This window comes from Lytechinus variegatus, chromosome 5 (genome assembly GCF_018143015.1).
Source record: "Lytechinus variegatus isolate NC3 chromosome 5, Lvar_3.0, whole genome shotgun sequence".
Taxonomy (NCBI): domain Eukaryota; kingdom Metazoa; phylum Echinodermata; class Echinoidea; order Temnopleuroida; family Toxopneustidae; genus Lytechinus; species Lytechinus variegatus.
This window is the reverse complement of record NC_054744.1, coordinates 43,754,055-43,826,143: the sequence shown is the minus strand read 5'-3', so window position 1 is coordinate 43,826,143 and position 72,089 is coordinate 43,754,055. Positions and strand designations below refer to the sequence as shown.

The 72,089-nt window shown below is 35.6% G+C and overlaps 1 protein-coding gene across 1 annotated transcript; it reads left to right on the top strand.

Annotated features, from left to right (window-relative positions):
- The first annotated feature begins 16,161 nt into the window (after positions 1-16,161).
- LOC121416243 (BDNF/NT-3 growth factors receptor-like) lies at positions 16,162-67,648 on the top strand. Its single transcript, XM_041609751.1, has 13 exons — positions 16,162-16,955; positions 47,060-47,134; positions 47,755-47,823; positions 48,445-48,516; positions 50,634-50,782; positions 51,880-52,149; positions 53,217-53,555; positions 54,989-55,125; positions 60,858-61,095; positions 62,301-62,610; positions 63,684-63,918; positions 64,444-64,602; positions 66,030-67,648. Exons 1-13 carry the CDS (start codon positions 16,708-16,710, stop codon positions 66,228-66,230), a joined length of 2,502 nt encoding a protein of 833 aa, XP_041465685.1. The 5' UTR covers positions 16,162-16,707; the 3' UTR covers positions 66,231-67,648.
- Positions 67,649-72,089: the final 4,441 nt, after the last annotated feature.

Below are 72,089 nucleotides of genomic sequence, written 5' to 3'. Positions count from 1 at the left end.
TGTTTGAAAATGAACACCAGCAATTGAGTTCACATTTGCAATTGATTGCAAGACCTGTTGATTTAGAGACCTAAAATTGGCAATTCACAATGCATCATGGGAAAAAGTTGACATCTGTTGTGCGTACTAGTACTAAAGTGAATGCAGGCATGCGATTATTCAGCGCTGGCCGACGAGGCTCGAAGGCATATGCTGTTTACTAGGGTCCAGGAGGTAGAGAAATTTAGAACGTTTTTGATGAATTCTTGCCACATCAAATTCATTTGTTAAGCACTAACACCGTGCCCTGCCTGTGCCCGCGTGCGATGTTGATCCCAAAGTTAGGATTTCTGCCTGTTCGCGGCTACCGATAGATGGGGCACCATATGATGAATCTACCCAATTGATTTGCAGGTTTCTTGTAATGCTCCATTGGTCTATACACACCTTCTTGACATACCACATAGGAAGGTTTACTCTAATTGATGGTGAGAAAAGTCATCTGTCCTCCTTTCTAGCGAGGCTTTTGTAAAAAAAAATATAATTATGAAGATGGTCCATTTAAACGATGATTGTGAAAGAGAATGAAGATTCTTGGTGTGGTATTGAAGTCTGTTAAAATGGGGACCAGGGTTTGAAATACTAGGATCAAACGGCAGTTTTAAAAAGTTCCAGATCAACCACATTCTTAGAAATTGATTTTTAGCCATTATTGAATGAGCTCAATCTTATTAGCCCGTATTCTCAAAAGAGGTTTCAGTTGTACCACCTGTACAAAACCATGGTTTATGCAGGCACCCTATGTCGAAAGCGTGTATTCATAATTGGGACTTTTCTTGATGTACACGTTGAAATGAGTGCAATTACGTACACAATCCGCATAGTCCATGGTTTTGTATTGGGGTGCAATTGAAATCTCTTTTGAGAATATGGACCTTTAAGTGTGTGACTGAATAATAATCTTTAATTTTGAAAGTTTGACATGGGGCATGAATGGATATATCTTTTGCATTGTTTGATACACAATGGAATGCCATGTTGAATGTTTATTTCGAGGTATGTGTAGTTAACCTATCTTATGATATATGACATTATCCTCACTTTGATCAATACATTTATGCTGCTGTGACTCAATTAATTGTGATTGGAAATTCTTATCTGGATTTCATTTATAAAATCATTTCTTTACTATGATGAATGTATTTTTTCTTGGTTCAGTAAAATTCTTCAATTAACATCAAATTTGATTTATAGAAGAGACTTTGAGAGTGTTTTTCTTGAATTATACATTGCAAGTCTACATTATGATACTTATTTTCTTCAATGATTGAAGAATTGCACCAAATACGGTTCTTCACTAGATGTATTGTACTATTGGAATAAGAGAAATAGCCAAAGAAGATTGCAAAAATTGAGAAATAGATCCAAGGTAGATTTACTATCATTTAATCTGTTCAATATTTAGGTAACATAAATCATTTATACAACTACAAGTAAATATTATACTTATGAATTATTTAATTCATGATGGCTCCCTTTAGATGATAAAAAGGATATTGATATAATTTTCGATTAATTGATATTTACTATTTCCTTTTGCATTCTTTTTCATCTACTATGCCATGGGTCTCGGCCTCTTATTGAATCACAATTGCTATATAACATTGGTTGTGTCAAATAAAGTGTATTCTCTAATAATATTTTATGTGAATGGTTCATTTTTATATCAATGCAGAGAATGATGCGACAGGTCGATGGTAGTAGATTTAAAGTAGAGTATTTAGGTGAGGCAGACTAGAGATGTGTGTGGGGGGGGGGGGTAATGATAAACGCGAGAGGGAAAGAGAGGGGGATGAACCGAGTTATTAGGAATACTTAAGGAAAAGATCAAAGATGATCAAGTTATTGCGAAATATTATATGGTATGGTGATGGTAATGAATATGATTATCATGAATACTCGCTTTATTGATAGTGCAATTACCGGCCCAGAAAGTAATGTAAGAGTAGGGGGGGGGGGGGTGATCTATGAAAATATTTTTTTTTTAATAGCTGGGTAATATTACATTGCCCCTATTCTCACCTTTGAACTGTATGGGATACTCTGTAATCATTAACTGGGTCTGTATGAATGCCTTTGGAATTGTTTGAATTTCAGAAGACAACCCGAGGATGAACCTGCCTTTTAACGACTCCCGTGGGATGCTATAACCCATCTTCTCTTGTCCTGAACGGAATATATCATCGCTCAAGTCAGGTCGCTCAAATCGGGCCGGGTGTTTACTTCGATTCACTTTGTTCGGCATGGAGTGATTTTTGAATTCCTTCTTTACATTCTACGGGAGATGACATGTGATTTACATAGGACCATAGGGGGTAGGTTCTATACCCGTCTTGTCAGTACGAGGATGTGTGAGGGGGTGGGGGGTGGACACAGCTGAACGTCTTAAAAAGCATATTCTCTTACGATTAAATGCCCTTTTCATTGACAGGGAATAATTGGTCAGCCTTCCACTGGTTGTGACCCCCTCTCTTTCTCTCTCTCTCTCGTTCACGTCCATCAGTCGAATGTTTCAAAAAAATATCCTCTTTCTCCAGAGAACCAGAAATAATCGGGAATATAATATTAAAGTAAGATGGAAGTACCCCCTCTATCAATGCACACGTACGAATTACCATGTCAAAATAAATCACGATAACTTACAGAGAGCGTCTTGGAACAATCATTTTGTTGTACAGATGGAGGTAAAAATCATCATTTTGGAGTGTGAAATGCTCCTCAGATAGGCCAAGAGATTTGTAAATGATGCGCTCGAGTATTACAGTACCGGAATGTGACGTCATCAATTTTCACTTTTTTGCATATCTGCATTTTTTGAAACCATGTTTTGGTAGAGCATGATGAAAAACCCCCTCAACCAAAATTTTGTGGGAATCGGTGCATAAGGGCCTAAGATATGAGCTCATGTATATTATAATTAGCCTAATTGAAGTCAATGTATTATTGGCCTGGCTCCTAACATTTAGAACCAGAACACTCGGACTTCCATGGGGATATTTATAATTATGTATACATAAGGTCATATCTTAGGGCCCATTGACCGATTCGCACCAAGTTTTGGTAGTGGGTTTTTTTTTCATCATGCTCTACCAAAATATGGTATCAAAACGCTGACATGCAAAAAAAAATGGGGACGTCATTACTTCGATACTCTATTTTCCCTTGTTAATACAAATAAAAACAACAAGAACAACAACAAAACCAACAAAAATAAGATTGTAGCGGCCAATGTGGATGAAAATCCCCCCCCCCTTATTGGCGAAAGCTCGATCCACTCCTTCTAATCACCATTCACAATTGAAATTATTATTATATAGTAGTAGTAGTAGTAGTAGTAGTAGTAGTAGTAGTAGTAGTAGTAGTAGTAGTAGTAGTAGTAGTAGTAGTAGTAGTAGTAGTAGTAGTAGTAGTAGTAGTAGTAGTAGTAGTAGTAGTAGTAGTAGTAGTAGTAGCACTAGTAGCAGTAGTAGCAGTGGTACCAGTGGCGTTATGAACCAAAAGTTTTGAGGGAGGGCAAATGATCGATGATGGTGTACCGGACAATTTTTTTTAAATCGCGAGCGAGCAAAGATTTCGAATTTTTAATATATATAAAAAACTAATTTTGTGATATATTGAGAAAATGAGTGACTTTTACCCGCTTCCCTTTCCATTTTTTCCCCTTTTCTTGGTGGTGCAACTAGCTGTACCTTGTTTTTTATGGGGGGGGGTTATAACTCCCAAGCCCCCTCTTCCATCTATGCGTCGGTGGTAGTAGTAATAGTATGAACAGCAGAGGTGAGAGTAAAGACAGAGAAAGGAGACGCGGTATAAAAATGAGAAGCTGAGCGGTAAAATAACGAATTGAGAAGTTATTACAACGGTCACGATCGATATGAATATGTGAACAAAATACAAGCACAAAGGGAGTATGGTATATAGGGGAGGCAGAAGGATAAAGGGATATATTATGGGGAATATAATGAGAAACGTGTTAAAATTGATGAATAGAATGCTGGGGAAAATAAAGCGAATAAATTCAGAGAACTTGTAAATAAAAGAAGAGACGATTGAGTGAATAGATGACACTCGTTCGGAGAGTATTAAGTGTTCAGCACAAGAGAAAACAGAGATGACGCAAACGTTTCACCATGCATACGAGAGAGGATAAGAATATTTCATAAAGAGAGACAAAAGGGAGAATGTTTTTGCTTCATTTTGCTGAGAACAAAGAGAACATGGGTGGTTTAAAGATAACAATGGGATGATCATAGCGAGGATAGAACGTCAGCTGTCTTTGAACACCAATATTCCCTTTCAAATCAACTCATCGCGTGATATTTTACAAGGCCACGTCGTCAAAAGGTCTGCCTTTTCCTTGAAATAAAAGGAGATGAAATAAAGAATGTTTTATATTCTTCCAACGAAATATGTAGTTATACAGCGATGCTAGCTGCGGGAAAATAAGGTTGTTTTTTTTTGTAGATGAACTGTAAGAGCGTTTAATAACAGTGTTATTTTATACTGACCAATAATAGTCCTCCACCAACAGCCAACTACTTCTGGCAGTGGTGTATACTCTCAATTTGAAGGAATTGAAATAAATCGAGAACGACTGAATTTAATCGAAATTCTCAAAAGATTGATATTGAAATAATTCAGCGATGAAATCAAATAGACAAGGTTTAAATATAAATCTTATGTTCGACTGTCACTTGCCAGAACAGGCGTCGTGGATTTATTTTTTAACTCTTCGAAGTTTAGTACACAGAATTTAACAAGTTTACGAATGTTCTTTATCATGTTTATTATTCTTGTCGGTGTCAGTTTTTTAATGAAATGTTATCGTGACTGAGCAGAGAAAATGTAGTAAATCAATAAAGTCAGGATCTGATTTTACCTTTAACCACGGTCTCAGAATAATACCATTCTTCTATTTCTTTATAATGACCATGATGACCATTCTCTAAACATGATAAAGATGGCGCCGTGTCGTGGACAGAAGAAACATGTCCTATCATTAAAATTGATCAACACTATTTGCGAGACAAGAATACGGGGGGGGGGAATAGCGAAGCTACGCGAAAATGAAGGAAAATTTCTTGCTGGTAATCATAATTCGAAATTCCGGATGATTTTACGATATTAAAGCAAATCCCCCTTATTTCACACAAATTACAACACCAGGACATGGGTTTATCTGTAGCAAAAAGAAGAAGACGTACGAGCAAACCAATGAGCGATTAAAATGAGTAACATATGGGTGGGCACATATGGAAAGGTATGCAATCACGTGGTTCAATTAATGAGAGAAATACAGGTTTGACTAACTCTGTAGGCTAAGAGGACTGATACATACATGTTTGCATCTCTTTATTGTACAAGGGGGTAAAATCCCTTCTTTATAAAAAAAATCGGAAGACTGCTAATTATGCTACATTCCCTAATTTGCTTGCCCCTGCATGAGGCTCAGGGTTTTTTTTTTACAAAGGGCGAGAAGCCTTTTGGGCATCACGCAATGATAACCATAGTTATATTGTGATTCCATCAAAGCAATGACGTTTAAATATTCAAATTACGCCACCATACCGCTTCAAAATAATAATTAAAAAACACGAATCGCAAATCTATGCAAGATAATTATGAAAAATAATGGAATCAGATATATCGTAAAACGGAGTACTAAAGCTATCCCGACATCAACTACACAATACTTTCATTTTCAAACTGTACCATTTATGGAGGGCAAAGAATTTATAAACTGCTTTAAAATGGTCAACAAGAAAAAAATCAATACAAACTACACAAATATAATAGCTGAATATATTGAAAGTGAGCTTTTGTGTTTTAAAATGTAATTTTCTCACAATATGCAATATATTTTTTCTCTTTTTTAATGAAATAAATGAGGACTTCATTTTCCTATCAAAAACTAATAAAAGCTAACAAAAACAACAACAACTTAACACACTTCCACTATCCAGAATAACTCTTTAGGGGGGAAAACCATTTACAAGAACGGAACAAATGGAAAATGTGTCGTCGATTTGGCTCTTGACTCAGGAAAGCTCAGTTATCAGATAGTTTCGTATTCTACGATATAGTAGATGGTTGGTTTGACATTTTTATCTTAAAATCTAGCACAAAATTGGCCCTTTTGTATTGTAAGATAGAAAATAAATCCTCGGTCGCTTCACACTCTGATTGCCACATACACCATTGTCAAGCCTCTCACAAATGGACTCATTACACCATTGCAGATAATACCCCTATCATGGCTCATTCGAATCACTGTTGAAAATTGGCGTTTTATACACATAATTTATTTACAACATGCTAAATGTTAATATGTTTCATGTACTATCAGCGGCTTACCCAGGATTTTCCAAAAATGGGGTAAATTTTGTGGAGGGAAAAAAGTCTTCAAGTTCAAAAGAGGTCGGTTGTGACTCGTCGGAGAGGGGGGGGGGGGCAGGGGTACGTCCCCTATATGAGTTGTGACTCGTCAGGGGGGGTAGTCTGCCCCCCCCCTTAGGTACGCTAGTGAGTACTATGCCACTTTATGAAAATCAAGAAGGTGAATGCATCATAATGTGATTTGTGTTTACTGACAAATATCAATAAAATTGAATAAAATGATGAAAAGGTACTGTATAACTAAAGAATGTGTTGATTGTTTGTACCCTGACATCCCGTGATTATATAGCTGAGATGGAAAGAAAGTTTTCTTTCGCATTCGCAATATATTGCTCTCATTTGTAAGAAATAGATAACATTCTCTCACAAGCTATACAAAAATAGTTCAATTAATTCTTTCCATAAAAATCACATTATACCATTCATAAGAATACATAGCATTTGACCAAATGTAAAAAGACAATATCAAACATTCACAAGTTATAAGATACATAAAGATCATGCATCATTAATAGTCCAAACCACCGAACTAAACACCCTAATCAATAACTCTGGTTAATCTAATCTTTTTTCCTGGTGGGTTCATGGTTAACAATAGAGTGCATGAATATCTTCTAAAGATTAATGTGACACTGATATGACAGGCCAGTCTGCTTATTGGCTAGATATCAATGTAGATTTGATCGTTAGTTTTTTTGTTGTATGTCTTTATCTTTTTTTTTCTGGGAGGGGTATTCTATACTTTACTTTTAGGATTTATCATTTATCGATTTCAATAAACTTGTTTCCAATCTCTTTATAAAGTTTTGCTTAAGATACAAGAGAAGTTCTGTAAACTGTCCATAATAATGCCTTCTTTGGTAGTCACTTAAATTAGTTTGAATAATGATTAAGTCAAGTGATGACAGAAAATCTTGTAGTAATAAGGAAAGTTATTATACGTTCCATATGAAATTGATCAAAAATAATATTGGCATTATTTCATATGGTTCTAATTATGATTTGAAACATAATTTTTTTTATAATGAATTCTGCTTATTGCCTGAAAGCACCAATATTAAAATGGAATTGTTGCAGCTGTGCTCAGGGTTTTTCGTTTTATTTTATATATCGTTTATAGACGTTTTCTGTCTGGTTAACGAACATTTCTAGTCGAGGTGTATAACTCATAAAATGACAATTCCCTTGTTCTCGGGATTATTAATTATCATTAGATACCGAGCTGCATGAAGCTTGAATTTTTTCGCTGAAACTGGATGCCTCTTTGATATTACAACGCAGGAATTTTAATTGAAATAGATGTGACGTTACTAAGCAACATAAAGAGTTTGCTCTCGAAACTGTGTCCTCGCTCTTGCAGCGTTAATTAACTTTCTCTGAAACATAATGATCAGTGCCGAAGTGATATATATACCCGGTGCCATTCCAAATGGCCTTCACCTCAGTGTGTTTTTTGTTTTTCTGAAAAATCATTAAGACTTTAAGGTGATGGTCAAACCACATTTTTCATCATGCTTTTGTCCAATTCACTTTCCTTAATAATTAAACGATTCAGTATCTCATATCAAAACATTTGCTTTGACACAATTCATTTAGGGTTATTTATGTATTTACTTATTTATTTATTTAGTAAGTTAGTTAGTTATTTATGTATTTATTAATCACTAATTCATGTATTTATTTATGTATTTATGTATTTATTCATTTATTTATTTACTTACTTACTTTATTTTATTTGGTCTTCGGAGGGTAGTCCTAACTAAAGACTGAACTCTTAATTGCATTTTAGCGTTAGTTATTCCTCAAAAAAAGAGAGTGCGAATTAAGCGCGAGCCGAAATTTATTTATTTATTTATTTATTTCAGTTTTATTTCAACAGGGTGGTCTCATTTCAAGTCCATTTCTGGACCTGCTCTCCCAGAGAGCCCTGCATTCACATAAAAATATTTACATAAAAAACATAACGAAATATACATACAAAGGTAAAAATGCACATGGCATACACAATAATTCCACTCAAACTGACATCCATATTAAGATTAAGCATATGTACTATCAAAATACACAATTACCGATTACAAGAGAAAAAAAATTAAAATAAGAAAACAAAATGAAATGTGATTAATAAAGGTCATTTTAACGTGAAAAAAAAATGTTTACAAGAGAAACTGAAAAGTTTGCACATACTTTTTGAAACTTTGCAAAGACTTACAGTTTTGAATATTACAGGGTAATTTATTATATAACTTAGCCCCTGAAACCGCTAAGGTTTTCATTTTAAAGTCTGTTTTACATTTTGGAATAAATAATGGACTGCTTAGAGCATAGCGGGTAGAATATAATACCGGTCTTTTACTAACACATGAATTAAGATATGGTGGTGATAGGTTGTTAATGATTTTAAAAATCAAGATGCATTTCTGATATTTAATTCTTTCCTCTACTGACTGCCATTTCAATTTAATCAATAATATATTTTGGGGTGTAAAGTATTCTGCACGGAGAACTAACCGTGCATATCTATTTTGTAATTTTTGCAGCTTTGTTAGATTTTGTTTTGAGGTATTTCCCCAAACTGAATTACAATAGTTTAGTTGCGGTAGTATAAGAGAATAGTACAATGTGATCAAATTCTTATGGGAAATATAATGACGTATCCGTCGAATGCAGGCAATCGTACTCGATACTTTCTTAACAACTTCCCTTACATGAAGCGACCATGTTAGACATCTGTCTAGTGTTACACCTAGATATTTCATACTTTCAACTGATTCCAGTATATTATCATTGTAGTGAATACAAAGATTATTATTTTGAGCTTTTCTTTTAGAACCAAAGAGTATAGTTTTGGTCTTATTTGCATTTAAAAACATTCCATTATATTGTAGCCATTTCACTATACTGGAAAAGTCTTTCTGTAAATTGCATTCACAAACTTTATAATCCCTTCCATGATGAAACACTGCTGTGTCATCTGCATATAAGGAAATCTTTGTCTTAGAATGGAGTTGCAAGTTACAAATATCATTTACAAAGAGACAAAAAAATTAATGGCCCCAGTATTGATCCTTGTGGAATTCCAGATTTCACATTTAGAAAATTACTCTTAGTACCTTGCAAGAATACACATTGTTGCCTATTGGACAGATAAGACTCGAACCATTTTAGTTCAACTCCCCCAATACCATACAATAACATTTTCTGTATAATCAATCGATGTGGTATAACGTCGAACGCTTTTTTCAAATCAAGAAAAATGGCGCCAGTGACCAGACCTTTATCCATGTTATCTAGAATACCTTCGACTATTTCAGTCAAGCATGTTAAAGTTGAATGCCCGGTCTAAACCCTGATTGGCGTTCACTTAACAGAGAATGTTTGTTTAAGTAAGTATATACCTGGTTATGTACAGCCTTCTCAAATATCTTCGAAATTATGGGGAGAACAGAGATAGGTCGGTAGTTAGTAAGTTCCATTTTGTCTCCACCTTTATGAATAGGGGTTACTTTAGCAACCTTGAATTCATGGGGAACGTACCCTTCTAGCAATGAACAATTGAACAATACTGTAAGGACTCTAGAAATATGTGGGGCAGCTATTTTAAGTAGCTTTGGAGGAAGATCATCAATCCCAACTGCTTTTGAAACATCAAGCTTGAGTAGTTCTTTTAATACAAAACTTTCTTTGACCTCTGTAAATTCGAATTTATGTTCCGTTTGCGGTAGTGTTTGCAATGCATTTATATTGAGATGAGAATCATTCGATCCCGTTAATTGGCTCTGAATGTTATTGAAACTTTCATTAAATAATTCTGCAACCTTTCCTTTATCTACTACAATTTGGTCATTTACAAGAATTTTATATTCAGAATTGGCATCTTTCTTTGGGAGTAAATTTTTGAGTACTTTCCAGGTTTTTTTCATATCATTACCATTTTCAATGCAAAGATTCTTATAATATTGTTTTTTTAACTTCTTGTTCAATGCATTTGCTCTGTTTCGGAATTCTTTAAACTTTTCCCAGTAGGTTGTAGTTCTGTGTTTATCAAATTTTCGTTTAAAATAATTCCTATCTCTTGCAATACATAGATATTCGTTGGTAATCCAAGGTGATCCTCTAGAACGTTTTCTTACAGTAACATACGGCACATGAACATCACAAATGTCTTTGAATTTACATTTGAAAATACTCCACATATTCTCAACATTTTGATTATTCAAGTATAAATCATCCCAGTTTATGTTTTTAACATCATTTATAAATGAATTTTCATTAAAGTGTCTAAATGAACGGTGTGTACTCACAGAACATATAGAGGGCGGTGGCTTTTCTTTCAATACAAGGTAAATCAATAAGTGATCACTTAAACCGATAGACTGTGTACCACTTTCCAGTGATTTCAGATTATTTGACACAAGAATTAGATCAATAAGGGTAGTACTATTAACGGTTACACGTGTCGGGGTCCTTATCAGCTGAGACAAATTCATATTGTCACACAGATCATTCATCTGCTTTGAAAGATTATTCTGAGTTAGCATATTGCAATTTAAGTCACCTAATATCACAATATCATTCGATAACGTACAAATCTTCTCTAGATTAATTTCTAGGTGACTGAAAAATGCACTACCACTGTTAGGTGGACGATATACAATTCCAAGATACTTTGATTTGTGATTATGCAGTTTTACTTCGAGCCACATAATTTCTATCTCACTGTCTTCGAGATCAGGTCGTCTGATATATGATATATTCTTTTTTTAAAACATCCAACTCCTCCTCCCTTTTCATCTCTATCAACTCTTTCAAAATGATACCCATCAATTTGTAACAATGAACTACAAATGTTTTCACTTAGCCATGTTTCTGACATAGTCAGTATTTCGTACGGATTTTGTTTCAAATATGATTGCAAATCATCCACCTTATTTCTGAGACTTCGAATATTCAAATGCGCAATTTTCAGTCCTTTACTCTTTGGAAATTCATTTATAGAGGTACAAGTATTTGTACATGAGTCAATGTCTATATCAACAGAATTTGTATTGTTCAAATTCGCATCTCTATCTATTAATATATCCTCAATATTCCAAAACGGCATTTCTTGCAAAAGACATTTAGGACATTGCCAATTGTGAAATTGTTCAGTTTTATCACCATATTGCTGAGAAGATACATCACCACATGAAATATGTACCCATTGATTACATTTTGTACAAAGTAGCGCTTTTTGATTACACTTTACAGGTTTCTCACATATATAGCAAGGAAAAACAATGACCATAAATATAAAAATGAATGACAAAGAAAACGACGAAAGAAAGAAAAAAAGTAGACAAAATAAGAAATATAATACAATTAATTTCAAATAACGTTCATCTCCTACTCACTGAAATTGAATGTAGTACACGACATTCTCAACATGAGCTGAACTGCATGGCTTTGATTTGAAATGACTTTATCTCCAACGATACCTCCACTTTGTTAAGAGGAGTAGACTATCGACATGACAAACACTTAGATGTATATACAAGCTCATGATTTTCTCCTCAAACATTCAGTTTAAATCATTTAGTATGTACACTCAGTTTGTCTAAGTCTCTCTCTCTTGTGACATTTACTCTTCCCTTTCCGTCTTTCAGTTTAATGCAGCTATTGTGTGGATTTAGACCTAAAACGGCTGCATTTAGACCTAAAACGGCTGCATTCTATATTTACTTTTTGTAATCATGATCAGGATGCCTATCCCGCTAAAAAATATAATAAAAGCTATAACAGAGAGCAGAATATTTGTTTTATTTATTGACCGGAAAGTACGATAATTTATTCACATTCATGTTATTCTCTTCAGCAGATTATTATCTCAATATAGGCATTGCGAGCGCGAAGCGCGAGTCAAGGTTTTCTTTTTATTCAATGACAAAAGAGTTTTTCAGTTACTCCCCTTCCCCTTTTCATTCACTTTTCTTCATCTGTCTGATGCTCAGAGTCTCTATGCTACAACCATTTTGAAAAGCACCATATCATGATCTAGATTGCCGCATTTGGATCATGAATCCTTGACCAGAAAACAATATTTTTATAATATAGAATTCTGCTTACTCTAATTATAAAAGATTTTCTTTAAATCTGTACAAAAGTTTCAATCGCAATACTTGGCTGTGTGGCTTTGAGCATAAGACCTTACGAAGTACCTTAAACGGATGGTCCGGGGTGAAAATATTCATATCTAAATAAATAGAGTAAAATTTACAGAGCAAAATGCTAAAAATTTCATCGAAATCGGATAACAAATAACGAAGTTATTGAATTTTAAAATTTATCAATAGTTTGTTAAAACAGTTATATGCACATCGTCATGAATATTCATTAGGTGGGCCGATGATGTCAAATCACCACTTTCCTTTTTCTTATGTTATTACATAAAATCATAAATGTTTCATATTTTTATACATGTGTAAATGATGTGTCTCCATTGTGATGAGATAAGTTGCGGCAATAAATAACTAATGCACTTAATCAGTTGTCAATCTAATTGTTTTAGAACTTGGTAGAAAAAAGTTGAATATACCTAATTTCATATAATAAAATACAAAAGAACAATTGGGGATATGACGTCATTAGCCCACCTAATGAATATTCATAAAGACATGCCTAGATTTGTTTCACCAGAATAATGCAAATTTCTAAAATTAAATAACTTTGTTATTTGTTATCCGATTTTGATCAAATTTTCAGAATTTTGCTTTGTGAATTTTACTATATTTATTGAGATATAAATATTTCCAGCCTCGACCATCTCTTTAATAATTTCTAAAAAAAAAATGTATTCGTATTCTCTCTGGTCGTTAGATATACAGGGATTCCCCACACTTTCATTATAAAAGTACAAAATATCTTTATTTTGATAAAAAGGAACAAAAATCATTCAATTTCCAGTGATGAGAAATAATTGTGAAATGTAACCTCAGAGCGAAAATTAAAATAATGTTTAATCATTAGGCCCTCATCAACTCCCAGTTGGAGTTATTCCCATTTTCATGACGTCATGATTATAACAGATCAATAAAAGATCGTAAAATACCATGGCCTGTGCCTTGATAATAACTTGCTTGACATCGTATGATATTGACGGTCTGGCCTAATTTTGAAATGTCAGATGCATGTGTACCACTACATCTCGCTCTCTCTCTCTCTCTTGACAATAAGAAACTATTAAAGACCAAGTCCACCCCAGTAAAATGTTGATTTGAATAAATAGGGAAAAATCAAACAAACATAATGCTCAAAATTTCATCAAAATCGGATGTAAAATAAAAAAGTTATGGCATTTTGAAGTTTCGCTTATTTTTCACAAAATAGTGATATGCACAACTCAGCGACATGTAAATGGGTCAGTCGATGATGTCCGTCACTCACTATTTTCTTTTTTTTTTAATTATACAATATTTCATTGTTTGGGGAATATTTGACAGTAAGGACCACCTTGACTGAACCATGTAGTATCAAACAATGCTAATTCCACATGTTCAGGGAGGAATTAATAGTTGTTTCCCTTGACAATATAGAGAAAATTCGAATATTTTGTATTTCACATAATAAAATGCAAAAGATATAGTGAGTGAATGACGTCATCAGTCTCCACATTTGCATACCCGATCAGGATGTGGATATATTAAGCGAAACTTTAAAATGTCATAACTTTCTTATTTTACATCCGATTTTGATGAAATTTTCAGTGTTAGGTTTGTTGGATTTTTCTATTTTATTCAAGTCAACTTTTTGTTGGGGTGGACTTTTCCTTTAAATGAAATTCAAATGAGTTTAAAACTGGTTCGGATAACCATAATGGTTTGCAAATAATGATGAATCACTGGACTCCCGTATAATGTTAATTGATACCCCTAAAAAAATGTATCATTTTCAATTTGATTATTTTTGCATTTGATTTTACTTTGCTAGCCATTCTGGCTATCTCCAGTCTTAAGGGATTAAGTGGCCTAAGTATCTTCAACATATATTAGGTATCGATATTCACTTTTATGAGAGAACAAAAACAACCAAATCATTATTCGGTCATGATGTTCCAATTAGAGAGAAAATCAATACCGTTGCTAGGTGTTATCATATAAATCTCGTTTAACTTGGTTTTAAAATAATGTTCTCAGTACCGGGGTTTATGATCCGTGTCTTACAAATAATAACTGACGTCACTATAAAGTATTATGCAGTTCCCCATTATTTTTAGATAAACATGTATAAAAACTTAAGAAAAAAAATCTCTAATATTTTTTTTTAACGGTCAGCTCCCTTCCAAACATTTTCAATCTTTGAGAATAATAAATGTAATTCTTTCTTCTACATGACAACAAGCATACAGAAAGAACGCACAGCAAACGTCGGAAATGTTTGAACATGGGTTTGACAAAATGAAACACCGACAAGTGATATATATACCTGGAATCCGTCTTACAAAGACAGGGGCCGAGGAAACGGGAGGGAGGCTTCAGCCCCAACGTTTTTCCAAAACCATGCATGTACAAAAATGACAAAAATTGCCATCTGGTTGTGATTTTTTTGCATGGTTAGTCCACACTTTAGGCGTAGTCAAGAAGTCATGAAACCCTTTCTCTTTCTTTCCCTTTCAGAACCGATGATGTCTCACGTTTGAAAGTTTGTTTGTTTGTTCAATTCAATTCATTTATTTCCATATTCAAATTCAAATTGTACAATATAAAAAACATGATAATAAATACAAACAAGAATCAATTTAGAATGACAAAAATACAAAAAATACAAAAAACAACCAAAGAAGCAGAACATAATGTAATCTGAATACGGAGGAATTGTTGGTGTTTGCTTTTATTACTGCGTTCAAGATGATACAATATCAAACGTGATATAACTATAATCATGCAATATATACAAAATAACGATAATGGCATAAACCTGACTTTAATAATAATAATAATAATAATGATGATGATGATGATGATAATAATAATAATAATGATAATAATAATAACAATAATAATAATAATGATGATGATGATAATGATAATAATAATGATAATAATAATAACAATAATAATGATGATGATGATAATAATAATGATAATAATGATAATTACAATAAAAATACTTTACGAACGCAGAAGACCGCCAGAGCGGTTAAGCTTGACATTGATGACGGCATCATAAAGAATAGCATCATAGAAGATGAAAAAGTATATATTTTAATTTGTGTATATAGATTTGAGATGATACTGTTGCAAAATCGATTGCACAAACTGTTTTGTGTATATAGATGATTTGTCAAATCAAGCGAACAAATTAAGGTGTAACATTTTTTTAAAAAATTTACATTCGACTCTGGTAAAAATTTTAAGTACACATTTTTATACGCATGTTTAACTTAAATCATATATTTATTAATACAAAATAACGTATTGCTGGGGTTTCACCCCCCCCCCCCCTCCTCTACCGGGTTGCTCTCCTCACTCTAACCGAATCATTTACGTTTTGGCTCAAGACATAAAAAAAAACACCCCCATTCCTTCATATGAAAAAATGGCTAAAAGTCCACAAAATCAATGTTGATTACTGCTCACATCCGCCAAATTAAGGAGAATCGTTAATCAGTTCTGATGCATCTCTGGGCAAAACAGTCAGCTTGCTCAGAAACTGGTAGCTGTTGAATTGTCAAGATATTTAGCCTCTGTACTCATTTATGAGGTCGTTTTCCTTGAAACGAATGGCCATGCCTGGCTCGCACAAGCTGATATAAGTTGTACACAATTTGCGGGCAATTCAAGGACGCCACTTCGACTTGCTCTCCTCTGTACGCTATCCCTATGCAGGGAGTCAGCTCGTGGAATATATCACACTTGCACGCATAATTATCATTCGTTCTACACATGCGCTTATCAGACACATCGTAGTAGTAGCGTGGGAAGAATACGAGATGAGGATGATGCTTCTGTGCAGGCAATACTCGAACATCTAACCCGTGGAAACATTGTAAAGATGCCATTATTACATTTGTAAATTCGCTCATGTTAGTATCAACCTACAGAAAAATGGAAAGGACATTGAGTTCATCTTTTAGTAAAGTGGAATGTACTTTGCCGAGGTGAAAATATCAAACGTCGAGTTCCTTTTCGCCAAGAGTTTTGGATGGTGGATGCCTTTTATTGAGCATCTCTTTTATCTTCTATACAGCCTTTACAGGCCTGTGTTTTTTTAGCGTTTCATATCAAAGCAGTAACAATGTCAATGTCGCCACATTGGATAGCTGGGTTTATTTTTGCCAGTTTAATACTTCAGGTTGTCTGTGTATCTGGGGAAGCGGTTTGTCCTAAGTTTTGTTCGTGTTCCCAAATCCCTGAGAATGGTGAACGATCTACAGGTCCGACATCGTCCATGTCAGTAGTGGAATGTATAATACCGAACACGATCTCTTCACTAAATGCATTCTCAACGCTTTCACTTTATCCAAGGCTCAGTATATCCAGATTGTAAGTACATCAGACATGGGTTCTTTCCTTTGCATCTATTAATCTCTTTATATCCATGTTTTTTTTTGTTTACAGTAATTGATTTCGTGGTTGATTGATCTATTTCATTAATCTATCCATTTCGCATTGATTTATTAACCCGGTGCTATGTAGGGCTGTTCATCTTTATTTTATTTACCTGTCTGTGCATCCATCTATTTTTGCGTCTTATGAATTGAAGGTCAAAAATTAAATTGTATAACATTTTCTTTAAACATACAGTAAACAATTCTATTTATTTTAAGTGAAATAAAACAAAAGACATTTTCATTATTTCAAATAAAAATTGCATGATTGATTTATTGTCAAATCGCTTTGGTTTTGTATTGTTTCATTTTCTTTGTTCTGATTACCGTCTTTTGATGTGTAGAATAAGAGATTTATAGGCAATCCTTTATAAATATTCAAATAATGTGAATGAAATTGCATAGTTCATGCTTCAGTTTAATGAGGTCTTACACAACGCATTCAAAGTTTTTAAAGGACAAGTCCACCACGACAAAAAATTGATTTAAATAAAAAATAGAAAAATCCAACAAACACAGCACTGAAAATTTCATCAAATTCAAAATCGGATGTGAAATAAACAAAGTTATGACATTTATAAAGTTTCGCTTAATTTCACAAAAAAGCTATATGCACATCCCGGTCGGTATATGCAAATGGGAGAATTGATGACATCACTCACTCACTATTTCTTTTGTATTTTATTTAATTCAGTTAAATTCAATTCATTTATTTCCATATTCAAATTGTACAATATATAAACATGATAAAAATACAAACAAGGATTAATTAAATAGGACCAAAAAATACCAGTATCAAAAGCTACAAAAATACACAAACAATGAACATGATGAAGCAGAACAAAGTAACCTGAATATGGAGGAATTGCCAAAAAGCCAAAGACGCTTATCGAGGGCAATCTACACGCAGTATATAAGCCTTGTATTTACGTTAAAATGTTAACAAAGTCGGACATAATTCAAGCATTTAGATCCAATCCAGCATTTAGATCCGATTCCCTTTGAATTTTCTCCTCAATGTCATGTGAAACAAAGTTTTATTTCGCCTTGAACATGTTGAATACCAATCTTAAACATTTATATGGTTCAGTCATGTTGGTCCTTATCATGGTCAAATCTGTAAAAATTGAATTATTGTGTAATTAAAACAGTAAAAAGAAAAAGAAATAGCATGAATAGTGAGTGAGGGACACCTGTCCAGCGATTCTCTCATTTGCATGTGACTAAATTGTGTATATAAAGAGTTTGTTTGCAAAAGAGATTAGATCCACTTTAGACCATTTGAAAATCATGTTCTTTTTATTCTCCCATATTGCAATATTCTTATGCGAAACTAAATTGTCATGATTATAGCCCTTTTTATAGCCTACCATGTGAACATAAAATTGGGAAAAAGACAAATCTGCCTGGCTTCATTTCCTTTAAATATTTTCCCCAAAAAAATTACCTTTGTGGATCTAACCCCCTTTGCAAACAAACTGAAATGGATCTAACCTAACCCCTTTGAAAAAAAAGGATTTTGTTTGCCATTGGTATCATCTTTATTAAAAAAAAATCATTAAAAGTCTATACGTTGAGACAAAAAAAATCAAATTTGATGAAAAATAGATCTAACCCTTTTTTGCAACTGAGATCTTCATAAAACTATTTTTTGAAAAATAAGCGAAACTACGAAATGTCATAACTTTCTTATTTTCTATCCATTAAATTTTTCAACATATTGCTTGTCTGATTTTTATCTTTTGATTCAAATCAACATTTTTCTGAGGTGGACTTGAGCTTTAAATACCTGCTTGCATGTCATTTGGGATGGGATTTGCTTCTATATTCATTGAAGAAAAAAATGTTAATAAGAATGCATGAGTATCCTGCATTATAAAAAGAAGATTCTTAATGAGACCCGCGATTTTCCTTATACTGTTTGGAATATGACTAAATTCAAATGTGATAAAGATAACATTATTATTCAACTGTGTTTTCCATCGTAACATGGACCTGACTAAATGACAAAACATGCACACGATTGATGCAATCAACAAATGAAGCCAGACATGAATCTAATTATCTTAAGCCGATACAGAAAAGACGAAACCAGTGAGAAATAGTCTGTAGGGTATAATCGTATTATGAAATGGCCTTAACAATCTTGCGAGCGAGTCATTTTCAGGGTTTAAAAAAAATGCTTTGATTGCAACATTTATGCAGAAAGTAAAGTATGCTCAGGCCTGTTTTAGAAGGTTTCAAATTTCTGTGCGTTTATCATGTTTATAGTAGGCCTACAATTTCGTTCGTGCCCTATATCACGTAGACTCTGATCCATTTTCGTATCATATCTCTCTCTCTCCCACTCTCTTTCTATCCCCCTCTCTCTCCTTCTTTCTGTTTTCAGGAATCAGAGTCTAGTCCGGTTCCAAGGACGCGTTTTATCGGGACAGACCTATTAATCTCATGACTGTGCGCTGGGTTATTTTACACATTTAAAATCGTGCTGATCACATAGCGTATCACATGCAAAGATGTGCGAACAATGCACACCTTATCAGGGTTCGCCTTCCTCTTCCTAAATTAACATCCATGTTTACAATCGGTACAGATAGGCCTATATGTTTTCTTTTGTAGAAGTAATAGATATAATTATTTGTAGCAGTTATCCTGCTATCTTGAACTGAGAAATATTTGATACCCTATACTTACGCAAGTATTCATATTATTGTGCATTTAGCTCGCGGCACGTGTAGGGTGTGAACGAGTGTTATGTTGCTATCATAAATCCGTGTAAAAGATGGAGTATGAGAAGTGTGACCTCGCACACGCTGAATGCACCGTCGAGACTTACATCACGCGAGGGTTAGGGGAGAGAGAGGGAGAGAAAAAAAGGGGAGCTCGTAGTCAGAAGTGCCACAGTGGGGAGAGATTGGAATAATAAATTATGCTAATCAACACTGACCGTGGACGACGCCATTGTTTCTGTACATTTTTCCCTTCTCACTCTAAATAAAGGAATCACGGGCGATATTTCAGCGATAATACCCCCGGGGGTATATTTCCTTATATTGCACCCATTAAGTGCAATGGGTGACATGTAGCCCTACACGTTGATCACTTGTCGATGTGTTTGTGTATTGATTATTGAATCATACCTTTCTAATAGTACCACGGATACACTGGAAGACATCTTGGGTCATTAACCTCTAGTATACTCGAATGTTTCGATTTAAAATCATTATATAGCCCCTAAAGAGGCACGAGGCATTTCCCATATTTTTGCAATCGGATTCGTTTATTTATTAATTTTTATAATTTTTTTGCAGCATAAAGCTTAAACTTTCATCAGTCAATCAAATCTTGAAACATTTTGCTCGTCGTACTTTTCTTGATGACGTAAATGTCTTTATTTCTAATGAGCAAGTTTGAGGTTTGGTAAGATGGGTGTCTTAATCTACATGTTGATTCAAACGCTTTTAGGGGTGGCACTGTCTTTTAACGCCTTTAATAAAATAAGGGCTATTTTGCTGAACATAATTGATATAGTGTTTTGATAAAAATTGAATTGTGAAATAATAATTATTGATAGTGTGCCACAAAGAGGCTTATACTGCTGTTTATGTGTGTTTAATTAAATAAATTAGTAACGATTAATAATAAACTGTTTGAAAAAGGATATGTTAAAGTAAACACTCTGGCGAATATAGTGTCCGACCAACAGCAATGATCAACACTGTTTTTTAAACAACTACTGTGCGATTCACATAGTAAACAGCGTTTTTTAAAATTATTTTTAAAAGTGAATGTCATCCAGAATTCCGGAAGGTTCCCATTATTAAGACGAACCGGTGAATTGATTTACTTTGACCATTTATTGTCTATGACACAATTTACATAAAAAATTGTTATATTGACCAATACTTATGAAGAATAGGCCTCTAGTGGATAAAGTTTCAGGAGTAAGTATTTTCAGCGTCAATCTTGTGATGAAAATACGAAACACAATAAATCATAACAGAGAGATTACATTTTTATTGAATTGATTTTTCTTTATATTTTAAAGGGTCTTATATGCTGCCTATGAAAACATGTGCACTTTGAAATAATCATATAAAATGATGTATTCATAAAACACCCTGACGCTCTTTCATTGTAAAGGTTCCCTTTATGCGAATGACGATATTACAGTCGACAAATCCTTTCGCTTTAGCAAGCACCACTTACTTTTTAAAAGTTTGTGAAAAGTGATTTGCGCAACATTTGAAACAATCATGAATTCAAGTATAGGTGTTATTCAATAAGACGCTAAAAACTGAAATCAGCAATTGAAAGACTTGAGTAGTGACAACCCCTTTCTAAATATTACAATTTACTGCTTTTGATCAAACGCTTAAATTATTGGATTCAGCTTCATGAAAGGTTGGATTAAACGGGTTAATAAGACCTAAAATACGCTTACCCGGAAGAAATTGCAACAAAATGATTTTTCAACGGTTTTTTGTACTATTTGACCTCAGGAATAACATACTCCGGGAAAGTGGTTATTTTCAAGATGGCGTCCAAGATGGCTGCCATTCGCTGAAAATGGATACAGTTCACTCATTATCCACCCTAGAATCCTATTTCGGTTCATATTCCATGGTCTAGGGGTAAAGAATGTGTTGATACAGGCTAGAGTGATACCTGGCAAATCCAAGATGGCGCCCAAAATGACTGGGGCATATTATTTTCTTGTCTAGACCATGTTTTCAATGGTCAAGTAATAAATTTGGACAAGTTCAAGAACAGTCATTGGTCCAATATGTTCACAAATCCAAGATGGCTTCCAAAAATGGAGTCTAAAATTGTTGTTGCTACTTAAGAAAACAACCGACGTATCCAGAAATATGATTTGTGTGTCTTAACCATGGTTCAAAGGGTGAAATAATACATTTGGACAAGTTACAAGGAAAGTCAGTGGTCTGCTATGTCCAAAAATCCACAATGGATTCCAAAATATGATTCTGAACTTACTGCTAATACTTTAAGCGGGCAAAGCTCATTTCATTTTGGCCTGGGAGATGAGATTTTTATGTCTTAACTATAGTTTCAAGGCTCAAATTATACATTAGGAAAAGTTTGAATGACAGTCAGTGGACAGTCTAGTATGTCCAAAATTCCAAGATGGCTTCCAAAAACGGAGTAAAAATGTCTCCGATGTTACTTATAAAAGGACATGATTTGTTCAATATCGTCTGGAGAATATGAGTTTGCTGTCTAAATCATGGTAGGGTCAAGTAATACACTAGGGTAAGTTACAAGAAAAGTCAGTTATCTGGTAAGTTAAAAAATCCAAGATGCCTTCAAGAAATGGGGTGTAAATTGACTGTTGTTACTTAAAAGTAAACATAGTTCAGTAGAAATTCACCTTGGATATATTTACACTAGAGTGTGCAGGGGCAAAGTATTACATTTCGTTGATTTGAAAGGACAGTCGGGTGCCAAGATGTCCAAAAAATCGAAGATGGCTTAAACAAATGTGGTCTTAAATGACTGTTGTTACTTTCAAGTGGATATACAGTGCGTATCAAAAAAAAGTTTACACTTTGAAAAAGCTCTGGGAATTAAAAAATATGCAACATGTGGGTAATTTTTTCACATATAATCTTGGGTTTGGGTCTCATCTATCCAATGAAAGTAAAAGTTTTGACAGAATGTTACACTTGAGTGAGCACTGTCTATTTTTGTAAAGCTCGCAGAAATCTGTTTGCGCAGAAATGCTCGTTTCACGCAGTGTCAAGGGGAAAGGGCGAAATCAAACTTACCCTGCGACACATTTTTCCTACATTTCCCTTGCACTTTCAGTCAATTAAGATAAAACAGACACATTCAAGCATTTTTAAACAAATTTGCCACCCAAATTGAAATTTCAACACTTAGTAAGCACAACTTTTACCCTTTTTGTGCCAGCTGGATCTGAGGACATAACTGAATCTAAACATGCTAAACAAAAGTTTATATCAGACATCTCCAGCACTTTTTCACTAAGTTTTTGTTATTTAAAGTGGGTTGATATCTAATTTTTCATTTAATACTTGTTTCTCCACACTTTTCCCAAGCTTGACAATGATTAACAAAATAAAAATCAAGCCTAATTCATTTTATGTAAATCACAGCTCAGTGTAAATCAAATATCGTCTTGATGGCATTGGTGTGTGGGGAGTAGGGCGGGGCGCAATGCACTCTTCGAAGTTAAAAAAGGTCAAAGATATCTAAAAATCAATTTTACTTGCTAAATTCTACGTGTTCTTAATGATAAAGGTTTACTTTTATTCGCATAGCTATTTCAAAGTTCTGCGCAAATCATTTTTCACTAACTTTTCAAAAGTAAGTGGTGCTCACTCAAGCGGAAATATTTTTCGATAGTTATATCGTCATTTGCTTAAATGGATCTGTACCAATGTTAAAATGTGGAAAAATCTTCAGGATATTACAAATTTATAATTTTACAGGGTTTTTTAAAAGTGTAAACTTTTTTTTGATACGCACTGTAGAGCATTACAAATACACCTGGAGATATTATTTTGGTGTCCATACTACACTATTGTTTCAAGGGTAAAAAATACTTTGGGACTGGTTAGCATGATATGCAGTTATCATTTTTGCCTTAAAATCCAAGTTGGCCTAACAAAAATTGGTTCTAATATGTCTGCTGCATATCTGTTTTGTGAAGTTAAGCGAAACCTAAAAATGTCATTACTATATCACATCCAATTTTGATGAAATTTTCTGCGTTATGTTGTTGTATTTTTCTCTTTTTATTCAAATAAACTTTTTGTTGGGTTGGACTTGTCCTATAAGGGGACACTCTGGGCTGAAAATATTCATAACCTAATAAATAGAGTACAATTCGCAGAGCAAAATACTGAAAATTTCATCAAAATCGGATAACAAACAAGGAAAATATTGAATTTCAAAGTTTAGCATTTATTTCGTGAAAATAGTTATATGCACATCGTCATGAATATACATTAGGTGGGCTGATGATGTCACATCCCCACTTTCCTTTTCCTTATATTATGACATTAAATCATAATTATTTCATTTTTCATACATGTGTGGATAATGTGTCTCCTCTTTAATGAAATAAGTTGTATCAATTAATATCAAATGCTCTAATCAGTGATCAATCCAATATTTTCAGTTCTTTGTAAAAAAAAATGAATAAACTTAACTTCATATAGTAAAATGCATAAGAACAAGTGGGGATATGATATCATTTATTCGAATATTCATGAAGACATGACTGTTTCAACGGAATAATGCAAATCTTTAATAACTTTGTTATTTGTTGTCCGTTTTTGTTTGCCTTGTTTTTCTTTATCTGTTCATTATTATTTTCAGCTCGGAACATCCCTGACAAAGTTCATTCAATATCAATGCACATGTAAGAAATAATTTATTGGTGCCCACACTTAAATGCATTATTATTACATGAGTGTAAACAGCACCCATTTTGATGAAATTTTAGAATTTACCCGAATTTTTGACAAAATGGAACCATCCTTGTTACCATGGTTACTGGTGCGAATGTATTTTGATCCTTCATACCACCATGACCACAGTTCAAACACAAAATACTGTAGAACTCTGACCATTATTAGTGATAAGAATCGTTTTAGATACCTTTTTCGAAAACCCTCTTGGATTTTTAGGCAAACTGGACAACTTCATATCAATGTAACCAGTCCAAACGTATTATTTCAACCATGAAACCATAGTGCGGTCACCGAAATTATTTCTCCTTGGTGGATTTGAAATGAAATATGTCTATTTATAAAGTAAAAGTGGTCATGATTTTAGACTCCTATTTTGGAAGCCATCTAGGATTTTCGACGTACTGGACCACTCACTGAATTTTCTTGTAACTAATTTTCTGACTTTTAAAACCATGGTTTAGACATCAAAGTCATATGCCCTTGATGGTTTATACATGAACTATGTCCATTTGTAAATAACAGCGGCTATTTTACTGTTTTATACTAATTTCTATAAGCCACCGTGGACTTTTTGACATACTTGACCTCCGATAGTCTTTGTAACTTATTCCAATGTTTTGACCCATTTAACCATGGTATAGGCACAGAAATCATAACTATTCCCAGATATTGAACAAACTATTATTATTATATTTTTCAAGTAGCAACAGCATTATTTTGACTCCATTTTTTGGAAGCCATCTTGAATTTTTAACACACCAGACCACTGACTGTCCTTGTAAATTGTCCCGATGTACTACTTTACCCTTAAAACCATTGAATAGAAACCAAAATTAAAGCCACTTAACATGCTTAAGTATTACATGAATTGTGGATTTTTGTCTCACCTGCATAGCAGAGTGAGACTATAGGCGCCGCTTTTCCTACGGCGACGGCGGCGGCGTCAACATCAAATCTTAACCTAAGGTTAAGTTTTTGAAATGACATCATAACTTAGAAAGTATATGGACCTAGTTCATGAAACTTGGCCATAAGATTAATCAAGTATTATCAAACATCCTATTAGAGTTTCATGTCACATGACCAAGGTCAAAGGTCATTTAGAGTCAATGAACTTAGACCATGTTGGGGGAATCAACATCAAAATCTTAACTCGACGTTAAGTTTTTGAAATGTCATCATAACTAAGAAAATATATGGACCTAGTTCATTAAACCTGGACACAAGGTTAATCAAGTATCACCAAACATCCTGCATGAGTTTCACGTCACATGATCAAGGTGAAAGGTCATTTAGGGTCAATGAACTTTGGCCGATTTGGGGGTATCTGTTGAATTACAATCAAAACTTTAAAAGTTTTTTTTATCTGATTCATGAAACTTGGACATAAGAGTAATCAAGTATCACTGAACATCCTGTGCGCATTTTAGGTCACATGACCAGGGTCAAAGGTCAATGAACTTTGGCTATAATAGGGGTATCTGTTGAATTACCATCATAACTTTGCAAGTTTATTGATCTGACTTCTGAAACTTGGACATAAGAGTAATCAAGGATCACTGAATATACTGTGCTAGTTTCAGGTCACACGATCAAGGTCAGAGGTCATGTGAGATCAATGAACTTTGGCCGCATTGGGGGTATTTGTTGAATTACCATCGTATCTCTGTAACTGTATTGGTCTAATTCATAAACGTGGAAAAAAGAGTTACCAAGTATCACTGAACATCTTATTTGAGTTATAGTAGTTTTCAAAGTCAGCACTACTGCTATGTTGAATCGCGTGATGCAGGTGAGACGGCCAGGAGCATTCCACTTGTTAGTGTACGGCAGCCATTTTGGGCGCCATCTTGGATTTTCCTGGTCCCCTTGGATGCTAATATTCACTCTAAATTGTATCACCAAGTTATATATTTTACCCTTTGGAACATGGAATATGAACCGAAATAATATTCTAAGGTGGATAATGAAATCCATTTTTCAGTGAATGGCGGCCATCTTGGACGCCATCTTGAAAATAACTTCTTTCCCGGAGGCGGATTATGGTAGATTTTTAGTATCTTATTCCTGAGTTCAAATACTGCCAGAAACAGTTGAAAAACCTTTTGTGGCAATTTTCTGGGTCAAACCACATATTGACCCGTCTAGATTAAAACAAAACAAAAAAGATGTCACTCCCACCTTTAGCTATGAAAGATTGATTTTGAAGGTATAATGTACCTTTTTAACTAATTTCCTTACCCCAAAGCACTCCCTCGAGCGCCAATGCCCCCCCCCCACACCGAGGCAGTGATGAAATGTAGGGGTAATTCGCATGAAATGGTTATAGGCTTGAATTTTCTTCTGTAATTCATTGTCATTCCTTGCGAAAATGTAAATAAACTGAGTGAATTGTTAAAGCCTGTGTATAGCTTTGGTAAAGGGTCAATAATGTGATTGATAATCGAATATCATCTAATATGACAGTCTTACTGAAGCGTAGAGACCGTTAGATATTTTTCCAACTGCACTTCTCTGAGAAAATTTCAAATATTCAAATCTTGGATATATAGCGCCCTCTCTCGGCGATGCTTGTTTTAAATTAAAAAAATGGGCATTCAAGCACTTATCTTATAAATTTAGTGATTAGATATCCAAAGTTACAGACAAAGAACATATCTTGAAAGTTTCAGCCCATTCCATGATTTGGAATAGGATTTAATTGAAAGACAAAAACACACAGATATTTTAATTTGATCGGGTGACCCGATCAAGTTAAATTTCCATTCAAAGTCGCAAAATTTATCATGTAAAACACAATTTCATTTCATATCCTCCACATCATAACTATTATAGGGCATATCCATTCATATTAGCTAGCAATGAATTGGTATAGTGATAGGTGCATTTTGGTGGATTTACCAAAACTATACACAAGCCTTAATGTAAACCTCTTTAAATGATAAAACCTAAGAAACTTTTCTTTGCATAGATTTATTTCTAAAAGATCCAGCTAGAACAAAAAAGGTAAAAGGTGTGCTTACATAGAGTTAAAATAATATTTTAGGTAGCAAAGTTGTAACAAGATATTAACATTTAGGGCCTATCTGTTTTATTCCCGTTGACTAAAAATGTATAGAAAAATATGGGAAATATCCAGCACAGTCAGTTCGTTTTCGCCCTTTTCCTTTGACAATTAGCATTTTTGCGCAAACCGATTTCTACGAGCTTGACAAAAAAATGGACAGTCCTCACTGAAGAGTAACATTCTGCGTAAACTTTTATTTTCATTTGAAAGATAAAGAATATGAATTACCCCCTTGTTGTATATTTTCAATTCTCAGGACTTTTTCAAAGTGTAAAATTTCTATTGATACACACTGTACATAAGAAAACCTGTTCGACTCAAAATCTTGTAAAGTAAAATATAGTCTTTCCATTCCATTCGATTAGCTCCGTTGATGAGGACATAAACATTTTTGTTTTGTTCTTCTTCGTTGTTGCTTTCTTTCATCTTCCCGGCATCTTCCATGTTTTCATTTCATCTGAACCAAAGAAAATGATATGTTAATTACAAACAATATGCTTCACATCTAGTAGGGTATATGACAACAACAATCATGATAATTGACCACGACAACATTCCCCCCAAAAAGGAATAGCTATAGGCTGCATCCACAATGATAAACGGCAAAGGTCGTCTTCATGATTTATTTGATAGGTCGTGAATTATGTTCGAATAAAATTGATATAGCCAACATATTATCAAAGGACGTGCCGCAAGAATCTCATTTGTTCATGCAATGTTCAACTGCCTACGAAAGCAATAAAGTGCAGTGGAATAATGCAGGCCTAATGCTACTAAAACCCATCTAATCTCTTCAAGTCGTGGACTTGTTTCCATGGTAACATTACCGAATAAATTGAGTTTTGTAAAACGCAGCTGAAAGGTAAATGTATTCGAATAAGATGGTGAATTGCGTCTAGGGAGGGTGATGTAGTGATCATAATATAGTTCACCTTTTTCGAGAGAAATCTTGTTAATTTATTGTAAAGGAAACCAAACAAAAGATTTTTTGTGTCTTTATTTCCTTGGCGTATCGACACTCGATCGACAGCGAGTTGCAAATTTGATTTAGACTATTCAAGTTTTGTCTATTGTATTTTCAGATAGCACCATGCATTCTACATCATGTTATAGAGCTCAACGAAGTGTATTTTTTTCCTCTTTTTTTTTGGGGGGGGGTGGAGGTAGAGTTTATTGTTAAAGTATACGATGCAAGCCGGGTCAAAATAGTAAGCGTCTTCTTTACACTGTTTGAAAATCCGGAGTATTACCTAAATTACAACCATAATCACAATGAGTGTAATTTGGGTAATACTCCGGATTTTCAAACAGTGTCTTTGGTACGTGCATAGTCTATAACGTTATATGCCCTTATTAATCCTTTATCACAGCTTAAAAGGGATGTCCAGGCTGAAGATGTTTTTTTATTTTAATAAACAGAGTAAATTTCACAGAGCAAAATGCTGGAAATTTGATCAAAATCGGATAAAAAAGAACGAAGTTATTGCCAATTTTAAAGATTTGCGTAATTCCGGTGAAACAGTTCTAGGCATGTCTTCATGGATATTCATTAGGTGGGCTGATGATGTCAAATCCCCACTTTATCTTTTTAATTTTATTGTACACTGTAAAAACTGAGGTGTTAAAACTGACACCAATTGGTGTTAATAGAGGACCACGCCCTGAGGTGTTAAAATTACACCCTATAGAGATTAAACATGACACCAAAGAGTGTAATACAAAAAATGTATTGTAATAACACCTATAGGTGTAAAACTAACACCACCAATTTAACACCGGTGTAAAATAACTGGTATGGTCCTCTATGTACACCGGTTAACACCACAGTTTTTGCTGTGTATGAAATTAGGTTTATTAAAAAAAATCTACCAAGAATTCAAACGATTGGATTGGCAACTGATTATAAGTGCATTAGTTATTTATTGCTGTAACTTATTTCATCATTATGGAGGCACATAATTAACGCATGTATGAACAAATTATGATTTTATGTAATGACATAAGAAAAAGGAAAGTGGGGATGTGACAACGATGTGCGTATATGAACTGTTTTCACAAAATATTGCTAAACTTTAAAATTCAACGACTTCGTTATTTGTTATCCAATTTTGATGAAACTTTCAGCATTTTGCTTATAAGTTTGTGGATTTTACTTTATCACCTATAGATACAAATATTCTCAACCCGGATTGTATGCCTATCGCAAATTGAAATGACTAGATCGCTTAATCGCTGAATGATCAATGTAAACTGAAATATTCCAAATGGTCTTAATGTATACCCTATGCCTGAACTGTGATTAAGACATAGTAAGAATACATATCATTCTAAAGCCTATACCTTTCAAGTGAACTTCAGGGTAAGGTATCTGATTGAATTACAAGATCTTTGTTAAAATGTGATGTCACTCAGGTAATATTAGATGGTATGCCGTTCACTAAATTCAGTTATGAATACTGAATTTCGATAGAGCTCACACAATATACAACTGTGACGAAAAATACACAATCAATCTCTTTCTCCCTTTCAGAGGTGTTATTCCGACATGTTGATATTTTTTACCGTCATTTGGAGCAAACAATGATTTCACTCGAGATGATTGCGGTTGCGATAAATTCTAACGTTATTCCCCATCAAAATTAACTACAAATAAAAAAAGGAGATGTTTTTGTGAATACGTAAGAAAAATATAAATCATATATGAAATGAAGGGTCGGAGAATTTGAATAAAAGTCATCTGTTTTTTTTGTTAATAATTGTTGGATATGCGTGAACCTGACGTCAGTGACATTTCTTTAAATCTGTTTTATGGCCTCAAAATAATCCGCTAAAAGAGAGCTGAATGCCCACGCACCATTCTCTGTGTATGAACGAACAGTGAATAAGAGAAAATACACACTCGCTATAAGGATTTAAATAATTCCCAACTTTGTTAGACAGTAAATTATTAATGAAGTTAAAAATATAATTTTATTTCTTAATGTAAATCTACTTCGATGCAAATTAGTCACGATATAGATAATGTCTCACGACCGAGGAGTATAGGCCAGAAAGAAAAGTCTCCCGGATGAGGGTGGGATTATCAGGAGATAGGTTTGTCATTGTATTTGCAAATACTTCGTATACATATCAAGACAAATAAGCAAACGATGTAAGTCCCTCTCCATCTTAAAAAAAGGTATGACGACATGTTAATGTGAGTGCTGGCGTATCGGGGGGGGGGGGGCTGTGATCTCCGCCCCTTTTGATGACTTGACTCGACTGTCAGAGAGAGGTTGGCAACAAAATAATAATAAGGTTTGCTGGGTATACTTTATAGCTGATCAAATGCTTTGGCCCGATATTTCTGTAGATAGGAAATTTGACATGCTTCGGACGAGGCTGGGTACCCGTGAAATAAGCTGATATTAGATATAATGGGGAGGGGGTATAGGGAGAGGGGGTGAAGAGGAGAAGGGGTATGGAAACTGTGGAACTATTTGGCCGTTTTCATGCAGAAAAGCCCCTGAATTCATTGTCCCATCTGTTTGACCTGTAGCTGTTGCCTTACAGTCTAGACTGATTTATAGATGGATGTTTTTAATTTGTAACGTGGATGGATGGCTTGGTACCTTGTGATACTTGAAAATAAAAGACGGTAAACATCCATAAAAAATACATTTCATTTGCATTCTTAATGATATATCTTGCATTGTTTCTGTTAGATTTCGTTTGAATAAGATGGGTGGATGTGGCCATTGTATCGTGCTTGGTGGCCATTGATGTTTTGACTTGAAAATGTGAACAAGTTTGTTCAATTCCACAACATCATACACATTACATCCACAACAAAATCTTTTGAAATCTGTATTATATTTGGATCTGGCCATCTGGGAGTCTCTTGAAATGGATGCCGTATGCAGAATTGTCATTTGTATTCACTTATTCCTACTGCAATGAACTCAATGTTCCACAGTGTGTCCACACTTTGAACTACGTGAAATCACCTTCACACTGGTAAATTTAAGCATTTCAACAATGTGAATCACTTATTTACATAATAGACCATGTTAACACACTGTGAACAGCCACAGTGTCAGTATTCTTCACAGTGTTGAATTTTAATATTTTAACAGTTAAAAAAAAAAACTTTTCACACAGTGATCAGTACTGCGTGACAGGGTATGGGCCGAGTGTTGAATGAATGTGATGGTCGAGTTGTGAACTGAGTGACCGTTTAGATGGGAATGGCCCTATTGTACGAATTGCAGAACATAATTATACATGTATACTTGGATTGCTTGCGATTATACAAAATTACAATTGTTAAACAATAATGAACAAAAATACCGTAAGCGTTGTCATATCATATAATGAATAGTATTACTGGCACAGGTAAACACTGACCATTCAGGCTGCCCTGAAAAGTCCTCAAGCGATAAGTTTCATTCAGCTCTTCATTGATCCACTTCTTGTAGGAAAAAAGAGAAAAGGCTCAATACCAGGTCAGCAAAACAATACAGACAGCCCAGGTCAATATGGGATAATAAAGAGATACAATTAGAGGGACAGAATACTTTCATGGTCAATTCATTTTACGCGGGGAGTAGAGGAAGCTCAAAGAATAACAACCGAAGGACAACACATCGACATAAAGATGTGTAGTAATATCAGCACCATTATGGTAATTGCGTAATCGTGTGAGATACAATTACTGACATCAAATACGCGAGACGCATTTATCCCGGGAGGGGGCAGTCAAATTAATTGCTGTACACATGCGTGACCCCCACCCCCCAAAAAAAATGCGTTGAAAGGGGTGTTTTTTCAGTTTTGGACGCGGGGCGCGTGCACTCGTTAAGGGTATAAAAACACCGATTTTCAAGAAAAAGGGTGGTATTTAGGGTATGTTTTTTCCCCAAGCTTTTTCTCCGGGGTCATATTCTGAAAACTTGTTTAAGGGGACAAAATGTGTACATAAAGCCGCGAAAAACTTGTTTCGGGAGTTATTTTGCACAAAGAGAGAAAGAGAAAAAAAAATCGTTTAGGGGGTGTTTAGAAATAATCACGCATGTGTAGAGCAATATCTTAGCAAGAGTTTACGTGAAATATTATGTAACTCTGAATGTTTATTTATGATTCGGAAATGAAATGAGCTATACAATAGAAATAATGGGGTTTTATTGGTTCATGGTTATGTCTTTACTGTATAGTGATGATGATGCTGAAGTTGACCATCATTAATTATAAATGTAAGATATAAAGCACAGGTTTTGAATACTGACGGAAACATATTTCATTTCAGGGTTGTTTTCTGAATTTCAAGTACGCAGGCTTATATTTGGAATTGTAAGCAATAAAAAACAAACATCGATAGCCGTCTTGAAAAAAAGTGGAGTATGTCCTATGCCGTTTAGATTTTGATTTACATGCAATTTCCCCGACATGCCCGAGAAGGTATGAATTATCATTAAAGTTATCTTGAGACTCTATCACAGAGCTGTTTGTAACTTTTATTAAATATGATTTTAAGCGCCTTTGCTAGTCCGATATTACCATGGTCATTTTGATTCTTACTTTACGCTCATAATACATGATGATGATAAATACCAACAGATTGGCGTATGTCAAAAACCTACACAGCTGAAATTATTTAATAATTTAGCTAGCAAGGTGACATGTATTGTCTTCGTTACTTGAATGATATGAGAGAGAGAGAGAGGGGGGAGGGGAGGGGGGGAGGTCTATCTGACATGACCGTCAATTTCTCCAATTAAGTTCCTATTCTTGGAATATGAGTAGGAGGGTGTGTAATGAAATGAAATGACGGAATTGTGGTTCAAAAGATTTCGAATAATGTTGTAGTCATCCGTTAGTAATAGATGTATGGAATGGTGTTCTGTCAAAGACCTACTAGATTGTCTGTTCTACAATACAAAATCTGCAATGTGTTAGGTCTGATATATTTGTAATTTAAATTAGTTAAGGGTAGACTAGTGCCAAGTATTCCCAGAAAGCCTGAAATTCAAGTATGCTCGATCAACTGATTGTATTTGGGAATTTTATACGGTAGGACAAGTACAAGATGATTTATGTACATTGAATTCACTCTTTTCCTTTCGTGTGACCACGTATTTTGATCCATAGAATTCATCATTTTAAGCCGGGTTTTTCGGATTCATGATCATGTTTCCATTGTGCATAAATAAGCCTAAATAATAAATCATTGTTAAGTTGTGACGTACGCTTAACTATGCAATGTAGTACCTATGACGTCATGGAAGAAAAATAAAGTGTAGTTGAGACAATGTCAAGTAATGTCAGGTGATTATCTTACCATTTAGAGAAAATATATTATGTTAATAGCAAACTTATCCTCGCGATGTATTAATGTGAATTCCAAAGAAAGTGAATAAGTGTGTGTGTGGGGGGGGGGGGTGTAAAAAAAACCCGCTCTGATTAAAGTGTCTGGTATAATAGAGATCGTCTACAATTCCCATTATAATTAAGTTCAATATCGGCTTTTTCATAAACACAGTCTTATTAAGTTACTTTGATATATGCCATTTGCAATTGTAATAATGACAATCATTCAAGATTCCATTGAAAAAATTGGACAAGAATTTTCTCCCCCAGCACCCCCCCCCCCATCATCTTTCTTCTCGGTAACTCTCAATCTTCTCCTGATCATGTAATTTTCCTTCTCCACAAACCTGACAGTATTGGTAATAAGGTCCATGGTAATATCCTCACTGAATCAATTAAAGACTATCCACCCAGTCATTATGCAAATGAGGCTTTATTGGTACACCAGCACAGACCATTCACCTTCAACTTCCGGTAAGGTCACTTCTATCGTGATTAATTCGTTCCGGTCAATATATTAATTTCGTTCCTGGAGTAGTAGACTCTAGCTTCATCATGTTCAACTTCCAAATGCACTCGAATCATTTCCGGGTACCTAATCATGCCAATTTAATTAATGCCGAAACTCCTCCTATTCTCATTCTATCTACAGTGAGATTCATGGTGTCGACGACATCCATGATGCTGATTTAATTATGTAAGCTGCAATGATTTACAAACATTGTTTAATTGTTTAAAAACCGATATTTGATGGCCTGATTTGTTTTTCATGACATCCATGTCACACTATTGCACTGCAAAACCTCCGGTGTTGATTTAACACCAGCCCGGAATTGTCCACACCAGAGAAGTGTTAAACAACACCGGTTTTGGTATTAGACTAACACTTATAGGTGTTTATACAACACCAATTAGTTTTAAACCAGCATCGGTTTGATTCCAAAATGGTGTTGTTTCAATACTTCTCTGGTGTGCACATAATATAGATTCCGGGCTGGTGTTAAATCAACACCGGGTTTTTTGCAGTGTGCCTTCGTACTTCCACCTATAGTATAGAGACAGGAGCAGCATATACAATCGATATCTTTAATTGAATTTTAATTTTAATCTTAGTGCAATGATATGGTTTGTCATAGATTTCCAGTTACAATCAATAACAATGTTGCTTATACATCTGTATATAACATGGCCCTGTAAATCAATGCATTTTGCAAATCAGTTTCAACGATCATTGTCTCTTTTCATTGGACCTTCTCCGCATGACATCTTTTCCCAGTGTGTATTATCTCGTACAAGCTGAAAGCGGGGGCGCTATATGTGTATTGTATTTTGCTTGTCTACATTTTGGGGGACCAAAACTACCTTTATTTTGTAGCAAAGCCCCCCCCCCCCTTCTTTTGTTTTTGCTTGTTATATTTCTTCGGACCAAAACGATCTCAATTTTGTAGTGAAAAGCTTTTTTGTCTCTTTTTTTTTTGCTTGTTAAATTTACTTCAGCGCCCTCAGTCAAAAAGTCGTTTCCAGGCCCAGGGCCCTGAGCATGCTTCTGGATTATAATGTATTCTGTACATGTATCCATGGGCTTCACCGTTGATTTCATGTGAATTTGGTTCAAGTGAACACGGGTTATGTGCCTCTATCCTGATTGCTGAAATGCAATGGTAATAAAAATGACATTTTGGCGCCATTAATCGTTGGTACCTGGAATCGCAGCGCATCAAATATATTTTCATAATGAGCAAGCGATGATAGTCGATCGGATGACATTATGTGCGTGGTTTAGGGGTTCAATGATATCAATGGTGCACGGGTTGTGCATGCATTGCCGTTGGTATAGTCGCCACAAGGATGAAGGCAAATTGAGGGAGATATATTAAAACAGACTTGGCCTACATGTGGTCGGAGTAGTAGTAATATTCATGCACCTATATTACTGAAAATTTATCGAGTCAAATCGGGGGTAGGCGTGCATATAAAATGTCAACGGGTCACCTCTACTCGCTATGATTGCACTGTCGCCTAAATTAATCTTTGGGGTTGGAGCGTAGAGATGGGGTATTGGGTCTACCATTATTGGAATTCTGCAAATTGAGAGTGGCATGGTGCATTTACATAATTAAATTGTTCCGAAACTAATTAAAGAGAAATTAGCGTACCGGAGATGAAAATCATGAAACCCGTACATCGGAGTCGATTCCTACTGGTTGTGTATCGACTGCGTGTTATTAAAACAGTCAATCGAAGGTTGTAAGATCAAGATGGGTTTGAGGACAGGATCAGACACAAAGACATGGATAAAACATGGGGAGACAACACAAAGAGGCCGCACAGGGAACGGGGATTGGGTTTTTTGTACTCACTATTTGTTTATTATTTTTTTAATTAGTTGTTAGTATTATTAATATTTATTTATTCATCTATATATTTATTTAGGGGTGGCATCGTATTTTCTTATCTGATGAACGAGAAGAAGAGTGAAGGATCGAAGAATTGTCGGAGGAAAGGGGGGGGGGGGTATTCACACTGAGGGGGGTGAGAGCGTGTGAGAGATGCATGCAAAAATAATGAATGAATAAAATGAATCCAAAAACCTGCCATGTCCATTTTGGTGCATAATGTTTTTTTTTCGGAAATCATTAAAAAAATAGCAATCAAAATAAAACACCTGCGGTTCGCTTGGTCCGAATTTAGATTCGGATTTTATTAAAAAAAGAAGGAAGCGTTCTCTTTATGTTTTACATATCGATGTTCCTATTGTAGGCCTGCATGCGTATCCCGCCACAAGATTTTGCTTCTAGGGACTTACGCCTTCTTCTAAACAGATCTTGTATGTGTATACAGATGAAGAAAATCGTGAAATGGAAGAAGATAAATGTTTATAATAATGTTTGTTTTCATGTCATAATAAAATAAAAAATAAAAAGTATGTATTTGTGTATAGAGCGAAAGTGGACAAGCTTAGTGTTTTCTTTAAACATGTTTCGTTTTAACGCTTTACAAATCGAATCCTTGAAGTCAAGACATGGCATTGATGTATTTTTATAGCGACATTGCACGGAAGTGCCGACAAAGAAGTTTGTAATATTTGGAATTCTAAAGTATGAATGTTGAAGAATTTGACACTGCCATGCGTCTACAGGAATCGTGCTATCCGTCTGCATTTCTACTACCATGACCGTACCCCGTTATTACATCTCCATGTATCATGTGCTGATTCGTTTCCTATAATGTTATGGGGATCTACGGATGAAATTTTGATTTCTTACAATAACATTTCGGAGACAAAGCCTACTAATCACAGTCAGGTGATATATTCAAGAGAAACGATGTTTTAAGCTAGATTTCTGCTGATAAAAATCACGATTATAATTTCATTGTCTTTTTAGAACTCCAAAATACCATTTCATGAAAAATTGTAATGTAGTGACATTTTCTGGTTGTAATCAGAATTTAAATCATTCTATCTTTTTTTCCTTCGTTCTTTGGCTTATTTGCGTATGTTTTTCATTAGTTATCTGCTTCTGATAATATTAGTATGCAGAGAGTTTCATTTTCTTGTATAGGAGAGTAACTTATGTTTTTAAAATAGACTATACTGCTGTATATCACAATAAATACTCATTTAATAACACGTTTCTTGACAGAAAACTCGGCTTGCATTTGAAAGAAATGAATTTGTAGCCAATATTGTAGGAGACGCTGTTCATCCTTGCTTTTACCAACGCGTTCTTGTCTCTTTATACTTCATGTGGTTTTCATGCGCCTCCCTGGTTATTTTACATCACCTAGCATGCTGTGTACCCGTGTTATGAAGCAAAAACATCTTCTTTCATTGATGTTATATGTTTCACTATTTAATTGTCAACCATCTGAACCTATATTCATTACCTTATGCCTGGGATGTCATGAATAGCGTGGGGTTGTCTTTAGTAGACCTGTATGTCTACTGCCGTAGATTATCTTCTGACGATGAAAATATGGCGATGTAACCAGGTTGCCTTGTTGTCATGGAAACGTTTCACATCGTATAAGGGGAGTATGAAATAGAAATGAGGCTCGCAGCAGAAAATGTCAAAGGTAAGAACGTTTCTTAAAGATCATTGGCCAAAACAGCTCGAAGATGTTTCTGAGAAATGAGTTGTCAGATATTACACTTTGAATTTATCAGTATGTGGAGGTTATTTTCAATAGTCTCCATGAGCAAAACTGATTTTTTTTTTCGAGAACCATTGTCATTCCAAACGAATTGAAATTCAAAATCCATTGATAAGAATTAAGGAATATCAGGATTGAGGAAAAATACAATGCACGTGTTAATCATTATTCACTGCATGAATTCACAACGATGTTTTTCAGGGAGGTGTATTGTAAAGCGACCACTTTAATCGATTAAGATATTTTTAGTAGCATTTCTGTGAATTAAGCACAATTGCGTTTTAAAGAATTCATTAAATAGTTTACCCATTTTATTGGACATCTAAAGAAAAAGTACTTCTTAATATTATTTTTGTTGTTTCTTATAATTTGATGTCACTGGATGGCATTCTATTAACACAATATTTATTTCATATACTTAATAAACTACATTTCATTTGAATCTTAATATCTCATGAAAAAGACGATTCTTGATTGAAATTCAATATATTTTGCTAATCTTACTGTCGTTTTCCTCTCACTTTATAACACAATATTTTTTTCCAACTCTCCATGAGATTGAAATAGTTTACAACTGACACTATACAGTGCGTATCAAAAAAAAAATCCTCTTTGAAAAAGCCCAGGGAATTAAAAAATATACAACATGTACATTTTCACATATGATATTTGGTTTGGGTCTCATCTATCCAATGAAAATAAAAGATTTGAAAGAATATTACACTTGGGTGCACTCTTCATTTTTGTAAAGCTCGCAGAAATCTGTTTGCGCAGAAATGCTCGTTTTCACGCTGTGTCAAGAGGAAAGGGCGAAATCAAACTCACCCTGTGAAACATTTCTCATACATTTCCCTTGCACTTTTAGTCAATGGAAATAAAATGGATACATTCAAGCATTTTGTAACAATTTTGCCACCCAATTTGAAATTTCAACACTTAGCAAGCACAACCTTAGCTTACCCTTTTTGTGCCAGCTGGATCTGAGAACATAACTTAATCTGAACAAAAGTTTATATCAGACATATCCAGCATTTTTTCACTAAGTTTTTATCATTTCAAGTGGGTTTACATTTCATTTTTCATTTAATACTTGTTTCTCCACACTTTTCTCAAGCTTGACAATGATTAACGAAATAAAAATCAAGCCAAAGCCATTTCATGTAAATCACAGCTCAATGTAAAGTAAATATCGTCACGAATGCCTCGGTGTGTGTGTGTGGGGGGGGGTGGGCGCAATGCGTTCTTCAAAGTGTTTTGGGCAAGGAAACGGGTTAAAAAAAGGTAAAAGATATCTTCAATTTAATTTTGTTAGCTAAATTCCACGTGTTCTTCATGATTAAGGTCTACTTTTATTTGCATAACCATTTCAAAGTTCTGCGCAATCATTTTTTACCAACTTTTCAAAAATAAGTGGTGCTCACTCAAGAGGAAATATTTTTCGACAGTTATATCGTCATTTGCTTAAGTGGATCTGTACCAATGTAAAAATGTGGAAAAATCTTCAGGATATTACAAACGTATAATTTTACAGGATGTTTTCTAAGTGTAAGTTTTCAAGTGGGTTTACATTTCATTTTTCATTTAATACTTGTTTCTCCACACTTTTCTCAAGCTTGACAATGATTAACGAAATAAAAATCAAGCCAAAGCCATTTCATGTAAATCACAGCTCAATGTAAAGTAAATATCGTCACGAATGCCTCGGTGTGTGTGTGTGGGGGGGGGGGGGCGCAATGCGTTCTTCAAAGTGTTTTGGGCAAGGAAACGGTTAAAAAAAGGTAAAAGATATCTTCAATTTAATTTTATTAGCTAAATTCCACGTGTTCTTCATGATTAAGGTCTACTTTTATTTGCATAACCATTTCAAAGTTCTGCGCAAATCATTTTTTACCTACTTTTCAAAAATAAGTGGTGCTCACTCAAGAGGAAATATTTTTCGACAGTTATATCGTCATTTGCTTAAGTGGATCTGTACCAATGTAAAAATGTGGAAAAATCTTCAGGATATTACAAACGTATAATTTTACAGGATGTTTTCTAAGTGTAAGTTTTCAAGTGGGTTTACATTTCATTTTTCATTTAATACTTGTTTCTCCACACTTTTCTCAAGCTTGACAATGATTAACGAAATAAAAATCAAGCCAAAGCCATTTCATGTAAATCACAGCTCAATGTAAAGTAAATATCGTCACGAATGCCTCGGTGTGTGTGTGTGGGGGGGGGGGGTGGGCGCAATGCGTTCTTCAAAGTGTTTTGGGCAAGGAAACGGGTTAAAAAAAGGTAAAAGATATCTTCAATTTAATTTTATTAGCTAAATTCCACGTGTTCTTCATGATTAAGGTCTACTTTTATTTGCATAACCATTTCAAAGTTCTGCGCAAATCATTTTTTACCTACTTTTCAAAAATAAGTGGTGCTCACTCAAGAGGAAATATTTTTCGACAGTTATATCGTCATTTGCTTAAGTGGATCTGTACCAATGTAAAAATGTGGAAAAATCTTCAGGATATTACAAACGTATAATTTTACAGGATGTTTTCTAAGTGTAAACTTTTTTTGATACGCACTGTATAAACTAAGTTACCTAAACCATTGTTACTGGCGTAAAACCCAATATAGCTTTTTATTTGGCAGAATGGGGCGCCAAATTAATATGGCACCATCGACTCCTGTTAACATTGGTACGGCCTTTTATAGTGTTATTAGCTTTATGGTGTCAGTCTATGGTGTCGGTTATATTGTGACCGAAACACCAAGCTGTAATAGGTTCATGGCTATAGTAACTTCTAAGCTCAACTTTCACCATCATCGCACATTGGTTTTCAACATGTTCAAGGTAAAGTGTGATTGTGGGTAAATGACTGGTGAACACGGCAAATTCTTTCAAGAAATACACCTGTCACGGTATCAAACAAATATTTTCAACGATTCTGGCTATTCAGCGAAATCAATTTCACACATGAAGCACCTGCTAGTCAGATGTAGACTCAATAGAGAATAAATGTATTCTTGATTGTGGAGGTAATTTAATTGTTAGATCAGTATGTTCAAAACAAGATGAATTACAGAGAGTTGTGGCTGTATTTTGAAATGATCGCCTATATCAAATACAAACGCATTGAATTCACGATAGATCATATTTTAGTTTGCTTTTGGTCCAATTTATTATTAGTCCCTGAGTGCAGATTAAACCATGAAGGTAAAATAGCCAACGAAATAGAGCTGAAAATAAATATAGTTCAATAAATAGAGTAAAATTCAACAAGCGAACGCTGAAAATGACAATACTTATAAAAATATCAAGCAATGTTTTGTGAAAACATTAATATTCATACTGTCTTGTATATCTAAAAGGTGAGCTGATTATGTAACGTCCCCACTTTCTCTAATGTTATTGCGTGAAATAATTATTTCATATATTTATACGTGTGTGTGTATTATGTGTCACTGCTACAGGGTAAGATACAGCAATTATTTTTCCTACAGAAAATAACACCTTGAATAAATTGTCAATCCTTTATTCCCATACTTAGAGGACAAAGTTGGGACAAATCCGATCCTGAAGAATAAGCTTTCCTATTGCTTGTTCATGGGGACATGCATGGAACTGTTTCACAAAAAGAAAGCTCTGTCATGTCTGCTGTGTTTCCATCCTTGATGACACGCTACATTCACACGGGGATATATTTTCAATGGTTTATTTCCACTTCATCTAATGCCAATTCGTCCAATTCCGTCTACTGCCATTTGGTCTACCATTAGTTCGTCCACTCACCGCATAGTCTGTAGTCAAATGCCTTTCCGTCTAACAACCAGTTCGTCCAATAGCCATTTTATTCCATATACCATTTGGTCTAATTGGACTAAAATGAAAAAGATATTAGACTAACTGGTTATATGAGACGAAATGTTGATGGACGGAATGGCATTAGACTAAATGAAAGTAGACCATGTGGTTAGTGGACGATTTGGCAGTAGACGAATAGGCAATTTACCTGTAATACACGCGGATTTCCCTGCGATAAAAACAATCTGTTGAGGTTGTCCTGGATAAAGATGAGAGACCCGATTAGACTGTGCTATGGTCAGCATTTACCTAATGCGGATTACAAAGTTGTGTAAAGTGATGTAAAGAACGAGGAAGAGGAGGAAAAGGAAAAGCCATGGGTGGGAGCCCGGAGAATCCAGAAAGCATGGTCTAAAAACCTTGAGGTAGGTCGAGGAGGGGGGGGGGGGGGTCTTGAAAGACGCCAAGAAATAAGGTAAAAGTGCTGGTAAATAATTACAAAGGAAGTTGTTAGTTAAAAGTGCTTTCCTCGGATTCGTTGAACTGATAATTATATAAACATCGGAATATGAGGACCCCGCCCACCACGTCCAAATTCAGTATTGTGTATAAGTCATTCCCTTTTAGCTGCTTCTTAAACTTCCCATAGTATCTTCCAGATTCTTTAATGCACTGTTAGCACCTATGTTACAAGTGAACAATAACGAAGAAATCAAATCTCAGTATGGTCGTGGCAAAAATAAAAAGCTGAGTCGGATGATCTCAGGATCAAAGTTTGGAGAGGATCATTTGCATCTTAAATTTATCCAACCACTCACGCACATGAGAGAGAATTGTTTGTCAATAAATACACCCCCATTCGAAGAAATCAAAACGTCGATTACCTGCTGCCACGCCCCTTCAAAATACAGTTAAAGGGATGGTCTGGGTTGAAAGTATTTATAGCTTAATAAATAGAGTAGAATTCACTGAGCAAAATGCCGAAAAAATCATCAAAGTCGGATAACAAATAATGAAGTTATTGATCTTTAAAGTTAAGCAATATTTTGTGAAAATAGTCGTCATGAATGGTGTCACATCCCCACTTGTTCTTTTGTATTTTATTATAAGAAATTGGGTTTATTCAATTTTTTTTCCTCCAAGAACTAGAAAAATTGGATTGACAACTGATTTAGTGCATTAGATATTTATTGCTGCAACTTATTTCATTATAAGGGAGACATATTATTCACTCAAGTATGAAATAATGAAAAAAATTATGATTTTATGTAATAACATAAGAAAGCGGAAAATGGAGATGTGACATCATCAGCCCACCGAATGAATGTTCATGACGAATGTTTTCACAAAATATTTCGAAACTTTGTACTTCAATAACTTTATTATTGTTATCCCATTTTGATGAGAATTTCGGCATTTTGTTGAGTGAATTCTACTCTCTGTATTACGATATAAATATTTTTGCCCGGACCATCCCTTTAAGATTGTAGTAATAGTGGGTATTATCAAGGAGCTTCCAAGCTCCTTGGTGGTATGAAGGTGAGAATGATTTGGGTTGGTTTGTTTTGAGTAGGATCGGAATTCCGTATATTCATCACCTGTTGTACCTCGTCACTGCGTTCGTATATTTCCTGGCCCATGGCTGCTTTCAATTATTATTGGCCTATAATACAAAATTGTCTGTTATCACATCTCGGTGAGGCAAGCTATGGTACAGTGACCTCATAAGGTCAACCTCTGTGATTGTTGGCATAGCGTGAAGGAAATGTTACATTATAACATCGTCAATTGAATCTATATATGCTTGTGTAAGCCTAGTAAGGCCCTCTATTTCAGAACTTCCAAAAACAGACGCCCGGTTCTTTCGGTTTCAATCGACCATTACTTCATGGGCAGTTTTGGTCAAGTGACCTTTCATGAAAGGCAGATTTCAAAGCAAGATATAAGGTATTATGTAAGTATGCCCTAGCCCTTCCCATGGAGCTACTAGACCAGGTCACTAGATCGAAAGCACACCAATGAAGGTATCGTTGCATTTCTACTTTGCATGCAGTAGCATTGCGTTATCATGTTGTTATAACAATGTACTCGGCTAACTTTGAAATACCAGTCGCTAGTGGACGTATTGCTCTTTTAGTGGATCTATAAAAACCCAATTCAAAAGAATATATCAGTAATCAAGACGCCATCAACCCCCTTCAGTCATCCCACACACGACTGACACGAGCGGGGTCCACCCACTGATCAGTGGGTCCACCCACATCCCACGGCTCTAAAAAAACTACTCTTCGGACATCAATATAAGTGAACGAACTTTGGTGGGCGTGATTATAATGGGGGTGCGTTTTATGAAAGGACTTGTCGGACAATTCATCCATCAAGTCCTATTATATCAGACAGTTGCCATAGTGACAATGCTTCTCAGCCAATAAAAAAACCAAGAAAGTCGGCAGATCTGACAACTTGTCGGGCAATAATATTGATGAAAGTGATCTCCTGGTTTCAACTCAACAAGAAAGCGGGGTCCACCTCTAGCCCGTAAATGGCCAAATATACACAGTATCACTGCAGTGGTTGTTTTTGTGATCAGGTATATTTATTCATTTCAGAAAAAAATGACTTGTGCTTTCTTTCTTAAGATATTGGTCTGTGATCAACATAGAGCCATTTTCTTAAAATCAAGAACGAGTGGGGCGAAAAAAGTGTCTAAGCCAAAACGGGGATGGCGAGGGTGACACGACATCTCTCCTACGACATTTACTCCTGCGACATTTACTCCTATGACATTTGCTCCGGGCTTAGTATCTCGGAGTGGATAGGGTTAGAGTCTGGATTGTAATAGAGCGAGTATCGCTGGTAATCTGTAATAAAGAAAACACTGATACACCCACATGGTTTGATATAGTACTCCCACATTTACATGATTCATGTACAGTATGGGTGGTGGGTGTGTGCGTATACTCTGGCGTACCTAGGATTTTCCACACGGGGGGGGGCAAAACCGTCCGCCAAAAAATTGACAAGCAAAAAAAAAGGTCTTCAATCACAAATAAAGGATATTGTACTCCCAAAAAAAGTGACAAGCAAAAAAAAGTCTTCAAGCTCGTCGTGGGGGGGGGGGGGTGGGATACGTCCTAGTGATTATACCCCATACTTCCTACTCCCATTAGATGTCTTGTTCTTTAATTTCGTTGCTCCTCCCCTATACCTTGCTGCTCACATTATTAGCAAAAGAAAATAACCTATGCACAAACAAACAGATGAGCAAATGCATTAACAGTATCTAAACTTTTAAAAGCAAAAAAAAAAAGGTAATACCAAAGCAGGAGATACGGTATGATTCATTTGATTGCCCTTACAAAGATGAAAATAACAAAATGCACTTGTTTACGAGGACAGTAAACAAAAATACTCTGTACGTACCTCTGTTTCCCTGGTCCATTTTGAAAGTCGGATAGGGAAGTGTCTCATTCACAGACATTGGTACAATGATAACTACCATCGAAAAAACATGATTTTTTTTCTATGATAAATCAGAAAACTATTTCAACCATCCAATAGGAAATTAAATTTGATCTCGTGTCCTCATGAAGTTGAAAGGACAGGTACGAATTTACACCACTATTTTTTATACGCCCGCCTAGACGGGACGTATTATGATATCACGCTCGGTGTCCGTCCGTCCGTCTGTCTGTCTGTATGTCCGTCCGTCTGTTTGTCTGTCCGTCCGTATACTTTTCCTTGTAAACGCGATAATTTCAGTTAAACTTAACCTATAGGCTCATATAATTTCGTATGTATGATACCAGCATGGATCCCATCAGGAAGCCTATTGATTTTGAGGTCAAAAGGTCAAAGGTCAAGATCACAGTGACAGGTTTTCATCTTAACCTTCTGAAGTCCTTGTAAACGCGACAACTTTAGTTACCTTAACTTATAGACTCCTATAATTTGGTGTGTATGATACTAACTAGATCCCAGCAATTCTATTGATTTTGAGGTCAGAAGGTCAGAGGTGAAGTCGCCACCTTCTACTTTTCTTGCTTGACCAATAACTCAATTTTCTGCGTTACAGGTGGGCGTATGTGTTCGCTTAGCGACACTCTTGTTTAGATTTATCATGTAAATTGTCGAATTTTGCGACTTCGATAAAAAAAACCTTGTTCATTATTTTGTTGAGTGGGGTGGGGGATTTAATTCCGTTCAGGTTGGACCCCTTCCCCATTCTACACCTCGTGCAACACCTATCATTAATTTCGCATCTGGGCCATTGACCGATGCGTCGCCATCGGAACTATCCAAAGTAATTCACTGTACTGCTGTATCTGAAAAAGATATACTACCCATTCTGTCTCAGGAAACATTTTATGTGCCTTGTTTCCTGTTCACTGTACAATGAACAGCTAGGAAGGTAATGTAGCGTATCAAGGATTCTTCGAGTATTAGACCTTAATTAACTGACACCCCCGCCAAAACTGCAACAAATGATTAGATAAAGGAGTAAATAAATGAATGTAAATAAAATTAAAGTATAAAAATATGAATGAAATGAAATAAACTAAATTAATTAATGAAATTATAGAAGAATGAAATTGAAAATAGTAATAGAAATGATTAATGATTAAGAAAAAAATGAATAAAATGGGAGTTGCGTTATTCTAAAAGTAAAAAGAAAAGTGAAAGAAATCTTAAACACACACACAACGGAGACGTTCTTGGTAATTATATCTATAGGGTCCTTTGGTGAATATGATTACAGATGGTCTGATCTATGAGAAGCTGTGACATACACGACATGAAATGAATTTGATGCAGTTAGTAAACATGTTCATGATAAAACTTGACAGTAATGGGTGTATTGTCCGATTGATTTAATCAACATGAATTGTTTATTGGCAATCTGTATTTGGTATACAAAGGTTTATAACATCGGGGTGAAAGACTTCTCTTTTTGAAGTAACCAGAATGTGTGGTTAATATAAATTGTAATTATCTATTTTAATGTTTGATGAAAAATAGATTATGGAATTATCTGGTATAAAACTAGGAATGATGAGTTAGTTCATTCCGTGGTTAGGCCCTACTATGAATTTATTACTTTATGAGAGAATGTGATTTATTATAAGAATTTACTCGCATTTTTTCTATTGAGGTATGATAAATGAAATAGTGGGATCGCATTTTTTAAATGATTATTTCGTTTTTTTTTCAATATCTTTTAGAATCATCCGGGATCAACCTTCGCTAAGTTCTATCGGCCAATCTGACCTGACTGGTTTCAATGAACTCACACACTTGTAAGTATATTCTCAACTAATGTTTTCGTAATATTGTGGTAGAATGGAATGGAAACAGGGGGGGGGGGGAGGCAGGTTCTTTTAAAATGTAATGATTTGAAAACCACTTCTACATCCATTTACAAAGCTATTTCTATGACGCCGTTACAAATTTGACAAAATATTCGTATATTTTCCTTATCTAGCGCATGCGCAGACTAGTATTTTGGCCAGATAAACGAATGTTTGTACTTTCACTCTGCGATAATGTGTCAGCGTTAATGAAAGATATATATTTCATTTATTTTTTAAAATTTATTTATTCGGTATAAAACACAAGTACTTAATACAGAGGTCCAAGGACCAACGTGAACACGTTTACAAAAATTACAGCATAATAGTGAATAAAATTAACAGTAAGAACCAACATTAAGTAGACCACATTTGGAAGATTATAAAATATTACAAAGGAAATAGAAGGCAACAGATATTTTTTATCATGAACGGTACAATTAATCTAGGGATGTCAGAGTAAGTCCATATATATTTATATTATTCAATTTAAAATGATTTATTACGTTTTTTATACCATCTTGCCATTTTCATTCGCTGACATAAATTCTTTTTTTTTTCTTTTTTAGAGAAATCACCAACACCAATCTCAGTTCTATCCACGTACATAGCTTTGAAGGATTAAAACTGAAAACATTGTAAGTATTGCATTCTAAATATTACTATCCATGTTTATTTTCTTGTTTATAATGATTGAACTCTAATCACTTATACCCTTGTTTTGAATCGCACGCGAACTGTATTTTATACTCGAAGTTATAATTCATAAATATGTATCATTTGATTTTAAAATGTGTATGCAGACTAATTCGAATAGATGGAAATATAAGCATTACAACATGATCAGCGCAGCGAGGGAAGAGCGACTATCCTTATGATTTTTAAATAGTACATATAGTAAAAGTACTACTAGCAGTAGTAGTAGTAGTAGTAGTAGTAGTAGTAGTAGCAGTAATAGTAGTGGTATATAGTAGTAGTAGTAGTAGTAGTAGTCGTATTGGTAGTAGTAGTAGTAGTAGTAGTAGTAGTAGTAGGAGGAGGAGGGGTAGTAGTAGTAGAAGTAGTAGTAGTAGTAGTAGTAGTTACTAGGAGTAGTAGTAGTAGTAGTAGTAGTAGTAGAGGTAGTAGTAGTAAGAGTAATAGTAATGATATTATTTTGTAGAAACATATTTTGTTTTTAATAAAAAGGAGAAAGAGTAAGAAGTATAGTATTGAATTCAATTCCCTCATGGTCCTGTATTCTTGATCTGTCTTTGCAGAGATTTGAGAAGAAATCGATTGAAGTCGATCACGTGGGAGCCGTTTATGTACCTGTATAGCCTTGAAGAATTGTGAGTAGATAAATAATGGCTGGCAATCCATTCGTATGCCCCGTAACCCAAACCGCATACATTCGTAATTCCGAAGCTTCGTTATTCAGAAGGTTCGGATATTCCGAAGGTTCGTTACTCCGAAGGTTCGTATTTCCGAATGTTCGTAATTCCGAAGGTTCGCTAGTCCGAAAACGAAATGAGGTTCGTAATTCCGAAGGTTTGTTTGTCCAAAAACGAAGTGAGGTTCGTAATTCCGAAGATTCGTTAATCCGAAAACGAAATGAGGTTCATAATTCCGAAGGTTCGTTTGTCCGAAACGAAATGATTAACGAACCTTATTTCGTTTTCGGACTAACGAACCTTCGGAACAACGAACCTTATTTCGTTTTCGGATTAACGAACCTTCGGAACAACGAACCTTATTTCGTTTTCGGATTAACGAACCTTCGGAACATCGAACCTTATTTCGTTTTCGGATTATCGAACCTTCGGAATAACGCTACAAATGTTCGGATTAACGAACCCTTTTACGTTTTCGGATTAACGAACGTCGAGGTATAGGCAATTTACGTGTGTGGGAATTACAAACCTTCGGAATTACGAAATGTAACCAACACAAACTATATTAATTGATCATACATAAGGTTCATTATGTATTATTCATGTAATTGATTGCACATAAGGCTGTCTACCATGAAAAAAAATCAGAACTAAGATCAATCGTTAATCTTTGTGTAACCGGGGCTCGATGAATAAATCTGACAAATCCACCCTCAAAGATAATCAAATATGTCGGCCGATATTAATTCAGTAATTAGCAAATTTGACAAGAATTTCGCTAGTTGTCGTGATACAGGCGCGGATCCAGGAGGGGGCCGAGCCGGCCCCGCCCCCCCCCCTATTTTTTGACAACCTGCAGAAAAAAGTGTACTCTTTACCTTGATAGAAACTACGAAAAACAGAAAGAAATGTAAAAAAGAGGTATTTTACCCATGATGTGTAATGCGTAACGACCGGCCCGACCCCGAAAGGATACAAAAAAAGGTGAGGGGAAGAATTGGAAAATAGACTTTATATAAAATTTTTCGCTCGCGCTTCGCGCACGCATTGCCTGTGTAATGAATCCCATTCAAGAGGGTTAAATGACACTAATATATAAACAATATATATACAATATATCCAGTTCTGATATCAATTTGCTCACATTTTTTTAGCTCGCACATCAAGCTTTTATTATTTTGTTTGATTTACACAAATTGTTAATGTGTATCAAAATGTTCAGCTCGCGCTGCGCGCTCGCATTGTTTGATTTGTGAGAAACCTATGCTCTTTGGAAATTCTTACCAAAATTTGTCAAAATGCTCCTTTATCATGTCAGTATATCAAAAATTAAGCTCATGCTTCGTGCTCGCATTTAATTGTTTGAGACACACAGCTTAATTATTTGAATAAAAACGCGCTTAGACAGTTCATTTTTTCAGGTAGGAAAATCAGAAATTTCGAACTCGCGCTTCGCACTCTCATTATTTAATTGGTGATACTTGTATCCTCTTCATTAATCACTAAAAGCAGTCCTAATTGAGTCACTTTTCACGTTACTATATGCTAAATTTTCAGGGAGGAATAAAACTTTGTTTCACGTGACAGTGTGAAGAAAATTAAGATATTTCACTTTGCATGTAATGAAATACAAAAGAAATAGTGAGTAGATGACGTCATCGGATCCCTCATTTACATGCAAACCAAGATGTGCATATAACTGTTTTGTGATATGAAGCGAAACTTTAAAATATCATAACTTTCTTATTTTTCATCTGATACAATTTATCTGCAATGCTGATTTCCAATTGTCTACAATATCAGTTATGTATTCACAGCTGCAATTATTATTTTGTATGATATTTTTTATGTTATTTATGTATGAATTTCATTTGAAGTGAATGAATAATAAAGATTACTACAAAAAAAAACATAATGTTTATATGGATAACTGTAACAGAATTAGGTCCCTTTAAAATAGAAGTATTGTCATTTAATTAACTTCTGAGTTCTAGTTCAACTAGGGACATGATTTTGTTACGAAATACAATGAATCGAAGTGTTCAAAATATGTTTAATCTGTGCTGTTTTTTTAGATTCCTTGCCAACAACCCTCTTGTGTGTAGTAACTGTCAGAATAACTGGCTCCGAGAGCCCCATCAGGACCTAGAACTAGGTGAAAATCTCACTTGTGTCGACAATGGTACACAGATCTTCATGCAAACTTTCGTTGTGGATAACTGCAGTAAGTTCAGCTGTCTCTTTTTATATTCTTAATTCCCATTCAGGAACTGTATTGAAGAGTATGAAAATAGTAAGAATATTCTGACTGGGTGGTATCTCTATTTTCCCGGGTATTTTTATACGCCCGTCTCGGCATCACGCTCGGTGTCCGTTCGTCCGGCTGTCTGTCCGTCCGTCTGTCTGTTCGTCCGTCCGTTAAAGTTTCCTTGTAAATGCGATAACTTATTCTAGGCTCATATAATTTGAAGTGTGTGATACTAGCATGGATCTCAGGAAGCCTATTGATTTTGAGGTCAAAAGGTAAAAGGTCTAGGTCACAGTGACATGTTTTCATCTTACCCTGCTTCATGCAGTCCTTGTAAACGTGATAACTTCAGTTTAACTTAGTTTAACCTATAGGCTCATATAATTTGGTGTGTATGATATAGATCCTAGCAATTCTATTGTTTTTGAGGCCAGAAGGTCAAAGGTGAAGTTGCCACCTTGTACTTTTCTTGCTTGATTAATGACTCCATTTTCCGTGTTACAGACGGGCGTATTATTGTGATCGCCTTAGCGACACTCTTTTTTTTTTGGGGGGGGGTAGGATGATGTGTGTCCCGTCTACCTGTATAATTTGCTGTTGCAAGTTTCATAAGGATGTCATTACCATCCGGAGTTTATATACCATTTGATTTGCTGAATTCTTATTAAAAGATTTATCATGATTCTGTTTTTTTTCTGAGCATCGTCTAATTCCATTTTTCTTATTTGGATTTCATCCAAAACACTATATTCCAGTTGCTGTTACATCGCCCCTCACCCCAGCCCCTTTCTTTTTCCCTCCCATGCATACAGACACCTCACATACGCACGTAAAAGAAATCGCGGAGTTTTAGTACTGCTATTTTTAGATTGTAAAAAGCTTTTAATCTGCTTTTTGAAATTATTGGTCTCGAAACCTTCCAGAGTTCTGAAAAAGCAAATAAACATGATTGAAATGCAATATTTTTTTTTGGGGGGGGGGGGTAGTAAACACGACGTCAATATATGCCTACAAGAATTGAAGATATAAGTTTTGACTTTAAAAATGTTTAACGACATGTATATTTCTTCCAGGAGTTCCATCTGTGAATGTGACGCCAAGGCACCTTGAAATAAAGAATGGCGACTCGTTCAACGCGAGCTGTGAGGTGGATGGGGAACCTCACCCTAGCTTGAGATGGGATGTAAGTCGATTGATGTCTCCTTATCAACTAGTTAATATCAGCGAGAGACAACAGATTATCATGGTTCAGAATGCATCATATAAGGATACCGGACTCCTAGAGTGTATTGTTAGTAGTGTGGCGGGATGGAATGCCGCTGAGGTCAACCTTACAGTCAAGGGTAAGTTACAGGAGTTTACCATTTTGGACGGGAGTTAACGTTTGAGGACGGGAGTTTACGATAATTGAGGACGTGAGTTTACGACTGAAGACGTGAGTTTATAAGTGAGGACGTGGGTTAACTATTGAGGACGTGAGTTTACAATTGAGGACGTGAGCTACCGATTAAGGACAATAGAGGACGTGAGTTTGCAATTGAGGACGGGAGTTTTATAATTGAGGACTTGAGTTTGCAATTGAGGACGTGAGTTTACAAGTGAGGACGTGAGTTTGCGATGGAGGACGTGAGTTTATTGAGGACGTCAGTTTAACGATTGAGGACGTGAGTTAACAATTGAGGACGTGATTTAGGACGTAAGTTTGCGATTGAGTACGATTGAGGACGTGAGTTTACGGATCAGGAAAATTGAGGACTCACCGGAGTTTTTGAATGCGGACGAGAGTGGTTGCGATTCAGGACGAGTGGTTGCGGTTCAGGACATGACTGCAATTCACAACACGAGTTTACGATTGAAGACGTAGGTTTATACGTTTGAGGATGTGAGTTTACGAACTAGGACCGGAGTTATCGGTTGAGAACGTGTGTTTACGATACAGAACCTGAGTTTACGATTGAGGGCGGGAGTTTACAACTATTAAGGACGAGAGCTTCCGTGGCAGTAGGCCGCTTGATAGGAAACCCCTGCTTAGAGCATGCATGCCCCAGTGTTTGTTTTGTAGATCAAGCTGAACCAGTTCCCCTCAAACGCCAAAATATGATGAATGCATTGTTTTAGTGGTTCAATAATACCCTCTTGTTGACCCCACTCACACCCTCGTTTATGTACGGTTCCATGTGGGATATCAAATAATTAGGTCTTATCTGAAGTTGCCTTGTCTGCAAACCTTCAAACACTCCCTGAACTGGTTCTTGACGCATCACTTAAAACAATTATAGGTTCCTATATAGTGACATCCAAGGTGAATTGTTTTTCGTCGTACTCTAGGCAGTTACTTATAGCATGATAAGTCCATTGTGATATATTAATATATATCCCAATATATCCAATATATCGTATCCCCATACAGTTGCACCAAAGATCAACCGGTTCTGGGGACCGATCAAGAGATTCCATTATTGCATTGATCTAAACGTGACGGCCCTACCAACTCCTAATGTCACCATTTACCATAACGGTACCAAGGAACTTCACTATGATAGCAGACTATCCAACGTCACCATCAACTCACACCCAACAATGAGAAGATACGAGGTTACCAACAAGGCTAGGACTCCATGGGAGATATTTGGTTGCCTGACGTTTCTCCTTCCATCGCACTACGATAACGGCAACTACACGCTGGTCGTTTCTAACGAACTCGGCTCGGATAGGAAAAACATCAGCGCCATATTCTTCGATGGAAGTGGTAAGGGATTTTTCTGATGCTATTCGTTTTGTCTTGACCAAAGTAGAAAAAAAATATATCAGGATATGTCCCACTCATTGGCCTTTCTAAGAATGATTGATAGATAGCTACAAAACATTTTGAAAAAGATGCAACCATAAAAAAAAATATATGCTGTTTTTTCGATCTCCGTATGGAAGTATTTCATACATGTACATAGTGTACTCGTTGAAAAGAATTTTTATGGCACTTGCTAAGAGGTAATATGTTTGTAACAATGTCGTTAACTTAGTTATTTATGATCATGAAGATAAGCAAGTCAATCCTGGTCCATATTCTACCGATCATTTAACCCTGAATCTATCTGGGTCTACGATATGCATTGGGCAAAGTGGGAACTTTATCCCAGGATACTTTCTGCGTCAAACCTTTTTATTATATTTTTCAAAACCTTAACATGTTAACCAGGTAGGGGATTTGGGGTGTTATCTGTCATACCCCCCCCCGTTGCCGATCGCGCAAGTGCCTGGAAAACTATGGTAGTATGCGATGTAATCTAGAAGGATATGGTTAATAATGTCTGCTTTATAATACATTTTTGTATTATTTGAATTAATTATGCTAATCTATGCATAACTAATACTTTTGATATTGAATGCTTATGCTCCTAGAATCCCATTTTTTGTGCAAATATTTTGGAGCAATTTTTGGTCGGACGTGCACTAACAAAAAATGATTTTGGAACCGCGTATATCCGGGCGTGGCAAATTGGTCTTAAAAGATGCGAAAGACCTGAAAGTACACTCTAAAAAACGAAGCGCTAATTTAGCTCTTAAAGAGCGTGTATAGTCAGATAGTGACCGCACTTCGGAGTGCTGATTTTTCTCGTTCAAATTTGAACTAGAAAATTCAGCACTCTGAAGTGCAGTCACTATACACGCTCTTTAAGAGCTAAATTAGCGCTTCGTTTTTTCGAGTGTAATTAATGTTAAACTATCGCGCTGCGAAATGGGGGGAGGGGGGGGGGGTTGTTGTTGATGGAACCCCTGCTGTTTTAGGGTTAAGATAAATAGCAAGCAGTATGCATCGGAGTAGAATATGGGCCTTGATGATATAATGATATTTCCACATTATCAGCTATTGAGATGCACATGAATATTCATTTTAATGTCTTGAGTATGCGACTGCCATCCTCATACTAATACTTGCATTGAAGTTCGTAACTAACTTTTACTAATGACAACCATGATGTGAATGTATATTATAACACTATATATCCATCTGCATGATTGAAACGAAAACTAACCAAACACATCGTGTCTGTGTGAATATTAGTCTGGGAGATGCGGTACTTTACTAACTTCACATTTCATCATGGTTTTTCATATTAACATTGAATGTTGGTGGTGGGTGTGCTCATCTATTGCCCCATTCTTAATGGACCTTAACACCAGAAGCTCCTTACCCTGAGAAACGTGAGACACCTGCTCCCGATGGCAGTGACAACACCCTCAAACCAAAAACATCAGGACCTAAAGGACCACCTCTCGACCCTTCTACCCGGCAGCCACATAAAATGGACTCGGTTCCTGTAAGTATTTTGTATGGTTGAGCCGCAAGGTCAACGGCCACTCCGTCTAGGAGTCTCCATGGTCACCGCCTGCAACATTATCTTCTATGTATGTGCTGTTTTTATGGTTGCCACGTTGTGGTGCTTCTGTCATGTTTGTGGTAGCACGTCTGTCTTTTCATGTATCAATATGGGAACTCATCCTGCTTATCTATGCATGTGACCCTCTGCATCCATTCCCCTACACCTCTGTACAATGTTATGTTGACTCTAGCCATGCACCATCTAGTCTTTCGGGACCAGGTACCTAAAAAGGGGTAACCAGTTCATCAATGATGTCTTTGTCATCCTTGTTGGTTATTCGTTTTCTTGTTCCCTGTGAAGTTTCTATACCTGATTATCCTGAAACGGGCAGCCCCTCTTCGCAAGATAACCGCACCCGCACGCTCAACCCTCCCCGCGACACAAGAGGGACACCGAGTTACGTAAGTATGAAAAGAAATACCGCTCTTTCATAATAATACTAGAGAACAGGGCGGTGCTACAGTGGGACAGGGGGCATCTGCCCCTATGATTGTTCAAATTCTGCAAAAAAAAGAAAGAAAGAAGAGGAAACAAGAAAGATAATGTATTGTCAATAGGGAAGAAAGAAGAGATAAAGAACCTGGGCAGTGTGACTCTATCATTGCCACTTTATTCAATTGAGAACTAAACACAGTCACCTACAGGTCATCTACCCCCACCCCAATTCTGACGCCCCATCTGAATTAGTTTAAGACTAACAAAATACAACATGTCCACTGCATCTAATAGAAGAATGAAGAGAATCCTCCTTTTGTGAAAAAAAAAAAATCATTAAATCAATCACACTCTGAGTACCAGCTTACAGAATACAAGGTTAAGAGTGTACATGGAATGATTGAGAGTTATTTCATTTTAACCCGTTGTCATGTTTGTACCAGTATGATACAATCGTAATCAACTATAAAGGTATATAACCGACTAGATTTTTGCACGAACAAGTCATGTGAGATTGCCATATAATATCCTGAATCTATGAAAGTGATCTGTACAATTTCGTGGAACGTTAAATAACAGATGTGATTTTTTAGTAGTTTCTCGTGTCAGTTCAGACTTCAAAATATAGTTTTTAAACCAGGTAGGGATGCATGGGTTAGGTAGGGGTGGGGGCGAAGGGGCCTTGGAAAAGAAAGGAAAGGGATAAGGGAAAGGAATGTGAAGAGAAAGAGCGAGAGAGAGAAGAAACTGGCAGTATCCAGATGAAGCTGAATATGATTGCAGCTGACTGTTGCCATTCCATGGTTTATGGGGTAAAACATATTGATACAGGTTACAGTAAACACTTCAGGGTACCTGAAAATCCAAAAATGGCTGCCGTTGCCCCAAAATCTACAATTCATCTACTATTTGCTTTCGGGTCTTTAATTTTGGTTCCTATTCGACGTAGTCTAGTATTACGTCCAAAATCCGAGATGGCTTCCAAAAATGGAGTCGGAAATTGCTGTTGTTATACCTAAAAATGACCCAGACCTGTTATTTGGTAAATATTGTACCTGATCGTAACTAAACGGAATCAAAAATTATTATTGTACAATTCTCCCTGTTTATCATGTTAATATAGACTTATTGTTTTTATTAAAAAACAGTTGACATGTTGAGTACTTCTACAGTGGTGATATTCCCTACTGTTAAAAAAAATCGATGTCGTTAGGTGTAAGTCCCTTTTATATTCATGAATGTTGTATATATGTTTAGTCAAAAGTAATTCATTAATTAACCACTGTGGTCAAGCAAACCTCTTTTGCAAACTTTGTAAATTACGCTGTGATCCACTACGATTTGCTTTTCGTTGCTAATCGCAAAATGTTTTAAGACGTCCATTTTGTTTACAATGAAAATAATAGCCACGACTGACATCAAGATCTGATATGATCTGACACGATCTGTACGATTACTACACGATTAAAAGACCACTCAGCTCGGGGTTCAATCGTGTCCCGATTGTGGGTACTTGGTATTAGCAATGATTAATGTCTTCCCTTAACAGGGTTGGGTGGGGTGGGGTGGTTAGGGGAAGTTGTCGGATGTCTTTGATAACCCTTTATACCCCACCCATGATACCACGACAACATGGGAATGAGAAACAATTTATTGTTGCGGTTGGCATCTCATTTCTATTTTGGAGGAATTCCAAATCTTCTAAAGGCTCCCTTTAGCAAACGGTAGCGCCCATTCCTTGTCTTGTGTCTTAAATGCTATCATTAATGTAACACGACAATATACTATCATTCCGCAATCATTCTCTCTCTTTACCATGACAATTTGTTTTTAAAAGGACGTCTGATTTTATAAATAAATGTTTCTGATGTTTTAAAGGATGTTATAGATTTTTGGCGCTCATTCACGCCCAATTTTCATTTAAAGCCCCAGAATTACCACTTCTAATTCCAAGGCTAGGCGATCACAACTGATAATCTCATGAGAGAGCTTATTAAAAATGTTAAATTAAAAGGTTTCAGTGACTTAATTCATTCTTTTGATATGTTTTCCAGATTACTGAGTGTCAGATAAAGGCATCCAGTCATTTTTAATCCACTAAAGGTTTTGTCACGATTTTCGCCTGTATGGTATATGCGATTTTATTCATATTTGTCCTTCTGCCTTTAATCTCATGTTATCACATTACTTCAAAGATCTAGATGGTATTGTCGTAGCTTGGTACAATTATCTGATTATTCCTTCATACAAATTTAAATCATATCTGTCATTCGCAAATACACCTCATGATTTTCCTAACATTATTGCGCACCATAAATGGCAAGGTACACTGTGTTAAGTGCAGGACACCGTTTGGCCAGCCTGACTTTCGAGAAAATAATTTAACAAAATGTTATTTCAAAACTATGAAACGGAAGAAATCATGGTTTTTAATATTTCAAGGGTGTTAGAATATGGATGGGCTTTAATAACGAATAATTTTTTCAACTTCAGAAGATTTAATGCATAAAATTTATACATGTATATGTATTTTGAGCTGGACAAGTTCGGTGGTTTTTAAAGCAATGGTTTAATCATCGAGGTAAATACTGTACGACCCAGTAGTGTCACTCATAAATTGGTTATCTGATAGGGGTAAAAATCATCTAGGAATTCCAGTCACGTGTACATACATAATATCGTTTTAAGTACATGGCGATTATAATATTTCCATGGATTTTCATGGCTTCATTTTAACCATAGTAAGGTTACGTGCTTCTGTGGTATGCAGGGTCGTTCAATTGCATCATTTTCTAAACACACTTGATATGAAGGATTCTAATTATGAAGTCGTATTGTCTACTCAGAATAGTAGGGGGGGGGGCCAATTTAAAATGTCCCCCTAGTGTTTGTGTTCTTTTATGATGGTAAGGAGTACATCATTCAAAATCGAAATAAAGCATGTATTTTAGGACGAGATTACCTTACTTTTGGGAGGATAACTTTTTTTTGCTTTTAAGATATCTTCGTCGATATGACCTTAAATTTTGGGTGATAACTTTTCTTTTTTTTGCTTGTCCGAATTTTCCAGCCCCGTGTCCCCCCTACCTTTTGGAAGAGATTTCCGCCCCTGCCATTTTTAATGTCCGACGTGAATGTATATGAATTTTGTTTTTATGATTAGTTACAATAAGATTCAAAATGATTGTGATGATAATTGATGTGCGTGCTAATTTTAATTAATTACTGTACAATAATATGTAATTTGGGAACAATGTTTAAGATCGGTTGTACAAAATAAAACACTGTTTAATTTTTTTTATATGGAACGCTGTGAACTTTTCACTATTTATTTAACAGTTTGAATTATTTTTTAAAATCTTAATCAACCATGCTTATTTTACATAATATTATCAGATATTTAACTTTGTTATTTCAAAATGTAAATTCAATTGTTAAACAACTCTTATAAAGTTCAATAGTAAACAGTTTTGTATAAATTTTTTTACACAGTATCAGTGCTGCTTTTTAAAAAGGTGTTTATTTAGTATTTAGTCATCCCATATCATGCGAGATTTAAAAATCCAACAGTCTTTTTCTTATTTCTTTTTAACGAAATCGTCATACTGAATATGATTTTATCTACCGCCCTTGTAACCTCTATTCTAACTTCCCATGTATTTTATATCGTTTTTGTGATATTTTTTGTTTTCTGCAAGACATGCTGTATATCGATTTATTTTAAAATGTTCTCCATTTTCTCAAAATAATCAACTTCATTAACTTTTGTTGTCATTGTGTTTTATCGAACAATGTCGCGATTTTATTGTGGTAGATAGTTTCTGCACACTTTATATAGAGTAGATTCCACATAGTAGATTAGTTTTATGATGTGAATGATTTGATCACAAACTTTCATAGTATATTTTGAATAATATAGCAGAACTTTTGTCTTAAAGTTTGTTGTGTCAATAACTCAAATGAAATGAGTTGATAATAATATCAAATTAATGAATATCAAGCAATGATGCGACCAGCTTAATCGTGTGTAAATAGTTCGATATATTATATGTACATATTTTAAAAGCCAAGTACGCCCTGACATCATTCTGATTTTAATAAAGTAAAGAGTCGGTGAATATTAATTTATAATTTGGTAGGGAACAAGACATTTAAAATTGCACTGTTTTCAATAGTGGCATACATCAGCATACCACGACCGTTAAAAAAATAAATTTGTTGAAGGTGTACACTGTTAAAAAAACCCTGATTTTACCGAAAAAACAGAAGATTTTGCAGAAAGCAATAACAGAATCATTCTGTAAATTCTGTAAAACAGGATTTTTCTACAATTTAACAGAACAGGTCTGTTTAAAAAGGGGGGAAAGGCTGTTTTCTTCAAGGAAATTTGCAAGATTCCATACACCAAACATGCCAAATACCAATTTCCTGTAAGATTACGCAATCTGGTAAGATTACCATGATTACAGGTCATGTTCTCGAGACTCTACTGCAGGAACTTCTTTTATTTTAAGGATAGTTTTTTTCTAACAGTGTATGAAAAATAGCCTTTTAATATGCGATTCCATTACGTAAATTATATGCATTTGTCTTTCAAAATTCTTTCAATTTAGAGGGGAAGGACAGCTACTTAAAAAAATGCATAATAATGATTGCATGTATACACCCTTAAAATTCCGGGTCAGAATGACGCCAAGCTTCTGATGGTGAAAGCAGTTGCTTTAATAATTCATTCATCATCACAAGACAAGACCGGTTACATAATTGACTTGGTTTTAATATAAATCTATAGTCAACTATTCATATTCTGTAAGCGTGACGTTCGTGTCGTTTTTTATTGAAGCGATAGTCATCGGCCAATTGATCTTTAACGTCGACGTAACAACTCTTCTGAAGAAAGTCTAAAGTTAGCATGGTTAGGTGAAGGTTTTGATGTGTTATCTACCATGTCTACAGTATGATAGAATTAATAGTATGTTATCAGGGGCCGCGGAACGGTTTTCAAAGTGGAGGGGGGGGGGGCTGATCATGCAAAAATTACAATCCTATGGTAATTTTTACGTTTTTGTACACGGTTTTGGAAAAAAAAAGTGGGGGCTGAAGCCCCGAGCCCCCCCGCTTCCGCGGTTCCTGCATGGTTATGTTAAGCAGGCAACGTTGGTAATTTAATTCTCTGAAGTAGCTACCCTTGGTAAATAAAACATAATTATTGGTATATGTGTGTATTCCTTCAGGTTTACATCTTAGCAGCAGTGGGAGCAGGTATACTTCTCATCGTCTTGGTACTGTTTGGTCGGAAGTACTATACGAAGAAACGCGAAAGATTCCGAAACCTTGGCGATGGCAGTGCGACCCCGTTTACATCAGTGGCATGTGTTCTGGATGCGAAGAGAGGAGAAGACCGAGTTGATTTGGTCCACATGATTCCTAATCCTAACTACCTGGCTCGAACGGATCGTAGATCTGGTAGTAGTAAGTATATGGGACAGTCACTGGTTAGGATTGAATTTAGGCCCCGAAACCGTCTTCAATGCCCGGGGGACCACTTCCATTGAAGAGTGGATACCATGCGCGACCATGGGGTCTCGAAAAGCACCCTAAACACGTATTTTCCATATTCTGAAAATGAACCCCTTAACAAGTATTGGCGTTTGAAACCATACCCTTAACACATTGGAAAAAAACCGATACTCTTGGCAAGTATTCCCTGACATGAACCCCTAAACAAGTACAGCGATATGTTATTGTTATGTCACGGGTCCGTCTGTTTTACCTTTATATTACACACCATTTGGTTTAGTACAGCCCCACTTCCACACCTCGCGCAAATCGGACTCTAAACACGTAGTGTTGGGGCAAAAAGGACATCCTTTATAGAACATTTTAATCTTCATCCCCGCAAATTTGACCCTAAACACGAAGCTTTCCTGGCGAAATAGATACCCTTTTTCATTATTTTTGTGTTTTTGACACCCTTATCAATTTACGTACGTAACGTGCCCTATCTTGAAAAAGACATCCTTTCTAAGTGGTTTTTTTTTGGTCGCGCATCCACTCGTCAATGAAAGTGCCCCCCCCCCAGGGGCGGGCCTCAATGGTATATTGGATTCAGCGAGGGAGCCTTCGGGTCTTCATGAAGTTAATAAAACCTAAAATAATCAAGCGTGCAGGTATGTTATGTATTATTCACCGGTGTATTGGCTCCGTTGGTAGAGCATCCGCCTCATAACTGGTAGGACGGGGATTCAAGTCCCAGCGTCAGACCAAAAAGACGTTAAGAGATGGGAGTCACTGCTTCCCTGTTTGACAATTTAGTGGATAGAGCAACGTCGATCTGGCGCTACTCAGTGGCTGTGGGACCAATGATCAAAATAATGGACAATCTGAGTTTTCTGATGATTTATTTTTTTTTATTTCTATTTCGAACAATAAAAAAATATGGATAAGTATTATTGTTGTTGAGGTAATGTTTGTTTCTCACAGACACACAAAATTACAACCTCACACAAACAACGAGATAGTTTTAAAAAATAATGAAAGTGAAGAAATAAAAAAAACGTGTGATCAGAAAGCTTCTTGAATATTATGTATATCTTAAGTTTTCGCCTTTTCAAGATGATTGTAAAGGTGATAAAGATATGCAATTTAAACGTCATCATTTCCGATTGTTCTTACAGCTGCAATCAATCACATTTCTCGTGATACCATCCGATTCATTGGTGAGCTTGGTGAAGGAGCATTCGGTGTAGTGTGTCTGGGACAGTGTGAGGGACTTCCTGGAGCTGAAGGTCCCACCATGGTAGCCATCAAGACACTCAAAGATGCCTCAGTTGGGGACGCTAGGACGGACTTTGAGAGAGAAGCAGAATTACTCACTAATCTACAACATAAGAACATTGTAACGTTCTATGGAGTCTGTATCGACCACGAACCTTTCTTCATGGTCTTTGAATATATGGAGAATGGAGATCTAAACAACTATCTGAAGTAAATATCTTGATGACTTACTTCAAGATGCTTTATAATTCATTTCGTCGTAACTGTATTGATATAATTTATAATAATAATAATGATAATAATAATGATAATAATAATAATAATAATAATAGTAATGCTCCTAGATGGATAGATAGATAGATAGATAGATAGATAGATGGCGCGATATAAGTATCTTTTTTTCGTCATGTGAAACTGTTGTCCTGTTTATATTTCCTTTCTATTTATATTGAAACAATTTGGGGGTAACTACTTATACAAAATTTACCCTTCATTTCTCAACTTTTATTTGTTTGTATGTATATAGGCCCTATATATCTTTTTAAATATTTTTTTATAAGTATCATAAAGGAAAATTGAAAATTGTAGAAATCCAGAGGTATAATTTCTGAACGTATTCCATCCACTGTAGACGAGAAGAGTTTATTAAAGGTCAAGTCCACCTCAGAAAAATGTTGATTTGAATCAATAGAGAAAAATCAGACAAGCACAATGCTGAAGATTTCATCAAAATCGGATGTAAAATAAGAAAGTTATGACATTTCAAAGTTTCGCTTATTTTTAGCAAAATAGTTACATGAACGAGCCAGTTACATCCAAATGAGAGAGTTGATGATGTCACTCACTCACTATTTCTTTTGTTTTTTATTGTTTGAATTATACAATATTTCAATTTTTACGAATTTGACGATTAGGACCTCCTTGCCTGAAGCACAAAATGTTAAAATAATGGAATTCCACGTGTTCAGGGAGGGATGAAACTTCATTTCACATGACAATGACGAGAAAATCAAAATATTTCATATTTCAAACAATAAAAAACAAAAGAAATAGTGAGTGAATGACATCATCAACTCTCTCATTTGGATGTAGCTGGCTCGTTCATATAACTGTTTTTGTGAAATGAAGCAAAATTTTGAAATGTCATAACTTTCTTATTTTACATCCGATTTTGATGAAATTTTCAGTGTTATGCTTGTTGAATTTTTCTCTTTTTATTCAAATCAAGTTTTTGTTGGGGTGGACTTGTCTCTTAATCTTCAATTCTTTATCATCCACCTCAGATCCCGCGGCCCTGATGCTGATTGCTTTACCCGTAGCCAAGCTTTACTTCCCTTGACTGTAAAAGAACTTCTCTACATTGCAAAACAAATAGCTTCTGGTATGGTTTATATGGCTTCTCAACACTTCGTCCATCGAGACATGGCTACCCGGAATTGCTTGGTCGGGGATCGACTCATTGTGAAGATAGCAGACTTTGGCATGTCAAGGGATGTTTATAGCACAGACTACTACAGGGTATTGTATTGTGTTCACTTTTATTCCCATCATTTTCATTTCTTTCTATATCCTTGAATGGGAAAATACATTTTCATAACATAACCTACTTGAGACATGTTTCTTGGAGAATGTAAAAATAGTACAATACACTTTTAAGAAAATTGGTTAAGTCCCTAAGAAATGATTTCACAGTATTTGAATATTTTCTTTCAAGTGTTTAAGTTTACAATAAAACGCCAAATGAATAAATGATTTAGTCTATATCTATATGACCCCTGACAAAATCCATCATAAATTATCCACTGCGTCGTCATCATTTTCAATGATATAACATTTGAATAAAAACATACCATCCACACCTTAACGAAACTGACTAACCCCCCCCCCCCCGCCGATGCATGTTATTTAATAATGCAGTAGTTTTGATGGTCAGGGGTTATTGGTGTGACTGTAATGATACGGTTCCACATTAAAGCTGACATGAATAAAGCAACAATAATTAATAACACTTTACTCCAACATGCCATTCATTTATTGTGCTAGGTTGGAGGCCATACCATGCTACCTGTCCGCTGGATGCCCCCTGAAAGCATTATCTACAGAACGTACTCAGTGGAGAGTGACGTATGGAGCTATGGTGTTGTCCTTTGGGAGATCTTTGAGTATGGAAAGCAGCCTTGGTTTGGACTATCTAATCATGAGGTAAATTAAATAGTAACTGATATGTCAGGCAAGGGATTTATCCCGATAGACAAAAGTGAGAGTTTGACAGTCTTAAGATTGGTATACCAGAGTTGGGATCCATCACTGGGCAGAGAGGCACTTTGAATATGACAAGCAAACAAACAAACATAACAAAACAAGAAGATAACAAACAAACAGATCAAAGGTTATCACTGCAAACGCAGACCATTGTGGTGAACAAATAATTTATTTGACGAGCAGAAATGTTAATAAATCTAACTCAGCTTGTGTCGGGTTCATCAGCTGTCATAATTTATCTATGCACCTTCAAAATAATGAGAGAATATCCTTTTGAATTTCAAAATTTATACAAATTTATTACTATTAAACTCATCAGACCCTGTTAATCAGCAAGAGATAATGCACCCCCGGAGATAGGAGAAACAAAATAATACAATGAAATTAGACACATTCATCTGTATTTTCAATGGTCACACTTCACTTAATTTGATCTTAATTTGATCTTATAATGCCACGATGTTGTATAGAGGCCCTTGGGCTGTTTCTTCAAGCTGATCGTATATAGGTTACGTCCGACTTTACGAACTATTATGGTCATATTCTGATACTTGCCATTTCAAAATGCCATGCACACCGTTAACAAACCTCCTGATTTTACAGAAAAAAAAGAAAGAAGATTTTGCAAAAAGCAATAACAGAATCATTCTGTAAATTCATAAAACATGATTTTTTTCTCCAATTTAACAGAACAGGTCTTTTTAATAAGGGGAAAGGGTGTTTTATTAAACGAAATTTGTAAGGTTCCATACACCAAATACCAATTTCCTGAAAGATTACGCATCTGGTAAGATTACAGGTGTTCTCGAGACTCTGCTGCAGGAACTTCTTTCATTTTAAGGATAAATTTTCTAACAGTGCAGTCGTGCTAAATGTCGTCCAAAGCATTTCGAACCGCTTTATGAAAACCTCCTGACATTCTGTAACGTTGGATACCTCGCTGGAATCATAAGTAAACAAGTATCTGACCTCGGTCTAGGTAATACTAACAAGGTATTATGACCTGTTGGTAACAAGATATATTGGATTAGTACTCTAATCAATTCTAATATTAGAGACTGGATACTGCCAACCTCGCGTCACCTTAATTGCATTATTGCGTCACGGGAAGTATACATACAGTGTGTCTGGTATGTGTTAATGTTTTGAAGGGTTGCGATCCATGGGTTAGGGAAAAGAATAGCCATGTACACAAAGGTCATGTTTTAGTAAGTAATACCCTAGCTTTCAACATCAGCGATGAGGGGGTAGGGGCAAGTCGCCCCCTGTGAATTTGCAAGTAGGCCTTTGGGGAAAGAGGGTTTGGAAATGGGCATTTACTATTTTAATGTATTTTGATGCAAAAACGTTCTTGTTTGTGTTTACAGGTAATTGAGTACATTCATAATGGAATATTACTGGACTGCCCGAAAGGATGCCCCAAGGAGGTCTACAAGATCATGTTAGGATGTTGGCAGCGACAACCCACACAGCGCATGCTCATCAAAGATGTGCACGACGCCATCTCTCGGCTATCCGATGAGAACACTCCCATGGTTGACATTGTCGGGAGGAACACTTTGGTGTAGAGAATGCTTTCAAATCCGGACTTTACCATAAAGGACCTCGTTCAAAGGAATGATTGGAGGTTGTTTGCTCTTCTATAAATCAGTACAGTTTAAAGCCGGATATGACACGCTTCATATGGACTATGATATATTTATCTACTAACTTGCCATGCACAGGAGAAGGAGAAAACGGGCGCACTTTGTTGAAAAGTTGTTATGTTTGTATAGATACCAAAATGAAGTAATGTATTTGTAATGACTATGTATGATGCAGTCACAATGTAAGAGACAACCTGTCACATTTATATTTACTTAATTTGTTTTAATGCTGATGAAAATGAATGTCTTGATTCTTTGAAACCGTGCATTTGCCAAATGAATTGTTATATTTTGGGAGAATGCTATATGAAAATTGCTCTTTTAGTATGATTTTTTTAAAGATGTAAGCTAGTAGAATAAGGATCGCGCTTGGCTTTCGTATTATGTCATTTTCTTGACATTCCATCTGGTGAGAATTCTTGTTTTTATTTGTTCTTATTATCAACATCTGGGTCCCTAACACAAAGGTTAGTGATTAATCGGTCAACGAAATGGCCCATCTAGATCATCGTTGCATGTGCATTTTGCTCAGTAGACTAACAATTAACCAATCAGAATTGTTCTTTCATATTAGCGATTAATCGTTAATCTTGATGTCACGAGGCCCCGGAGGGCTGTCCCAGAAAGAGATGTGGTCATAGCAAGTTCTAAAATTGAGGCATTTTATTTGAAATCGATTTGTTCTTGATTCGTTTTATTTCGCTTTGATTGCCAATTCTTTCTGCAAGGGTTCCATTACATTTGCTGCGTTATGGCTCTGATAGAAAATCGGCACGTTTAGCCAAACATAAAACCTAATCTCAAAAATTAAATTAAGGCTAACCTTCTCTTTGCATTATTCTGAACCAAAAACTATATTTCAATCCTAACTCTAACCCTCTTAGATCAGGAACAAATGTCTTGTCACCTCTGGAACGCCCCTCCCCCTCATTTTTTCACTGCCAATTTAAATCCCATTCAGTTTGTAAAATCTTTAGTTATAGATCGATAGCGAGTTACGAAGTAAATTACAACATACAGGATATCTACTTCGCGAGTCTAATGGGGGCGCTTTAGGATATAAGGCAATTTCTCGGATCGTTAGCTTCTCTGATGAGAGCCTCGGTTTATTTTTTTCATCTAGCATCGTAGGCCTTCATAGACGTGAACATGTCGACTGTTTTGTTTATATCAGTGAAAATGGGTCGTATTTCGTAGAGTATTGGTATAGTTTTCTTGTGTAGGAAGTATGAGAATCGTTTATCGGGTGTACAGTGTTGAAGCTGATTAAAGGACAAGTCCACCCCAACAAAAACTTGATTTGAATAAAAAGTGAAAAATTCAACAAGCATTACACTGAAAAATTTCATCAAAATCGGTTATAAAATAAGAAAGTTATGACATTTTAAAGTTTCGCTTCATTTCACAAAAGAGTTATCTCGGTTAATTGGTATGCAAATGATGAACTGATGACATCACTCTCTCACTATTTCTTTGTTATTTTATTATATGAAATATGAAATATTTGAATTTTCTCGTCATTGTCATGTGAAATGAAGTTTCATTCCTCCCTTAACACGTGGAATTCCATTATTTTAACATTTTGTGTTTCAGGCAAGGAGGTCATAATCGTCAAATTCGTAAAAATTGAATCTGAATCTGTGAAGTTCCTGGTCCTGATCCTCAAGTGGATATTGATGACCAATAAGAACGTTAGCGATCGAGAGAGCTCAATATTTTTAGTACATTTTGGAGTTGAGTCCCACCACTTTGCAATTGGCTGGAGGGACTATAGTAATTATTCCTTTCACGACAGTATCCCACAGTTTATTTTTGAATGTCTCAGGGGTCTTGGAACAAATGACATCAGGAGGAAGAAGGTTCCAAGCCCGGATGGTTTTCGGGAAGAATGAATGACGGTAGATGTCGGTGTTGCATATGATGTTGGAGAGGGAGAGTCTATGGTGTCCCTTTAGGGCCTTCCTTGGTTGAGTAATGTACTCAGGTCTGGGTATAGCGACTCGGTCATGGATAGACTTGTAGAGCAACGTCTGTCTGGATACAAACCGTCTGTGTTGAAGCGGCTGCCAATCCAATTCTCTCTTTAGGTCAGATACATGCACATCCATGCCATATTTGCCTGTGACAAACCTCGCTCCTCTGTTTTGGACAGCCTCCAATTTGTTGATGTGTTGATTTGTTGAACTTGTTGAAATATTGAATAATTCAAACAATAAAAAACAAAAGAAATAGTGAGTGAGTGACATCATCGATTCTCTCATTTGGATGTTAACTGGCTCGGTCATATAACTATTTTGTTAAAAGTAAGCGAAACTTTGAAATGTCATAACTTTCTTGTTTTATATCTGATTTTGATGAAATTTTCAGCATTGTGCTTGTCAGATTTTTCTCTATTGATTCAAATAAACATTTCTCTGATGTGGACTTGACCTTTAACAACTACCATTTTGATAGTTAAAGGTTGAAATGATGCGGGTTAGTGCGATGAGAGATATATAGGCCTACAGGGTGGTTGAAAATTATTAATGATATATCTGGATATATATCAAGATACAACTCTTTGTGAATATTTTATATACTTATATAAAGGTGGACTCGAAATTGAATTTTAATGTGAGTGTGATTATAATACAATGTCAAATATTGCTGGATTACTTGGAGCTAGTGTATTATCATGTCTATTATAATGTTAAAGTGACTGATTTCAGTAATCTGGTTACAAAATAAAGTCACGATCAGAGTAGGGAAACTACTTATTTTTTCATATTCTGAGGTTCAGAGGTTGTGAAAGATATACACTTGTTTTTCGGAAGGTATGTTATTTCGAAACACGCGGATCGCATATAGACCCTAGCGGGGTTCAGTATACCGAAGATAAAAAAGGGATTCTTCATTTTCAACGTTTGTGATGTTAATCCGAAGGCTCGTTATTCAGAATGTTCGTTTTTCTAACGTTTGTCAGACAGTGAAGCCAGGTTTGTTAGTACAAAAATAATTTATGAACTCATTTTCCGGGTACATCCTTTGGAATAATCACTTTTTTTTCAAACGAACGGTCTGAATACCGAATCTCTGAGCTATATTCGAACCTTCGGAATTACGAGACTTCTCAATTCTAAGTTGTAACCGTCGGAGTGGAGATGTTGAGATGTTAATATTGCCCCGCCCTCAGCAGACTGTTAAGATGTTATTCTAATTGGATAACAATATTTGCAGCTCAGTCACATAATTTTACCTCAGTGATACATTAATAAGTCGGAATTGTGACTGATTCCAGGTCATACTGAGAAAGGTCACGTTCTGTACATTATTGTTACCTCCCCCTCTCTCTCTGTTTGTCTTTGTCTCTTTCTATTTCTGTCCCTCTCCGTCTTTATGTCTCCTTGTCTCGTAGTAAGCTCGTTGTGGTAGAGTTGTGGAGCACCCTCTCGTGTAGTCTTATAACAAAAGAATGCATGGGGCGGAGAAACGCAAATCCTGTGCGGGCGGGTGGGGGGTATACCCCGTCCTGGAGTATGGCGAAAAAAGACAGCTGTAATCAAACAATTCAATATAATTTTCCCAAGTCAGTCCAGTAATCCAACATGACGTCAATCAATGAGAATGCCGAGTTTTATTAAAGGGCCAAGGGGAATTGCAATGAATTTATCCAAACTTTCTGATATGAGGTATAATTATTACATTCTTAAAATTATTGGGCAACATACTGTCCACACAACATTGATCAAAACGTAATCGAATTCTGGGTAGTTTTAAACAATAATACGTGTTTTGGATGAAAACTACACAGTATTGGTTGAAAACTACCCAGAGTTTGATAAATTGATCAGCAATTGTTGTGTGGACAATACATGTTGCCAAATGCTATTAGATGACAATGATTTAAAGTGTGCCAACTGATCATAATACTTCCTGGCGAAAAACATAGACACATTTAGGGGGGTTTCATATCGCAAGTGAAGGCTTAAACAATATAGTTGAATGCCCCCGCCCCCTCTCCATTCCTTATAGTATGAAAAGAGCATGTATTTTCTGTTCACTGCCATTTCATAATTTTGTCGATACAGCGAGTAGATGGAAAGAGGAATTCGTTGATTCAAATTTCAGTAATGATTGGTCACATAATATACCTCACATTTGGAGCACATCAAAGTTTGTGAAGATGTCTTTTAAAGAATCAAAATACAGAACCAGGTGACCGTGTAAAATGCATCATGTGTATTTTAAAACACATTTTGCATCTTATATATTTTGTGAATCAAACTTTGAATTTTATGTACAGTTCTTTCAATACTGAAAATGTATTTCTAAGAGGTAGTGTATAAATTATAGAATATATATACGTGTATATATAAATATTATGAATATAATTATATACCTTGGAGATTGACCGGTGCTGAGTATATTGTATTCATTTATTTTCATCACGCAGCAATTCACTTGATTGTGTATAGTGTTGAATGGCTTCTATCAAAAATATCAGGTTTGAATTTAAAAAAGAGAGAAAAGAGATGAGAGACATTTATGCTGTGCACAAATTGATCATCTCGCCATGAGGTTACAATATTCGCCATTATATAATTGATGATTCTTCTCTAGCGTTTACTATATGTCTATTTATCTTGTGCCGCTTGTCAGGAGAATTATACGAAACGTGGTATGATATAATCATTTCAACCGACGTCTCATTAGTTTTGTCACGATCTATAGGCCTACCACTTTTCATTGGAATTCAACTGAGTTTTACGTGAGCCATTATCGTTACTTTTATTGTGCTTGTAACTGGATCATTTTTTGTTCTTTAAGTTCAATATATATTTTAATATGAATCAAATATTAAATATTACATCCATGTATAGACAATGAGTTTTGTCGTTATTGTAGTTCAAGTTGTAATTGCTGGTGACAGTATATTGAATTGAAAACACATAATCTAAAACAGTTCTATTATAAATTGAATATTTACCTTATCAAAATACATCGCTCGCCATGGGAAGCGGGGTCGCTTGGATTGTTAATACATGCAGTATACACTGCGTATCAAAAAAAAGTTTACACTTTGAAAAAGCCCTGGGAATTTAAAAATAGACAATATGTAGGTATTTTCTTCACATATAATCTTAGGTTTAGGTCTCACCTATCATATGAAAGCATAGGCGGCGGGGGGGGGGGGGAACGTGTCCCCCCCTAAATTTTAGGTGGGGGACGGTCCCCCCTAAATGTTTTTTTGATAACCTTTTTTTTTTTTTTTGCTTGTCAATTTTTTTTCCTGCGTCCCCCCTAAATTCACGTGGCCCCCTGAAGCATGTGTTGCCCCCCTAAATTTAGGTTGATGACATTTTTTTTTGCTTGTCAAAACATTTTGGGGCGCATGTCCCATTTTTTACATATGTCCATCCCAAAATTTCAGGTGGACACCCCCTAAATTTATTGGCTTCCGCCGATGTATGAGAGCAAAAGTTTTGACAGAATCTTACACTTGAGTGAGCATTGTCCATTTTTGTAATGGTCACAGAAATCTGTTTGCGCAGAAATGCTCGTTTTCACGCTGTGCAAAGGGGAAAGGGCGAAATCAATCTTACCCCGCGAAACATTTCTCATACATTTCCCTTGCACTTTTAGTAAATTTAAATAAAACAGATACATTCAAGCATTTAGTAACAATTTTGCCACCCAAATTGAAATTTCAACACTTAATAAGCACAACCTTTACCTTTTTTGTACCGGCTGGATCTGAGGACATAACTTAATCTGAACAAAAGTTTATATCAGACATCTCCA

Excerpts from the sequence above, each read along its gene's own strand:
- LOC121416243 (XM_041609751.1), top strand. The coding sequence starts at position 16,708 with ATGTCAATGTCGCCACATTGGATAGCTGGGTTTATTTTTGCCAGTTTA. Across the intron at positions 62,611-63,683 it reads GATCTAAACAACTATCTGAA|ATCCCGCGGCCCTGATGCTG; the intron begins GTAAATATCTTG and ends CATCCACCTCAG. Across the intron at positions 64,603-66,029 it reads TTGGACTATCTAATCATGAG|GTAATTGAGTACATTCATAA; the intron begins GTAAATTAAATA and ends TTGTGTTTACAG.